The sequence below is a fragment of the Mytilus californianus genome, unplaced genomic scaffold (genome assembly GCF_021869535.1).
Source record: "Mytilus californianus isolate M0D057914Y unplaced genomic scaffold, xbMytCali1.0.p SCAF_11, whole genome shotgun sequence".
Lineage (NCBI taxonomy): Eukaryota > Metazoa > Mollusca > Bivalvia > Mytilida > Mytilidae > Mytilus > Mytilus californianus.
This window is the reverse complement of record NW_026262593.1, coordinates 57678652-57750740: the sequence shown is the minus strand read 5'-3', so window position 1 is coordinate 57750740 and position 72089 is coordinate 57678652. Positions and strand designations below refer to the sequence as shown.

Here is a 72089-nt window from a genome sequence, read left to right as displayed (position 1 = left end):
GATATTTATAATTTGATTTAAAAAATTAAAATATCAACTCACCTTCCATAGCGGGTGTCTTAGTATATAAAGTCATATGAAATTATATGAAAGAGCTATACTCATCGTTTAAGAAAAATCCAAATGTTCATCTTAAAAGCATGAAGATCTCAGTAAAATTAAAGTTCTATACTGACTTCTGAAGAGCAATTTTTTCTCCATGGACAACCATTGTCATGGTGTAATCAAAATGAAATCAGTATATATTATTGTTGTTTCTACTAATCAGTTTTTCTTGACATATTGTTTGTAGATGGAGACAAAATCAACAAGAAAGAGATTTGTGGAATTTATCGATTTTATTTACACTATACAGACAATATTTAAAGTATCAATTTTTCTATAAACATATGTTTGAGGTCCGTAGCAATAAAAATTATTGTCATGCAGCATTTAACTCAAAACATTTGAGTTCATGAGAAATTGGTGGTCGTGCTTTTTTATTTGAGATCAGTATGTTATTGGTTTGATCTCAAATAACATAACCTCAACTAATAAACGTTTGTGGCATGACACTGTGCTATTTTTACATTTTAAACCGATATGTTTAGCAAATCATATACAGTGATGAGATGAAAAAAAAAGTTTAATCACAAGAACATGAACAGGAAGTAAATCAATATTATAATTTATATATATATCTATATTGATGTAATCCGACATGGTATAAAGGTGCAAAAATAATTGATTTTCCCATTGCCGACAATAGTTATGTCTCTTGCTGTACTGATTTTATTTAGTAGATTTTTTATTAAAAAACCTTATTCAAAATGAAGAATATTAATAGTGTTAACATATTTCATTACAAAATATATATATGGTTCCGATGCTTTTTTATGTGTAATTTACCGTTGTTAAGGGTGACCGTCAATCGCGCAGAAAACATAACAGTTAAATCCATGCATTCAACAATAGGAAGAAAGAACATTCAACTACTTCAGAAGGAGGAGTCAAATCTTATTTTGTCATTGATTCAATCAAGAATCAATAAGGTTTCAGGAAAAACAAAATATTATTTGCGGCATACTCCACTCAAGGAGGATATGAGAGATTGTCACATACAAATTTAGATACCAACGTCCAGCTGGGGTATAATAATCTCCCCCATTCATATATTAATTTTTACCCAAACCCTTTCCCATACATATATTTCAAAGGAAAATAATACCCCATATTAGTATGAACATATGTAAATGTTAACCATATAATTATTAGATAAAAAGATCAGTATCTAGTTTTGATAGATATCTAAACAGTAGATGAACATTTATGACACATTGACATATAAATTTCCACCCTTTGTTATATCATCTCCATGAAATTACACCCTATATTGATGTAGTTTACATTTTAAAAAAAGGTGACAATACCCATTTACCGCCTCCATCCTGGCTGCTCTCACCTTTAAAGAACCTACAAATTGTACTAATTAGGTCTTTCCACTTTTCTGTGGAATGACCTATTGTATTTGTTCTGATTATTAGGTCTTTTCACTTTTCTGTGGAAAGACCTATTGTATTTGTTCTGATTATTAGGTCTTTCCACTTTTCTGTGGAAAGACCTATTGTATTTGTTCTGATTATTATTATTAGGTCTTTCCACTTTTCTGTGGAAAGACCTATTGCATTTGTTCTGATTATTAGGTCTTTCCACTTTTCTGTGGAAAGACCTATTGTATTTGTTCTGATTATTATTATTTTCTTCAGCCAAATTTTGTTCTCGCGTAAAATTTTTGTTTCGCAAGATGTCGCTTAGATATTTCTTATATAGTATCATACAGTTTATGCGCTTTTTATTTTCACCAATTCTAAGCCGAACAATTTTCTTTGTAGGAGTTATCTCCCCGAACACTGTTTTCCTTGTGACTGCATCTCCTCCGTAACCGCAAAAGAAAACGACAAATTTATTTTATAAAATTGCTCGTTATATCCTTTGCATGATTTGTCCTATTTTGACCGAAGCGATATGAATATTCCATATGAGAGTTATTTCCCCTTATGCATTTGATATAAGTGATAGCATTGTAAGTTGCGACATGTCGTAACACATAAATTTTGGTTAAAATGGTACGCTAACATTAAATTGGAGTTTTCTCCCCTCGTTTATTAAAAGTTAAGCATATAGTGATATAACTCATTAACCATATATAATTAAGACCTATAGTCTTTTGATTTGAAGCCCTTGGTTTATGACCTTGAAATTGAGCTCAAGGTCATTGGTAAATTTTACATTCTAGATATTGACCTTTGCTTTTATCTCATATGTATACATGATAAATCCATGGGACTTTTTGCATTACGTTGCAAGCCAACCGGAAATGACCATGTGTAAACCGGAAGTAGCTATTTTTTGTACATATTAAATGTAAAAGTATATTGAACCATATATTTTTGGAATCAGTATCAAGTTAACTATAAAAAAAACGGAAGTGTCATTTTTCAAACCGGAAGTAACAATGTATCTCCCTTATTTAGAAAAAAAATGTATAGAAACCATATATTTTTGGATTCAGTGTACAATAAGCTATCATTTGACGCTGGATATGATATTTTAATAGTTCTATATCAAAATTGATCTTTATGGGTGGAAAGACCTTCAATTGTTCTCTGAACGATTGGTTTCTAATTATTATTATTTTCTTCCGCCAAATTTTGTTCTCGCGTAAAATTTTTGTTTCGCAAGATGTCGCTTAGATATTTCTTATATAGTATCATACAGTTTATGCGCTTTTTATTTTCACCCATTCTAAACAAAACAATTTTCTTTGTAGGAGTTATCTCCCCAAACACTGTTTTCCTTGTGACTGCATCTCCTCCGTAACCATAAAAGAAAGCGACAAATTTATTTTATAAAATTGCTCGTTATATCCTTTGCATGATTTGTCCTATTTTGACCGAAGCGATATGAACATCCATATGAGAGTTATTTCCCGTTATGCATTTGATATAAGTGATATGCATTTCTATCTTGTAAACCATAAGTGATAGAGACCTAGGATCTTTTGATTTGAGGTCCTTGATCCAAAAATAAGAAAATTAGGTCAAGGTCATATTTTAAATTTTGATTTTGGCTTATTTTCAATTGTTTCCAAAAACCGTATAAGATATCGACAACATATTTTTACTAAATTGTAAGTTGAGACATGTCGTAACACATAAACATTGGTTGAAAGGGTATGCTAACATTAAATTGGAGTTTTCTCCCCTCTTATATTAAAAATTAGACATATTGTGATATAACTCATTAACCATATATAATTAAGACCTATAGTCTTTTGATTTGAAGCCCTTGGTTTATGACCTTGAAATTGAGCTCAAGGTCATAGGTAAAATTGACGTTCTGGATTTTGACCTTTGCTTTTACCTCATATGTATACATGATAAAGCCATGGGACATTTTGCATTACGTTGCAAGCCATTTCACCATGGAAAAGCCAACCGGAAGTGACCTGGTGTAAACCGGAAGTAGCTTTTTTTGTACTTATTTAATATCAAAGTATATTTAACCATATATTTTTGGAATCAGTATCAAGTAAACTTCCAAATACAACCGGAAGTGACAATTATATTTCAAACCGGAAGTAACCATTTTTCTCCCTTAATAAAAAAAAAATGTATAGAACCATATATTTTTGGAATCAGTGTACAATGAGCTATCATTTGACGCTGGATATGATATATCAAACTGAATTTTAATAGAAGTTTTATATCAAAATTGATCTTTACGGGTGGAAAGACCTTCAATTGTTCTTTGAACAATTGGTTTTTAATTATTATTTTTTTTCTTTCGCAAAATTTTGTTCTCGCGCAACATTTTTTTTTCGTAATATGTCGCTAAGATATTTCTTATATAGTATCATACAGTTTATGCGCTTTTTATTTTCACCCATTCTAAGCCGAACAATTTTCTTTGTAAGAGTTATCTCCCAGAACACTGTTTTCCTTGTGACTACATGTACTCCGTAACCGCAAAAAAAAGCGACAAATTAATTTTATAAAATTGCTCGTTATATCCTTTGCTTGATTTGTCCTATTTTGACCGAAGCGATATGAACACTTCATATGAGAGTTATTTCCCCTGATGCATGTGATATAAGTGATATGCATTTCTATCTTGTAAACCATAAGTGATAGAGACCTAGGATCTTTAGATTTGAGGTTCTTGATCCAAAAATAAGAAAACTAGGTCAAGGTCAGAGGTCAAGGTCATATTTTAAATTTTGATTTTGGCTTATTTTCAATTCTTTTCAAAAACCATATAAGATATCGACAATATATTTTTACTTAATTGTAAGTTGCAACATGTCGTAACACATTAATTTTGGTTGAAAGGGTACTCTAACATTAAATTGGAGTTTTCTCCCCTCTTATATTAAAAATTAGGAATATAGTGATATAACTCATTAACCATATATAATAAAGACCTATGGTCTTTTGATTTGAAGTCCTTGGTTTATGACCTTGAAATTGAACTCAAGGTCATAGGTAAAATTGACATTCTATATTTTGACCTTTGCTTTTACCTCATATGTATACATGATAAAGCCATGGGACTTTTTTCATTACGATGCAAGACACTTGACCATGGAAAAGCCAACCGGAAGTGACCGTGGGTAAACCGGAAGTAGCTATTTTTTGTACTTATTGAATGTAAAAGTATATTGAACAATATATTTTTGGAATCAGTATCAAGTAAACTATCAAATAAAACTGGAAGTGACATATTTCTAACCGTAAGTAACAATTTATCTCCCTTATGTAGAAAAAAATGTAAAGAAACCATATATTTTTTGAATCAGTGTACAATAAGCTATCATTTGACGCTGGATTTGATATTTCAAACTGAATTTTCATAGTTCTATATCAAAATTGATCTTTATGGGTGGAAAGACCGGTTTTTAATTATTTTTTTTTTTTCTTCCGCCAAATTTCGTTCTTGCGATAAATTTTTGTTTGGCAATATGTCGTTTAGATATTTCTCATATTGTATCGTAAAGTTTATGCGCTCAAAATATCACCATGCTAAGCCAAACAAATTTCTTTGTAAGAGTTATCTCCCTATTCACTGTTTATCATGTGATTCAATCTCCTTCGTAACAAATAAAGATGTAGACAAAATTCTTTTTCTAAATTGTTCGTTACATCCTCAGGAATTTTTGCCTAATTTGGATCAAAGCGATTCGACGAAATTTTTTAGGAGTTATCCACCTTTATGAAATAAATTTGTCGTTATGTCTTTGTAACTCATAAACCGTAGGCTATTTAAACCTATAGTCTTCTTATTTGAGGTCCTTGGGGCCTTACTTAGAAAATGAGGTCAAGGTCATGTTCTGAATTTTGTCTTTTGTTTGTTTTTGCATTTTCTCTGATATTTTTAACGTTATATATAAAAGAACTACTGCAAAATGTTTGTTATATTGTGATGAAGATATGATACAATTGGTCTGAATCAATCCAGTGACATCTTGTAGGAGTTATTGCCCCTGAAATGTTTTTATGTTAAGGTAGATTGATTATTTCTTCAGATTGGTACATGATAAAGCCATGAGATCTTTTGCAAATGTTGGCTGACATATGACCTTGAGAAATATCAACCGGAAATGACCTTGAGTGAACCGGAAGTAGTTATTTTTGCACTTATTTCATGTAAAAGTAAATAGAAACCATATATTTTTTGAATGGTCATACTTTAAACTATCATTTGAGACCGGAAATGACATTTAATAAACCGGAAGTAGCATATTATCTCCCTTTTTACAGGCAAAAGTATATATAAACCATATCTTTTTGGAATCAGTGTGGATAAAGCTGTCATATGAGACCGGAAGTGACATTTTCTAAACCGGAAGTAGCCATTTATCTTTATACAGGCAAAATTATATATAAACCATATATTTTTAGAATCAGTGTTAATAAAGCTATCATATGAGACCGGAAGTGACATTTTCTAAAACGGAAGTTGTCAATTATCCCCCTTATTTCATTTCAGGCAAAACTCTATAGAAACCATATGTTTATTGAATCAGTATGAAGAAACCTATGATTAGACGCCACTAGTAACTTTGAGTAAACAAGTAGTAGCTTCTTATCAATTATTTAGAAAATTGATGTAGAAAGACCTTCAATTGTTCTTTGTTCTGAATATGCATGAAATAATTGCCACTTGACGTAAAACAAACAAAATCAATCAATCAATGACATGGTTAATAATAGGACAATGTAATGTGTTTTATTTAATTTTGACAGTACAATGAAATGGTTTTTGAAAATAAATTACAGTACAGAAATCAACAACACAAATGACTCAATTGCAGCAGACATCAAAACATTTGATGACTAGTTGGATGGGAAACATTGGTGAGTACTGCTATATAAAAAAACACAAATGAAACAAATGTTCCTCTTGTACATCCGTTTCCCAAACAAAGTGAACTTACAAAGTAATGAGATGCTTTAATTAGTTTGTAAGTCTCACAACAAAATAAACTATCCACAGTCTTAAATCTGCTCCGAGTACACTAAAGAAAATCATTGCAACATAGACAAACTTTTTTTCTCTCTATCAAATGTAACTAACACTTTTCACATTGTATACATATATTTGAAAGGTTAGGTCATGGTGCTGTTTTCACAGGTTGTTCGACCTTTTGTTATTTCGGTTTTTGTGTTGCTGAACATGTGATATTGACGTGTGCTCATCTCTTTTTATGTGGATTCACTAAGTTTTTTTTTTATCTCAAATCTAGAGGGTGGGAGGGTGAGGGGGTATTTCCTATAAAATGAATGGTAGGGATGAGCCTCTTGAATAGGTTAGTTTTTTTAAACAATTTAACTTGATTTTTGTTGATTATATATGGTAAGATCGAAATATTAAAAGGATTGCTGATTAAATCAATAAGTATCTGAAGACAATCTCGAATAGCGGTATACTCGTTGCCTTTATTTATTAGGTATTTTTCACTGATGCAATTTAAACAACAGTCGTAAATGCATTAGATATTTGTCAAATATATTAATCTCTCCATGAAATAGCGCAATCATAATAGCTTGAGGTGTAATTTTTTGTCATAAAATATATAATATACGGGATATGTGATTTTATATAAAAAAGGTGAGGTATGGAAGTGACAGCAGCCTATCCATACTAAGAAAGGATCGAAGTGCTCCTTCCTCTGCAGAGGGTTATACACGGTTGTTGTCTTAAAAAGATATTAAGGGGTCTTGGTCGTTCTTCTACAAGAATCATCAGCTTGTCAATGCTGAGGTTTTAGGCTCGAACCCCACTCATAGGTGTGTTAAACTCTGATCTTAATTGACTGGGATTGCCAATTTTCTTGCAGAAGGTGATTAAGCGTTCTCTCCGGGTCCCCACACCAATAAAAACGAACCCAACAATGAACCAACCTATCACTCAAGTTATATTGTGTTTCCCATTTTTAAATTGATCTCAATAACACTATCTTTCTAATCATTTAACTGAGAGCCGCCTCCCGTTTATAGGCTTGATATGCTGTTTTCTTGACTCTCAATTTTTAAAGATTGTGTCACAGGCGGTCTTGGCATGCTGTTTATGTGGATACAAAATTGGCATTTGAACTGAACAAAACTTATAGACATGCTTCCATTGACTGTTTGTACTCTAGAATTGTTATTTGTTTTTGTATTCTTGTTATTTATTAACAAGCTCAGTACCGATCCGATGAGTCAAGTCCTTTCCAACTGTTTTGTTTACATTTTGTTATATATTGTGGTGTCATACCACTTTCCCTGGTTCTTGGGAGGATTGAACGATAACAAACTTGCTTGTGGTGTATGCCCTTATATTTTACATTCAAAATATTCAATTACACTGGAAATTGAAAGATAGTGGATTTTTATCCCTGCCACATTTGTAATGTGGCTGTCCCAAATCAGGAGCCTGTAATTTAGTCGTATTGTTGGTGACCTCTATTTACTTACATATAGTTGCTTACATTCTTTGATTATTAGTTGTCTCATTATCAGTCATACCGCATCTCCTTATTTATATATTATAAACATACAATAAGCCTGATGATGATCTGAAAAATCAAGTCATTTCCTGCTGATATTAATATTTTGTTCTTTTGTTGTTATGTTATACCGCTGTCCTATGTTAGGAGAGGGTTGAGCGCTCACAAAGATGTTTAACCCCGTTACATTCTATTCGTACTGATCCGAAGTCAGGAGCCGGTAATTAAGTGTTGGTATTGGATGCTGTTTGCCATTATTGTTTTTCGTTTATAAATATCATTAATCCGGCCGTTACAATTACATTTATCTTTTTTATTCTTTCGCATTTTATCATGTCGGGACCTTTTGTATAGTTTTTAATTTACGGTATGTGCTGTGCTCATTGTTGAAAGCCGTCGGAGAATTATAACTACTTACCTGCCCGGTTTAATAAATTTTAAACAAATGTTGAATTAAAAATTCTTACATAATTTCTTCCAGGATGCCAGCTCATCATTTTTTTGATATTTGGTAAATGATAGAGAACAATGTATAAGGTAGCTTTTGAAACTGGTACCATTTAACCGATAACTTTTTTGTAATAGTTATCTCACCGAAGACCGTTTTTCTTGCAATATGTTTTGCAACATTAAAAGATATTAAAATCTAGATTATTTTGACCGAAGCAATCCAGAGATTCCTCAAGAGAGGTATGTTGTAAGTGATGTGTAATTGTGACTAATAAACCGTAAGTGAATGAGACCTAGGTTCTTATGGATCCTCCAAAATGAAATGAGGTTAATGTCATGTTCAATTTTCTTTTTACTTTTTCTTGTTATTGCTATGCTTCAATAACCTTACAAATGATGGACAAACTTTGTACTTATTTTAAGTTGCGACATGTCGTAACTAAAAAAAATTGACAGAAGGGGTACGGTGACATTGACTAGGAGTTTTCTGCCGTTGAATGTTTAAAATTAGCTTTGATATTACTCATTAAGCATACATAGATGAGACCTAGTCTATAAAACGTTACTAAGAAAACTAGACTGGGCAACACTTATCGCAGAAAAACTAAAAAATCTAATCTGAGGTGCCCAAGAAGGGTCAGCAGATCCTGCTCCACATGTGACGTCTGTTGTGTTGCCCAGGATAAGAACAAATTCGGGGATAAGGTGGTGTTAAATCCCGGAGTACGTTATACATAATGTGTCAGAACATATTGCAATCAACTTTGGTAAGAAAAAGGAGAAACAGCGTGCAATAAATACACATGAGGTTAGAATACAATAATTATAATATGTTGTGTATGAAATCCAATTTCTCTGGTCGATGTTATGGCAACCTAACTGTTTGTACGTGTATAACCCATTTCATAATGTCACGAGTTTGAATGGCATAACAGGTAAAATAGTTCTATAAGTTTTGCGAAGATATTTGACATGAACATAATTTTCAAATCGTTTTTTTTGGAATAATAAGTATATATTTAACGGAGTTTATTAATGTGTTTTCTCGGCCAAGCCCTCCAAATAGCCTTTTATACTATTATCTTAAGAAAAAAAAAAAAAAGAAAAAAGAAGAAAACCAACCAATCGAGAGTCACATCTTTTAATATAACTGTTCTATCGTTTGAAATATTGGTATTTCCTGCACTGATATTTGAACCAAAACTTAAATAATGTTTTAATATTTAATTGTAACTTTATTTTTATTCCAGCAAACTTCAATATACCCTGTCTGGTCCACCTGTTTATGCAACTACTGTTAAAGAGATTTTGAAATTGGTATTTTCATCTTCCATGCTTCACACTAAATAAATTTACACGTTTTTGAATCAGTACTTAATTTTGCATGTCAGTCTAAAATGGACGAAATAACCTCGGGCAAAAAATAAAGAAAAGTGAATTATGGGCCAATAATAAAGAGAAAAGAGTAATTCGTTGGGTGTTTTGTTTTGTGGCTATGCGCCATTTTGATGAGCCAAGCCTTTCTAACAAAAAAGGATGAAAACAACAGTTTCTAAATTTTATGCGTCTAAAGCGCTTCAACTGATTATAATAGTTTTTCCTATGTTGCGTTGTTATACAACTGTCCCTGGTTAGTGGATTATTGGGCGCCCGAAGACATGTTTTACCCTTCCATATTCTGTGAGTGCCAGTCCTAGGTAAGAAGCCTTTAATTCAGTTGTTGTCATGTGTTGCTGTCTATCACATTTGATTTTAGTTTTTGGTTTAGTACATAAATCAAGCCATTAGTTTTGTAGATTGAATTGGTTTACATTTGTCCTGTCTTTGCAATTTAAAGTATACTATACGGTATGTTTGTTGCTCATTTTTGAAGGCAGTACAATGACCTATAGTTGTTAACACTTACTTCGCGTGGTGTCTGTTGTAAAGATGTCTCATTGGCAATCATGGCCCATTTTTTATTCTTATATATTACAGTTTTAATTAATTTGTGGTAACGAAATCTCTGACATTAATTTACTAACTATACACAGATTACGTTCATTGAAATCTAAAACAGCACTACAGACAGCCATAGCTTACGAGTTAGGAAACATACACATCGTCAGACAAAATTAAAGGTACATCATCGTCTCAAAATAAAATCAAAAACATGGAACAACAAATTGTTAAATAATCACATCCCGTATGGCATTATTTTAATGCTATGAATCTTACAAAAACAAAATAGGTGTACATGTATAGGAACCTGTCGAAGGGACTAGGCTGAAAATTATAATAGGATGTTTCCAAATTCTTTACACCAGTAATAATGTATTTATTTTGTTAAGTCTTATTGAGAAATAAAAGCAAGCATTAAAAAAGATTAACCAATGAAAAGTCCTTAGCTTCTTTCTAAAATAATTTTTTTTTTTTAGTCTTCTAATGGTACTCTTCTACATAGTCCGGCAGATCGGTGAAAAAATTGTGGATTTGATGATAAAAGCATCAAATTTGGCATGGTAGTAGTTCTTGGTGTTTCAAATAATATTAGCTATGAGCCCATCTTGAAATTTGAAAATGGCGGCCTTTAATAAGATTGCCGCCATAAAATATCAAAATCAAGATATCTTACTATGAAAATTCAATATGGCAACTTTTTCCAAGATGGCCGCCACAAAATATCAAAAACAACAAATATCCCTTATATTAGTTCAAATTTGTCATGCTAGTAGTTACTGGGTGGTTCCAACAATATAAGCTATGGACCCAACTTGAAATTTCAATATGGCGACTTTTCGAAGATGGCCGCCATAAGATATCTAAATCGACTAATTATAATTCCCTTATACAAGCTTAAGGTTACTTATTTATTTACTAAAGCCAAACGTTAAGAGATTTGTGAGGAAAGTAAAGAAAATCGTAACTACGGTACCGTTATTTCAGAAGAGTAGGCTACAAAGAGTGATCACGTATAGACACTGGCGTTATTCCAATTTTTAAGATAAACTTAACTAGAATGTATACTTCTCGAATCGAACAGTTTTCTCTGTTATCAACTGGTAGAGGACATAGTAATTAGTTACTGATCTAAAATACCCAGTAATACCAAGCTTGAAAGGCCATTAACAAGGCAAGTGCTTGCTTCTTCTATGTAGTGATTATTTGGGTTTTGCAATTGAACAAGCAACTACAACAATCTGTTTGTATGACAACAATACTTGAAAACGCTGCACATGCAGGTAGTTCAAGATGACGTAATGTAGGCAAAAGTCTGTTCAACAGTCACTAAAAACATTAGTTGATAATCGTTTGGCCAAATATTCAGATGCAGTCGAATTATTCCATTGAGGCAAATATGACATTTTCAATTTCACAGTTACTTCTGTTTTATTTCTGTATTATTCTTTAACATTACATTCAACTGAATTAAAACCATCCCATTATGTATATGAGCCTTCTACTGAATGCCAGGACCAGGAAAGGAGGAGATAATAATGACAAAATGTACAGTTTACGTTTGGCGTTTATGAATGATCTAATTATCCATTTATCTACAGTACGAGAAGATTCCATTTATGAAAAATTCAACTTTGAATATGTGGTTCCTCCCGCGAAATCTCTCTGGTGGTTTTACAACATCAGCCGTGGACAATTATTGACAACAACAAGAGTTCAACTACGGCTAATGTATCGTTCCATAGTACGACAATTTCAACATTTCAGCTTCTTGTTAGTCTAACTTGGCAAATTCGTCATAACCTTTTGCTTTGAAATATATGCATGCGTTTCATATGAACATCTAATAACAACCGTTTTATGGACATGCACACTGTCAATTGTCTTACCAGAAATATATGTATGCCAACCTGGTATGATTACTCAATTGTGCAACACTACCCTTGCATGGTATAGATAAGTTAACAAAATGATAACACAGACGATAATGAAAACATTATATGTGTCTGGACAGCGTTCCACGCATGTAGAACCAAGACCAATGATCATCCACCTTTATATATCAGTCCGCATTGACAAATGTTACAGGAAGAGATCAAACCTGTTACAACGATTCGACATTCCAAGAATATAAATCCAGCAATGTGTTAATGTTTTCCGAGATATGTATCAATTGTCACTTGTAAACTATTGTTTTTTGCTTTTGCAAAATCGGAACAGTGGAACTGGCCATACATATTTCGAACAGAATAAAGAATAGTTTTGTTTAAGGTCTTTATATAGAAATGGCATCGTTTCGAACCTTATGTGATTAGTTAGAAAACAGTGGTTGAACAAGTGTTCGATCACGAAAACATAGTACTTAATGAATAGCAGTCTTTTTAGAGGCTCTCATGCACCATGAACAAGAGATTTTCTTGAGGTTACAGTAGGTGTATTTTTCATTATTATGCAAAGATCCTGCATTTTTACTGAGGAACGAGACCCTGGTGAAAACTATGTAACATTCAAAGAATAAAGTAATGAGAGGGAGATTTAAAGCCCTCTTAACCACAAATGGTCTGCAACATTAAAGATTGAACTGGACATTTTGATGTGAGATCATTAAGAGAATGTTCCTTCCAAGGGTACAAACATTTCATTATACTGCTTACATTTATTCATTACTTCTTTGCATTTTTCCATCAAACTTATGGGTTCCAGTACCCCTGCGCGATATTATGCCATTTAACTATACAGTTTAAGTATTGCAACCGTAATTTGAAAATGGTAAATGTAGATCAAACCCAAGAGTAAAATTACACACTTGTAAAAGGTGAGGCAATCAGATTAGCCAGCAATACCGCACAACTACATGTACAGCATTAAATAGTGTTTGTCTAGAAACGGCCTTAGTAATTAACAAGATTACCCCAACTTTGAAATAATATAACGTGATCAGGTAATGCACATGGTGTTCTACACCAGGAACGTTTTTAAAAAAGCAAAAACAAAACATTCTCAAAGCATGTGAAAGCTTAGGCGGGAAAATGTTTCGTCCTTTTACCCAGAGAGCTACTTCGTGTGAATGCGGATGGCATATGCCCTATTGAAATTTAGCACAGAGGTATCAGCATTTTGAAATGAGGCAATAAAATGTGGATGACAGATATAAAACAGATATCACGTTAGATGAAAATGCCGAGGACAATGATGGTATGTACGGTCCTGCTTAAAATATGGCGGAGAGTGAGGCAAACACTTATTGGTCTGTCCTTAAGAAACATTTGAAAACTGTTGTGAAAATATGAAGATACTTAAAAATCATTAGTAAAACAAAACCAGATAAGAATATGAATGAAAACGCAAAAAAAAAAAATGCTAACACTAATCACTCCAAAAAATTCAAAACCAACCTCACTGAAAACCGGGGATGATCGCAGGTGCTTAAGAAGGGTACGCAGTTCTTGTTAAACAAGGGACACCTACCTACATGAAGGTATACTTGTTTAAATAGATTGATGAGTCATATCCAGTAATTAGGTATATATCATATAAACGTCTCTTTTTAACCATTAGAATCCCAAAAATGTAAAACATGTAAAAATCATTGGTCTATGTAACTTATATTAAGCTTGACAAAATGTGAATGTTTGAAATGAATTGATATTTTCCATGCCTAAACGATGAATAAACAAAAATTTCACAAGTTGACAACACAGACATTGCAAAAGTAGCAAATAACTCAACATTGTAAGCATAAACAACACTAATCATTTTCATCAAAACTAGGGGTCAATGCAAGGTGTGTAGTTTCTGGCCAACTGGTAGCATTCGGGATGTTACTCATTTCAAGTAAAAATTCGGTGATTAGAAGTATTTATTTATCATCCTGATATTACCACAATCGATGATATAGAAAGGATCGTGGCAAGAAGAAGTGAAACATATCCATTATCATTTGTGACTCAGATGGTACTTAACGGTCAAACATATTCTAATGGCGTCTTGAAAACGTTCGAATGTTTCCATTTATGGTATCTTTGATTAAATTGTCATGCAAGCAGCATCAATGTATCATGGAAACGTAATCCCTAGAATACTGTATTAACTACAATGTGCAATTCGATAGAAGAAATAAATATCATCAAAGCCTTGTCTCATTCTTGTTCATTTTCAGTTTTGTGGTGGCCATTTTGAAATTTTACGCCATTTTGAATAAAAAAAAATGAAAAGTTAAATATAACTTCATGACTAACTAGAACGTTGGATTACATTTTATTATTCTAAAAAATTTGTTTGAATATTATTTGCTTTCATTTATACATGGTTGTAAAATTTGGACTGATTGGCAGACATCTTCAAAATGGCCGCCATATTGTATTTTTCAGAGTGGGTCCATAGCTTAAATTGACTACCAAATATGTATTTACAATGGTGGAAAGTTTCATGCTTTTATCATCAAACCCAAAATTCTTCCAAAAATATGCACGAATCAGCTGAACTAACACTCTCTTTCTCTCATAAGATAAGAGTAATAACTGACAACAATCATTTAAGCATATGTTCAAAATTACACCATCCATTTTCGTTTTAACATTAAGCAGTTTTCGTAAAATATCAAAACCCGACAAAGACACGCGTCCTGTTAACCGATCCTGACTTTGCAACACGTATACACCATCTGGAAGTAACAGTTTAAACACTAGTTTTGGCTCTCTAAGAATGAAGGGTTTTCTTTCTAAACAACATATCGGAATTAAAGTCCCCACCCGGTTCGACAGTACTGTAAATCCAGAAATTATTGCGTGCGTTTATTATTGCAATTTTGGAAGAATGGACAAAAAGACGAGATAATTTATTGTTTTTTTACGGAAAATCTGCATAAAGATAAATGTATTGAATTAAGCCATTTCAATTGATATTTTATAGTGTGTCTTTCTATGTTGTAATGTTACACTACAATTTCCGGTTAGGGTGAAGGTTGGCGCCTGTTAAAACGTTTAAACCCGCTGCATTTGTGTGCACCTGTCCTAAGTCAGGAACCTGTCTCAGGGGTTGTCGTTTGTTGATGTGGTTCTTAAGTGTTTCTCGTTTCTCATTTTTTATATAGATTAGACCGGTGGTTTTTCTGTTTGAATTGTTTTCCACAGTCATTTTGGGGCCCTTTAACTTGGTGTTCGGTGTGTCTCATTGGCACTCATACCACATCTTCTTATTTCTATGAGATATCTGAATGCTAGATCGTATTATTGTGATAACAGGTCAGTCGCATTATTCGCATTAATAAAAACCTCGCAATAATTTCTGAATTTACAGTTATAAATGGGTATGTATACATCCCGCATAGCCCTACGGATTTTTATTGGACCTTATTTCTATACCCCATTCGATCCTTGTGGTGTACAATTTTGAAACATCACATTAGAGTGTTTATGTTTAAAGAAAAAATGCTACCAGATATATCTGATTTTTTGTACTTCTGGTAACCACTTCTCCTTCATATGTCATTTAATGTATGAGTTTTGAATTCTAGTCCTTGAGCCGAATTGTCTATTATCATGATTAACCCTCTTAATTCAGATTGATTTTTCTCAACGGGACTGAAACTTACCAATTACAAATGACCTTCCTATGATGTTAATAACGATTCGAATCTATGATGATCGATTTTTATTTGGTCATTATCATTTAAACGGTCTAACAAAGGATGTCAGTGCCAAAGCACATACTTTTGTACGTTTGATACCATAGGTGACTGTTTCACAGAAAACCACCAGTGCATATCAGTCATAGCATCAATGAAAACATATAGTAGGATTTAGACGGTATTTATGATTTTCCTGCACTTGCTAGTATTAAACTGTGTGCACGCTATGACACTCTAATGAATATCAATAACTATTAAAGGACTAAAAAATTTCTCTTTTCTCATTGACTAAAATCATACGGAGTCCTCTTTGATAAAATAGTATATTCTCTGCTGAAAAAATCACGAGAGGTTAATATAAGATTTGGAACAGCTAACGTGTACCTTAATATAGATATTCTAAGTCAACATGGTCAACGTCAATGACGTAGATTTATGACGTCATGCAAATTCTCATTTTTTCTTTTCTTCTTGTGTTCTCGTGTAATTTTTTTCTTTTCTTTTTGTTTTCGATGTAATTTCTTTTTAGTAATCTTTATTGAATATTTCAACTTATAATTTAGCAACTGCAATGTATAGTTTAAAAACAAGGAACAATTTTAAATGTATCTTGAGCAAATAATAGAAAATTGGAGAAGGATAAAAAGACATATAACAAATTAATTATTGATTTCTGATATCAGTTGATACACTGATTTACCAACCCCGAAAATATGACATTCACCCTTGGCCGTTGGACTCGGTGAATATCATATCTCTGGGGTTGATAGATCAATGTATCAACTTCATCAAAAGTCAATAATTGAATAATATTAATATAAAATAATAAAAAAAAACCACTAGAATATTCAAATAGACGTATTTGGCTGAGTCGCTATTTGATAAGTCAATTTGGCAATCGTAATTATCTATGCGTGTTAGATAAAATACATTTTAACGGAGATTTGTTCCATCCATATCAATGGTTCGCTTTCTCAACATAGACAGGTTATAAAGAAATCATAGATAATAGTTCTCCTACTTGCTCATTTACTTTAAAACGTACAGGCCACGATTACTTTTATGGATACATGCAATTGGACATAGTAGTTTGCTTTTCATGGTGATTCAGCTAGGTAATGGCGAAAACTAAAAATTTTAGATTAACTGTGAATTTATTATTATTCATTGGATAATAATATCGTGGATTTCGTTGGTCAACCACGCATTTTAATGTTAAATGAAGTAAACATTTTCGACAGGCTTATCTGCAAACTTTGGCAAAACCACGAAATCTCATATCCTCAAACCATGATAATTGGTACCCATGAAAATAAATGAATGTACAGTATACAAAATTCCAGTAAACTTTTATGCAAAAACCCAGTATTTTGTGAATATAATTGTGTATAATGATCGTGTACATTGCAATTGATAAACTGTAATTACATAACATAATCGGTATCGATATTCATTGGTCACAAACACAACAAAGGAGTAAGTTCGGTAACTGCCATATTTAGCCCCGGCAAACCTCAGCAGATTCCACTACCCTACTTATTTTAGATTGATAGGTCTGCCGAAGTGTTCCGAATGCTTAAATATTAATTCTATTATTTTCAAATAAAAAAAACTTGAAGTTGATGAAAAGACATGTACGAGAGTGAAATAAAACTATTTTTGTCAAACTTTTCAAATTAAGCGTTGACATCCATACCTCAAATAGACCAAATGTAAATATTTGGTGATAATTGACAAAAACGTATGGATTTCTACTACATTTAGACCTAGGAAACATACAGTGCAGTCTTCGACAAAATAAAACTCGTTAGATATGTCAGTTTTTAACAAACATTATGTCAAATGATCTTTTTGTCGACGCAAGCGCTCTACGTTTTCAGTCCAAAAAATTAACGAAAAAAAGCTTGCTATTTTGCAATAGATTTAGAACCTTGTTTATTGCTTGTTTATGTACAGTGCTGTTTCTAATGACTCAATGTATATGCTATGCTTTCAATTTTGGTTTTTGTATATGATATAATTCGTGCTCTTTTGTCATTTTTTTATAATGCTGCTTGCTTTTACGGTTTTGTTATTTATTTCCTTGTGTGCATGTATATAGATGTTTTTATGGTCGGTTGTAGGAGATCCTTAGAGTTCATATTACTTTTAGTTTTGAATATATGTGCAACACACAAAATAATTATTTTTTTTATTTACTTAACTTATTTGTAATCAATGTTAAAATATTCAAAAGGCAAACAATTCCCGGAAATGAGCCTCTCTATATAACTATAACGCGAACAGTATTTTTTTGGAAAGGTTTTTTTAAGATATCCCAGAGGCATAATTATGATGAAGTATGCAAAAGCTGCATATAGGTATCCCGACTAGAAAATAATTTGTACTATAGACAATCTTTTAAGTTTAAAGCAGCACGAGTGTTGAACTCTTTTTCAAATGAAGCGTTGAGTCATGATTTCATTTGACCAGTTTAAAAATTTCAATAAAATGTAATTGCAATGCACGCACATTTGAACATGTCTGCCTCACATCTGGTATCGTTCTTGCTTCCTGCTAATTTAAAAGTGTTTGGTTTGTAAATGTTTTTTTCTTTCTTTTTTGCTGGATGTTAGATTTTGCTGCTATTACTGACAGTTTGGTGATCTTTTGTCTTTTCATTTAGTGCCTACTATTTTTTTCTTTTAAAATCATGTTTCAGATTGCTGAGTTCATTTGCTCTGCTTTTTAGTCTTTTTATGGGACGACTATAATAAAAACCTACGTACTTATTTATATGGTTACCTACTTATTTGTTATAAATCTTAAAATATTCAAATGACAAGCAATTCTTGGAAATATTCCTTGACCCCATAGTTATACCAAGAAAAGTATTTTCGTGGTAATGTTTTGTTAAGATAGCCTAGAGGAATTTTTCTTTTAAAATAATTCCGTAAACATTTATGTGATACATTTTTTTAAATAGACCAACAGGGAAAACGTTACATCAAAATAAGGAAGATATCTAAACTATTTCACTTCTCGAGCTGTTGCATGCAGGTAAGTTTATTATTACATTGCACATGCTCTTTGCATATGGTCAAAGATGAAATTGAAAATACTAAGGATGTTCTACCCAAGGAATATATTACATTAGCTGTATTTGGCAAAACCTGTCGGAATTTTCGGTCCTCGATGCTTTTCAACTTCGTACTTTATTTGGCTTATTTAACCTTTTTGATATTAGGGACACGTATGAGTCTATTGTTGACGAAAAGCGCGTCTGGCGTACAAATGTTTAAGCCTGGTATCTATGATGAGTTTATTTAAAACAATGGGTTCATGCCACTGCAGGACGAGGTTTTCTCTAAAGGGTATCACCAGCCCAGTAGTCAACACTTTAAATTATCATTGATACGGTCATAATTGTAAAAAAAACTGTTGGCAAGACTTAAAAATGATTACAAATAGTTAAAATGTTGTATCACGAAATAAATGACCTTAGCTGTAGTTGGCAACATCTTTCGGAATTGTCGGTCCTCAATGTTCTCCAACTTCGATTTTGTTTTTTGCCTTTTAACCTTTGTTTTATTCGAGCGTCACTGATGAGTATTTTGTAGACGACACATTTATTTCTAATTACACGGATTATATGTTTTTGAACTATTTTTTACATTTGATTAAATCATATGTTTTATTCCGCGTCAGCGAAACATTTGTATGAGCTGATTATAATTTGCCGTAGGCTCTAATTTGGCAGGAGAACTTTAAGTTTGCAGGACTTAAGTCCAGCACAATCAATATAGGTCACTATCGATGAACATATAAATAGGGACACTTAATGCGTTACAAGGGCACCATGTGTTACTCATTTCGTTTGGGCATGTAATAATGGATTTCATCCATTTTGTACTTGTCAGAAAATTGTTACCTGATTTCTCATGCAGCTCTGAATAAAACGGGTGAATTGACAGCGCTCTAGTCGGGTGAACGATTCGTTTGTTTATCCGGGTGAAAATTCTTTTTGGATACACGTTTAGTGTGAAAATGTTTTGTTTTTGTCGCTCGACGTTAGTCGTCTCAGGTACAAAGTGAGCACAATGTAACCATGGACTGGGCCTGCGCTGAATATGCCGATACGTAGATAAATTGAGGAGCAGGTATACTTCAATTAATTATTGTTTGACATGGGATGGGCCAGCGCTCAAAATGTCGCGCATTTAGAGTAATTTCGAAGTAACACATTAATTCCTCTTCGAGTTTTGTTTCGAACTCTTGTCAATGCTATCTTTCAAATGGTTCACTTTGTAATTAAATTTACATTTTTTAGGTTTCATTCTATACTCTACAAAGTATGTTTCTGTTTGATATATTCTGAGGTGGCTCGTAACTTTCTCCTCAACTGTTATACAAAGAACAGGGTAAAGTTCTTTATTGTCAGAGTACTATATCTACACTCCGTTATCAGCGCTAGACCCACGAATTTAATATCCTATTTTTGAGATATGTGTTTTGATAATTAATAAAAAAATGTAATCATTTAAAAACACACAAGCTATTAGCATGTTGCCCATGACAGCAATGTTTATTCATTTTGTATTGTGTTTTATTTTATTTGTTGGATGTAACTCTTTGATAACATATTTTTACGTTTAGAGGACGTGTTTTTCAACAAACAACAGCATTCCCACGTGAACCAACTGTGATTCTCTTCCTGTGGATTGTTCCTTTATCGATATGAGGCTGACTTCATACAGGAACCATTAAGGAAGAAATAAAAGAATTTAGCAGTATCCTTTAACTTCCCTTTCCTCTGTAGAGATGATGCGCTCCTACTAAATATATCAAAATTTGTTGACTATGTTGAACGCATTTATCCCATCGAACTTGTGATAAAGGATACAACATATACGTCTGCATCATATCTTGACTTACATCTAGAAATTGACAATGATGGTCGGTTGAAAACAAAACTTTACGACAAAAGAGATGTTTTCAGCTTCCCAATTGTGAACCTTCCATTTTCTTAGTCTTTAGATTTCTATGTTATGTTTTGTGTACTATTGTTTATATATTGGTCAATTTTTTATTTTAATCATGCCGTTGTGATTTTGTTTTCGGCTAATGAGTTTTATGTCCCTTTGGTATCTTTTGCCTCTCTTTTGAAAGAAGTCTTGATATTTGCACATACCGAATTTGATTGCTTTTATTGAGACGTCAAGTAGTTGATCTTAATTGAAATAACTTCATTGCTCGTTCTGTATTAACTACGGCTGTTTTATTTTGCAGCAAGAAAAACACCCAATTCATTATCAGATAGAGGGGCCTAGATGTCCAAAAGGTCTAAACACCAACAATAAATCAATCAATCATCTTATCTGATAGACAAGTTATCACTCTTTGAACTCTTTATTTATATAAACACGACACATTAATAACCATATGAACAGACCCTTAATTGAATCTCAAGAACGGAAAAGAGATGAAATGACAAGAGCTATTTTTTTTACCACTAAAACTGCACATTATTTTAAAATCCTTCAATCTCTTCGAAGTTATGATGAATAGATTCATTGACGGATTAAAAGGACATTAGCTAGGATTAAGACTAAAAAATAGATTTTTTTTTTATTTAAACATGTATAAAAGCGGAATACTGAAATAAGATTTTGCTATTAGCTGTCAATTTGGTTCCATTTTGTCAAAATAAGCTCAAAGACATCGCAAATGTGTTTTTGGCTTGCAAGTTAATAATACAAACTCATTTGAATCCATTTTCATTCAACCTTCAATATGAACAAAGGTTTCGCATATGCTACCATGTTCAATTATAAAAAAGAAAAGAATGTCAAAGAGAGGCGAAAGATGCCAAAGGGACATACAAACTTATAAGTCGAAAATAAACTGACAACGCCATGGCTAAAAATAAAAGGGACCAACAGACAAACAACAGTACACAAAACACAACATAGAAAACTAAAGACTGAGCAACACGAACCATACCAAAACCTAACGGTGATCTCAAGTAATCAACCTAGAAAATTAAAACAAGAGAGCCACTAAGAAAAAGCATATTGCTGACTGATTTGTCCCTTAAATAAAACATTCAAATAATCGATGGTTAACATTTGTTTAATATTGAATGAAATCGTAAAGACCTGGACAAATCGTCATCACACATTGCAAATGCTTATATGTGTATTTGAATTATGTTTATCTTTATACCAGGTCGTAAGACCATCAGCTGTTTTCCGAGGTCATATCTATTGTTAATTATATGACATCTTGTCTAAAATAAGCACAAATTATGATACATTATAACCAGTTAATGCATTGATTATTGTTTTGTTTGGAATTTCAGTAATTTCGATATACGTTTTAGAATGTTATTAATCAGTTATTAGAATTATGTCAAATCGGTGATAATTAATCGGAAAAGCTAATGCCCCTTTAATAGAAAATATCGTCTAACTATTACAATGCAGAAATGTCCTTTAACATGATTATAAGTCTTATGTTACTTCTTTGATATATATCAATTATCTTTTTAATGTTTCTTTACTGAAATATACATCCGTGCGCTCCACAGACAGTCGTAAAGTAAACAATCATATCATAACCACATCACAGCTTAAGGCCTCTTCTGAACATTTAAAGGTACCTGGTATGTATTGGTTACCTAAACTACACACAAAACTAGTAAAATGACGTTTCATCTCGGCCTCTAGTTAGTGTTCTACAACTAATCTTTCAGTGCTTTTAACTAGTACCTTAACTACTATCAAAGAACTTATCATTAAATTTTATAATAAAACATATGAGAATAGTGGAATTAACTACTTTTGGAGTGTAAAAAAAAATTCTTTGGATGCTTTAGATAAATTATGTGTGATGGTCCTTCTGATTCTGTTGACAGTTTTGACTTTTAAACTCTTTAAACTACACTGCCACACAATTTTATCAAACAAAAGTTTTCCTATTTAAATAAATTTACTTGTACTGTTATGAATCACAGTTTATGACCAAACTCGGTAAAGACCCGTCTAAATTGCATTTAATTGATAAATTCAACAACACTTACCGTTATCGTGATTTTTCGTTAAATAATCAAGAATATTTAAGTATACTGCCGATATTTACCCTAAGGAACTTACTTTAAATACATCAAATATAAACGTTAATAACTGTCCTTTACTAGATTTAGATATATTTCAGTTTTACACGGGAAACTCGACACTAAAATTTACGACAAAAGGGACGATTTTTCGTTCCCTATTTTTAATTTTGCTTTTATGGACGGTGATGTTCCTTTGTCACCATCTTACAATATTTATATATTACAACTCGTTCTCCATGCCCTTATCTGTTGTGACGTTTTGGATTTCAATGAACGTAATCTTTGTATTACTGGTAAATTATTAAGTCAGGGATTTCGTTTCCACAAATTACTTCAAACCTTTACTAAATTCTACCATAGATATAAATATTTGGTTTGGAAGTTTTGTTGTACCTATAAAAAACTTATTTCAAACGGGATAGCACATCCTAATTTTTACGGAGATGTTATTTATTGAGCCCGGAAATTTATATACGATCCGGGTAAACTTATCGATCCTTTTAAAAGTTTAACATTTCAACACTGTAATTAGATCCTTGAATATTGTTTTTGTTGGTATTGATATTGATTTTGTTATCAGCAAATTAAAATAAAATTAAATATTATTTTTGAATACATATGCACATTCATGGCTCTACAATCTGTTGATACCTGTATCTTGGCATTGCACAAGGTCATGTTTTTCTCTGACTGTTAATGACGTCTTTACACTAAATCCATTGGATGATGAATGTGTACTGATTGATATTTTAGTCTTAGATGCATGATTTTTTTTATAAGCTGTTATTGGCTTTGAACTAGCTGTCAGTAACTGCGAGTACTCTCAGATCTGTACTTAGTGTTTTTTGTTGTGAGGGTGTATAAGTACCCTGCCACTTCCACTCTGTGTTTTTCTTAGATGTATTTCTATATGTATCCATCTGATGAGTTAAGCCTTTTTCAACTGATTTTTATAGTTTGTTCTTATGTTGTATTGTTACATCACTGTCCAAGGTTAGGGGAGGGTTGGCGCCATCAAACTAGTATGTGCCTGTCCCAAGTCAGGAGCCTGTCATTCAGTGGTTGTCGTTTGATTGCTGTGTATCATATTTGTTTTTCGTTCATTATTTTGTACATAAATTAGGCCGTTAGTTTTCTCGTTTGAATTGTTTTACATTTGTCATTTCGGGGCACTTAATAACTGACTATGCGGTATGGGTTCAAACCAGGTTCGACCCACCTTTTTTTCTTAAAATGTCCTGAACCAAGTCAGGAATATGGCAGTTGTTATCAAATAGTCCGTTTCTAAGTATGTTGGAGTTTGTTTGTTTTGCAGTTCAATTTTTATCTGTTGTTTCGTTGTTTTCCTCTTATAGTTGATGTGTTTCCCTCGGTTTTAGTTTGTAACCCGGATTCGTTTTCGCTTAATCGATTTATGATATGACTATTGAACAGCGGTATACTACTGTTGCCTTTTTTTTCTCATTGTTGAAGGCCGTACGGTGACCTATAGTTGTTAATTTCTGTGTCATATGGTTTCATTTGGAGAGGTGTCTCATTGGCTATCATACCACATCTTCTTATTTTAATATAATTGTTGTTTGAGAGACTGCAGGCACATTTACAGCTGTTTGTATTGCATATATAACTATTAAAGATCTTTGGTGCAGATCACATCTATGAGGCACGTTTTGCCAACTATTATCTTCTCTGTAAATCCTAATCCAGACCCTAATGTACAGCTTGCGTGATTACAAGGCATGGCGTAGCTAGCAAATGATGAAGTGTACTAAAACATTTGAAACAAGCCGGACGAGGTCGCCATAATTAATTGGCGATTCCGTTTATCTTAGAGTGATGATTTTATACGGCAGGAGATTTGGGGGCTACAGAAGCTCAGATCGGTTAATATGCACCACTGTCCCGTGTTAGGGAAAGAGTTGGCGCCTTGAAATACATTTAACGCCGCCACATTATTTATGTGCCTGTCCCAAGTCTGGAGCCTGTAGTTCAGTGGTTGTCGCTGGTTCATGTCTGTCATATTTGTTTTTCGTAAATTGTTTTGTTATAAATTAGGACGTTAGTTTTCTCAATTGAATAGTTTCATATTTTTCATTTAGGGTCCTTTTATAGACAACTATACGATACGTTGAATACGAAGGCTGTACGGTTGCAAATAATAGCTTACATCCACTTCATTTGAACTTTGGTGGATAGTTGTCTCATTGGCAATCATACCACATCTCCATATTTTTATAGTTCTTACTTAAAGCCAATTCCGATTGCTTTTGAATATTTTTTTTTATCTCAAACTGATGAAAGGTCTGCTTATTTGTTCATATACAAATAGATAAAACGTAAAATTTCAAAAAATTGACTGGCACTGCAGAATGAGGGTATGTAAGGTAGGAAAAGTTTGCCTTGCAACAGGCCAAATAGGAACCACTTACACTTTTAATGTTCCCATTTCGATCTGACGTTCTATGTTTATTAAACCACATGAAATATTATCTTCAGCAGAAAACATTTCTTTGTCAGACAGTAGTGGTTAAGTAACAAATACAGACTAGAATGATAATAGAGAGTAAGTGGCGGAAATATGAGGTTCCCATTAAAATCAATCTGAATAATAGTAAGTTAAAAAGTAAGAGGATACAAACATTGAACAAAAACATCTATATGCATAATAATCCAATAAAAAATACTGATTAATTACACCCAATATCACTAGAGTTAGTTAGTTAAACATTCGAAATTTAATTCTATTAATCTTAAAATTGCTAACAAGACGTCAGAGGAAAGCTCGCGTCTTATAAAAAATGCCCAAAATTTAAAAGTCAATGATTACTGGCAATCATACCACTTCTCATATCTATATTAATCCAGATCCGTTTAGATAAAGATATTATTATTATTATTATTATCACTATTATGACTGTTGCTCTCTCGCTCTGATTCGCAACCACTCTCCCTCTATTATGTCATTCGTAGTGTGTCACACCCACACTCGCTCTTTCTTCTCTCGCTCGCACTCTCCCGCTCTCCTCCCTCGCTCACATTCTCTTCTCTCGCTCGCTCGCTCGCACTCTCCTCTCTCGCGCACATCCCCCGCTCACCCTTTTCTATCTTGCTCAGTCACATTCTCAACTTCTCTCTTGCTCACTCGCTCCTCTCTTGCCCACACTTGAAGAGTGAAGAGAAGAGAAGAAAAGTGAGAAGAGAAGAGAGAGAGAGCGAGTGAGACAGAGTGAGCGAGATAGAGGTCTTTCCAAATAAATTCTTATTGGCTATGTGAAACCAATAAAGAATATACACTAGTGTTTTCGTGCATGGCTGTGGCAATAGGTTGTACTCCGTCAGGTCTATGAATAAAGCCCATGGGGGGGGGGGGGGGGGGGGGGGGTAATCACGCCTACCAGTACATGGAAAGGGCGGCTCTCAAACTTTCAGTTAACTTTATTAGGTATGATCACAATACAAAATGTCGAAGTGGAACTTTTTATTTCAATAGAAATAATGTACGATTTGGTATTTAAAATTTTTATTTCTTGCATTTAAAGTTTTACAAAGGAGTCATATTTATTTTGCTTTCATTTGATTTTGGTAGTTGATCCTTCTATTGATTTTTTCTGTTTAATTAAATATAAAATATTTTAATTTTTGAGCATTTCTAAATTTTAGGAATGAGCATATTCAAGGGTAGTAACTTCAATGGTTTTATATTTGTAACTCAAATGAACAAAACACGTGTTTACCAATCTGTTCACGTGAAGTCCGCGAAGTAAAAAAAAAAAAAAAAACCCATGCAGACACGCTTATATCTTTTCTCTTACTGTATCTGAGGAGCAATTTAATTCTTTTACATAGAAAGCAAGAAATTATTAGAAAAAAATACATGAAAAATTTTCCTAACAGTACTTGGAGAAGTAATTTAAATTTACATTCATTTTGTAGCTGTGAATTTTCCTTTATTTTGACGGGTAGGGGAGGGTGAGATTTATTTATGTTTATGTGCGGTTCTAAATTTTTAGAATGCAATTTTTCTGTCGAAAAGGGGGTAGGGTCGAATTATCCGTTCTCTGAAAATCTTGGTATCAAATTGAGCTTTAAAATTATACTTCGTCTTGTATAATCTTGAAAAAAAGTTTTTGTTAAAGTCGAAGCAAATTGTTTGTCTAAAGAAAGAGCCCCCCCTTCTTAAAAAGGATGAATGGTCTGCACGATTACGTAATCACAGACAAATGCTATAGGCGGGTTTGAATGGGTGGAGGGAATGGGTTTTCTTTTCTAAATTATTTTATATTTTATGTCATTTTTTCTTTATTCATTTAAAAAATATGTCTAATCTATACAATTTTCACATTAGTGTCTTTATATGTTATGTATGAATTTTGCATATTTATTATTGAACAGTGATGGAATACTGTGCATAGTCGTAGATGCATGATTTTTTTTATTCGTTGTTATTGGCTTTGAACTAGCTGTCAGTAACTGCGAGTACTCTCAGATCTGTACTTCGTGTCTTTTTGTTGTGTATAAGTATCCTGCCACGTCCACTGTTTTTCTTTGAAGTATTTCTATTTGTATCTATCTGATGAGTTAAGCCTTTTTCAACTGATTTGTATAGTTTGATATTATGTTGTACACCACTGTCACAGTTTAGGGGAGGGTTGGTGCCTTCAAACTAGTTTTACCCCGTCATGTTCTGTATGTGCCTATCCCAAGTCAGGAGATTGTAATTCAGTGGTTGTCGATTGTTGCTGTGTTTCATATTTGTTTTTCGTTCATTATTTTGTACATAAATTAGGCCGTTAGTTTTCTCGTTTGAATTGTTTTACATTTGTCATTTCGGGGCCTTTTATAGCTGACTATGCGGTATGGGTTTTGGTCATTGTTGAAGGCCGTTATTCACCCATAGTTGTTAGTTTCTGTGTCATATGGTCTCTTGTGGAGGGTTTTCTCATTGGGAATCATATCACATCTTCTTATTTTTATATGTAAGGTTCACCATTTCTACTGCTTTTTATTATGTAAAATATTAAACATCTACTAGTCTTCGAGAATACGGTTGGCCTACAGTTTTGATTTTGCCTGTCCGTCTGTCTGTCACATTTGTTTTTGTATACGCAAAAATGCCGAAAATATTGGAAGGATACCAACACAACTGTTCACAGTATACGTAGTTGTATATCATGCAGATGTAAATATTTTGTTTGTACAAATAGGCAATTTGTTTTGGAAAGACAATTAGTTGTTACAAAATCACTTATTTTGAGAAATTGCCTCTTTAAAAGTATTTGTAAGACACCTATGAAATATTGCACCTTTGCATATTTGCATATTTGTAGATGTGAAATCCTTTCCATTTTTTAGAAAATTGTATAATTCATTGTGGTGAAAAAAATAGGTTTTTTTTGTAAAAACATCACAAATTTTGAGAAGCAACTTGATACATTTATTTCTAGATAAGGGGAGATTGGGAGAGGAGCATTTAAACAAAGCTTTAGTGGAACATAACAAAATTGAAAATTGAGAAACATTGTTGTATGCTAGGATTTCAATAAAATTGAAATATGGGTATAATTTGAATTCAAAATTGATTCCCAGTAATAAAAATTTAGTAAACGTTAAGTTTTTGGTTGAACAATTGCAATTATTATTGCTATACACCTGTAAATACATATATTTTGGCTTTGCATTAGATCATGTTATTTTCTTTGACCCTGTACACTAAATGTATTGGATGTAAGATGTGTACAATTTATGTCAAAGTTACTTAAATTAGACAGAAAATTGAGTAGAAAAATGGTTTTCGGTTGCTAAACAACATTTTTCATATGAGATTGAAACCAAAATTGGAAATATGGTTACATTTAATGAGATGAAGATCTCATTTTATTATGACATCCAAGATCAGGATAAAACTACGCCGTCAGGTCGTTATAAGCTTTTGTTCTTTATATTGGGGCTCACTCACTAAAGGTAAAGTAATATTTAGAAAGAAAAAAAAAATTTTGTTGCAATATGTCGGATATATTTCCTTCTTATAGGTTGCACATCTGTAAATATAGACAATGCAATTTCCCATAAGAACTCCCTTTACGACTAAAACTGTGCCACTTTTACTATGAAGTTTCGTAAAAAATTATATCCTAGAATGGAAAGTAGATATGCACAACTATTTTATTCAAAGGTCAAAACATAGGACTGTGCGGCATATTTTCAACATTTATATGCCCCGAACTTCTAAGACTTTAAACTTATACTAAAATTCTGTACTACCCATCCCTTCATTTTGGGTCTTCCTTAGAATTCAATATCGCCGCTATCCATGTATAATTATACTGGTAACATTCCCAAATTATGTCTCTATGAGATGAAACATAGAGATCATACCTGGGAACAAGTACGTAAACAAAACAAAATATCTATGAATATTATATATCTCCCCAAAAGAGGCGTGGTTTGTCAAACAGCTGTATTTACGATGTGCAACCTATAGAAGGGTTAAGCAGTATTATTTGCTAGTTTTACGCTTTATTAATTTCTATATAACAATATTGAGCTGACTTTACATTAGTTAGAGGTAACAAATTTAAAAGAAGCAAACAGGATTGGCTTTAGGCTAGACTTTTTTCAAAGATAATAAATAAATAACGAAATGTTTTTTTTTCAGGATGCTGGCTCTTCAATGTTCGTTAAAAGTTTTGGTCATCATTTTGACCATCCATATGCATGCTGGGATATTATTACCGAGTAGGTAGCATAACTTTTTTATCAGTTATATGGAATGTATTTTGTTTAAGGTAAATATAGCAAATTTAATGAGAAAAATTTGACTGGGTGAGTATCGCATTTATAAGAACTCGCAAATGATATCTGAAACATTTATCTGTATGCAGTTTTTCCAGAAATAGCAATAATTCTTCTCAAATTTTGGCTGTTCATGTCAAAATCGCAATACAAAATGCTCGCAATAATTTCTAAATTCACTGTTTACGGTAGATTTCTCTGATATATTCCTGATAAAAGTTTATAGTTTTATAGATGAAACGATGCAGGATTGTCTTGCATATGTTTTTTGTTAGAAATATGGAGCTAACTATCAATCATGTGTATAAAAATTACACTTCGTAAAGAAAATTAATAGACAAAAAAAGATGTATTTTTCTTGCAAAAAACTATCAAGATCGATCATTTTTAGACTTTGGACTACTCAATCTTATTTTCTAGATATTTGACAAATGATATTAAAAACTCGTAGATTTGTGGTAACATTCTACTAAATCAAACCTCAAATTGAACGTTAATGTGGAAACGTAACCAAACTTTCCAAAATCACAGTTTTTTTGGTTGGTGTTTGATTTATTTCTGTAGCATGTTTGTTTAGGATAAGATAAAATGTTTTGAGCTGGGAAATACGCACCCCAACAAAAAAAACCTGGGTAATCTCGGGTGCTTTACGAGGGTAAGTAGATTCTGCTCAAAAGTTGGCACTCGTACATAATAGTGTCAGAACATATTGTAATTAACTTTGGTAGGAAAAGGGGGAACAGCGTTGACTGTATATAATATATTCGGTTTTTAATCTATGATGTTTTATTAAGAATATCTCACGTGTAAAAAATTTTGGAACACACATTATTTACTTTTTCATCTATTCACTTTTAACAGATAGCTAATTAAACTTTCAGCAATTTCTGACAAGTGCCTGGCCTGTATTTGTCACGTAAGTATAAACATTATACCAGGTGAACTTCGACAGATTAATATTTATATTAAACCTTATTTGTCGACTGACATGCTGCCAAAAAATGACTTGACATTGAATCAATGATAATGATATTAGATCACAATAATAATGATGTCCTGTATGTTAAATCTATTTTCATTGGTCGATGGCATGGCAACCAAACAGTTTGTACGTCTGAAACTCTGTCCACAATGCCACTAGTTTGAATTCCTGCACATGCGTGATAGTTATGGAAGCGTCAAGAAGATATCTTATCTGAACATAATATTGAAGGGATAAATTCAGTAAAAAATCTCCCATTGACTTCAATGCAAACCTATTACTGGATTTAAATTTATACCTGGCTTACCTTTAAAAGATCAGAAGCGTTCATATATTATCCATTAAAGTACAAAAATAGACCCATCTTTTGCAACAATCAAAACAAGGGTCATGTGGGATTTATGGGCCATTTACATGGCCTTTTTTCCAAACATTGTAAATTCGCACTAAATTCCTACACTGACCCCCGTTAATTTTCAACCCTGTAGTAAAATAAATAAGTGTATTCAGCATTGATTTTTTTAACCATAGTTTTGATCGATCTTGCAAACATTATCTACCAATTAGTGGAGCACAGGACTTATGTGTTATCCAGAAAGCTCTCCTCCTAAATTAGAGTCCTCAATGATGTTTATCTATTCATTGATTTAACCCCGAATGCGTTTTATCAGAATGATAAGTAATATTTTAGTTATTTTTTCGGAGGTAATTTATGTATTATTTCAACCTTTCATTCAAACTTAGCATAAAGTCATTTGGTCGCGAATTACTTTGTAAGTCAGCCGAGATCAAAATAACTTTCATAACAATAAATGATAAAAAGGGAAGAAACAACACAAGAGTAATATAACTGGAATTGACGGTTCTTTCTCTTAAAATTCGTATTATCAGTTGAAATATAACTCTTAAAAAATTGATACAAGATTTAAATAAAATTTTAATATAAAAATGAGGAGATGTGGTACGATTGGCAATGAGACAACTATCAACCAGAGTTAAAATGAAGTGGTAGTAATCAATTACAGTCCACCGTACGGCTTTCAACAATGAGAAAAACCCTTACCGTACAGTCGGCTCATTCCAGCAGCCTTCATTATATCCAGTCTGGTTTCTTTTTTACTGTTGTTTAAAGTATAATGCCTTTTGCTATATTGCAACTACTGGTAAAGAGATTTTTAAATTGGTTTTACCTAAGCACACGACAGAACTACATTTCGCAGAACCAGTTTACTTCGCATGCCAATCGAAAACGGAAAAATCATCACTTATAGTTTATTATAACTAATAAATATTCGAATTACTTCTAGTATTTTTGAATATTACGCATTGTGTGTTCACAAACATCATTTGAATTTAAGGTAGAATCAAGATGTAATAGAAACATAGGATGCCGTTTGGATGTCGGCTCGGACTCCTGTGGACCACTTCAGATAAAAGAAACGTTCTGGATAGACTGTCATCGACCAGGCGGTGGTAAGTGTAGACATACGCTAAGGAAACCAGTTACCAGTTGGTTAGTGTACACACTTCTTTTTTATCACTTTTCATGAATTGATATATAGTTAATAACTTTGTTTAACACTAAAATGCAGAAAATATTTCTTATTGGTAATTGTTTTTTTTTATTATCATATAACAACTTAATCGGCGATTGAAATTTGAAAAAAAAATAATGAACATAGTATAAATTGACATTGGATTAGATCACAAAAATTCAATGGCATCTGTTTAATTATATTTCACTGGTCGACGTCAGGGCAACCATATAGTTAATACGTGCATTTATCCATTCTAATACGTTTGGAGTATGATTTTATCATGCACAGGCGTAATAATTTTGTATGTACAAGGAGATATATTATCAGTATATAAGTTTGGGTGCACTTCATTTGAATTATATGAAATAGTTATTGTTGCGAGTACAGCTGCCCTTGATTTTCAGTCTGCAGGTGCTACCTATTTCTTTTCAGTACTAAGGGTAACAACAGAAGAAAAAATATCGGTTAGTTCCGTACACGTAACTAATAGACTTAATATGTGTATACGTATACAATATTAGGTCAATGTCATTTGTATGAGTATTAGAAACTAGGGACGGGCGAGGTTTAACAAATCTTAAGGCACCCCAAGTTGTGAAGAAAATTGACGTGATATGAAATCGACATTGCAAGAAATTTCGCCTTTTAACTATATTTGGAACACAAAGATAACAGGAAGTGTTCTAACTGCACTATAAACTCGATTTAATGGACTTTACATAGGTCCTCGAGGGTATATATATATCATCTGCATATACGCGCCCGTTAGACAGTGCGTCGATACGGGTTATATATAAAGGATTCATTTTCATTCAACACTTTTAATAGGTTAACCAGTATGTAATTATAAATAAGGCTGCAACTGGATATTAGGCTATTCTGATTAATTCTTTGTACTTTTTGTGTTCCTAAAAGTTAAAAGCATTTCTGTATTCTTTAGTTTTTAGGTAATTTTTTTCTATTTTTTATAATTTTGCCCAGGAATTTCTTGACTTTATTTTTTAACCCATTATCTGAAGAATCAGCCTATTCTTATCTATATAGCTAGCCATAAAACCAAGTTAAACCAACCCTTTTCTTTGGAAAATGCCTGTACCAAGTTAAACCCACCATATTCTTTGGAAAATCCTGTACCAAGTCAGGAATATGGCAGTTGTTTTTCACTTTGATTGATAGCGTTTGATTTTTTTTAGTTTTTATGACTTCCCCTTTTTGAATTTGCCTTGGAGTTCGGTATTTCTGTTATACTTTTTCAGTATATCATATCTAGATTCTCATTGAGATTGCCATAGAAATACGTATCATGTGCGCTGAAATCCGAATCGTGCGGAAACATTATTATTTTAGAACTAAATAGATATTTAATTTTCTTATTTATAATAAACTAAATTTGCATCTAACTTTTACAGGTTATAGACAGTGTGCGAACGACTACAATTGTGCAAAGGGGTGTACACATGCTTTCATGAGACGCTACGGGGGCCAGACATGTGGCAAGACTTGTGAAGATTACGCACGCATGCACAATGGAGGTCCAACTGGCTGTAGGAAAAGTTCAACTAATTCGTACTGGAAAAAAATCAAAGCAGCAGGCTGCAACAGACATAGCTAAATTTAAAATCATACATAAACTCGCTTGCAATCTGTAAGTCTTTTTCGCATTTTTTATGATTGATTTAGTATACAGAAATGAAGCAAAATATGTATTTTTAAATAATTTTCCTCTTCTTTTATATTGTTTTCCTTTTCTCATTAAATATTATCTAACAATTTTTGTCTTAAGTTAATTTGATAGAGTTTGAAAACAAGACCCCTTTGCACACCAATTTCATTCCATTGTACATACAAGTAAGTAAATTGACAATGAGACAACCTTCCACCAGAAGCCAAATAACGTGGATGTCAGCAACTATTGGTCATCATACAACATTCAAGAATACAAACACCCAAACACATACCGTAGGCTATAAAAGTCCCCGTTACGACAAACTGTGACAACATCATCGGCGTAAAACATTAAACGAAAAACAAATATGACAGACAGCAACAAACAAAAAAATACATTTACCGAATAACAGGTTCCTTGCTAAGAACAGGCAAATGATGTAGTGAGTTTTAACGTTATTGTGTCTTATTGGCAATCATACCAAATCTTCTTATCTTATATTAAAATTCGTTGGATGCGTGTGCCTGTCCTGGGTCAGGAGCCTTTAAGTCAGTGGTTGTCATGTGTTCTGACTATCATATTTGTGTTACTTTTTTTTGTACATGATTCATGTCTTTGTCTTTTATAGCATGCTATATGGTATGTGTCTTGCTCATTGTTGAAGGCCATACGGTGACCAAGACTAATATATATGCTTACGTTTACATCATTTGGTGTCTGGGGAAAATTGTCTCGTTGTCGTTGGCAATCATATCACATCTTTTATTTTTATCTATTTCGGTTTTAATTCATTTGTCGTAACACAATTTCTGACAGTAATTTACTAGTTAAACACTTAGAACGTTCAGTTAAATCTGAAACGTAACTTCATACCTTCAGACATAGCCATAGCTAACGAGTTAGAAGATATACACATCGTACGAAGATGGAATCAAAGGTACATCACTGTCTTAAAATTAAAGTTAACAACATGGAACAAAAAATCGTCTCACTTGTTAAAAAATCACTAACCGTATGTCATTATTGTAATACTATGGGCCCAATGAAGACAATAAAGATGTACATTATAGGAACATATAGAAAGGGTGAACATATCAAAGTATGTTGTCAAATTCTTTCCACCAGTATGATGCATTTATTTTGCTTAGTCTTATTGAGAAAAAAAGCAAGCAATATATATTGACCGATAAGCAGTCCATTGCTTTTCTAAAACCAATATTCAAAACTCAACGCCATCATGAGTTGGTTGACCTCCATCCAATGTTGGTTGTTCATTATTACGAGTTGGTTGACAACCATCATAAGTTCGTTGAACGTTGGACGCCAGTGCGAGAAGGTTGATCGTTATGGAATATTGGTTTCACAGATTTTTTTTGGGTCATCATTACATAACCGAATTGCAATTTGATATGTCAATTTGGTAATAGTGGTTTGCTATGCTAGTGAAGTTAAATAGATTTTGCGGAGATTTGGTACGTACATACATAAGGACAAAGTTTGCTTTTCCAGATGGCAAAAGTTAAAATTGAAAAACAAGTTACAGTGAATTCATTTTAATTCGTGGGATACCAATTTAAATGGATTTCGTGGATCAACCACGCATTCAAATTTTCGATGAAGTAAACATTTTCGACAGGCATATATGTAAACTTTGGCAAAACCCCGAAATCTTATATCCTAAAACCACGAAAATTGTTACCAACGAAAATAAATGAATGTACAGTCTTAACAACGTCCTGTAATTCTTATGCAAACACCCCTTTATTTTATAAATGGAATCGTGTTGATAGTGATCGTGTACATCCCAACTAATAGACTTTTATTACATAACATAATTGGTATCGTTATCATTTGTAGCAAAGCCGATAAAGGAGTAAGTTTGGTAACTGCTATATCTAGCCCCGAATATTCAATCGGCAAAACTCGGCAAATTCCGCTACCCTACTGTTTTATATTGTTAGATCTGTCGATGTGTGCCGAATGTCCGAATATTTAGTCCATTGTAAAATATAATTGTATCCACTAAAAAAATTCTACAAGTTGATGAAAAACATGTAAGAAAGTGCATTAGAACTATTTTTTGTCAAACGGTACATATATTATTTGAAATACACTCCTCAAATACGCCAAATATAGAAAGTTTGGTGGAAATTGACAAAATCGTCTTGATTTCTACCATAAACTAGACATAGGAAGCATAGAGCGCAGGCTTAATACTTGAGTCAGATATGCAAGTTTTTTTTACAATCTTACATCGTCGCTAGCCAAGGTTTACGATCTAGTCCCCTTCTCTCCACTCTTGGTGGATTAAGATAAAATTTCGGATCCACGAGGTAATGATTTCCATTGGGCGCAGTTGTAACTGGCTGTATCCAATCAAAAGGCGTCTTTAAGAAGATAACGTGTAAATGTAGAAAATGTAAATAAACAATTGCCATGTGCTGATTGTGCAACAAGTCTTTACCCCCAGAAACATTGGACGATATTTAGTAACAATTTTAAAGTTTTTAATCAACTGATTGGAGACACTGTGTATGTTTCTCGCGCAAATGTTGGAATGTCAACGTATTTTTTTCGGTTTCTGCTTCACGAAATTTGTAAAAACTAGACACAACTATTTTCACGCCTCCGCACGGAAGAGAGTTGAAGTGCTGCCATTGGTCAAGAATGATGTAGTCAGAATGGGCGTGATTTTTATCTAGCCGGTAGATGGCACAGCAATGTAATTACAAATTTGGCTTAATCTGACAAGGGTGGAGAGGAAGGCACTAGATCGTAACTCTTGGCTAGCGAAAATGACAAACATAATGCCAAGGGAACTTTTTTGTCGACGCATGCGATCTATGTTTTCAGTCCTAAAAAAGGCGATTGACCTGTTATCATTGAATTTTCGCGGAAATTCGAACTTTGTGCTATTTCTGACGTCATGAAAAAAAAACCGTTTGTTCGTAAATTTTCAACAAAAAGACCAATGTTCTATCTTGTCAGCGTTATAGCATTGATATATTGTGATATTAATCAATAAATCTTATTTTTTTCGTGTGTGTGTGTGTAATATGCATATGTCTTTGTTTAAAATGTGAATTGTAAGAGATCCTTAGAGCTGGATCGTGATACTTTTAGTTTTTCATAAATTTGCAACTTTAAAGATAATACTAATTTACTTACTTATTTGTAATGATTCTTAAAGAAATTCAATCCGGAAATATGCCTTAAGTACATAATTGTACCGAGAAAAGTATGTTTTTGAAAATAATTTTGTTAAGATATCTTAGATGCATAATTATGACGAGATATGAAAAAACTGCAGAGGTAATCCGACTAAATATTTATTTGTATGATAGGAAGTCTTTCATGTTTAGAGCAGCATGAGTGTTGAAATCACTTTCAGACGGACTTGAGTCACGACTTCATTTGACCAGTTTATAATTATATAAAATACTATAGTAATGCTTTCAACCATTGCTGCCTTACAGCTGGTATCTTTCTTGCGTTGTAAGCTGGAGTTAAAAGTATTTGGTTTGTAAATTGTTTTTTTTTTCTTTCTGGCTGGATTTTGGGTTTTACTGCTATTACTGTCATTTTGATGATCTTTATTCTTTTCGTTTAGTGCCTACTATTTTGACTTTTAAAATCACGATTCTGATTGACGAATTCATATGCTCTGATTTTTATTTTGCTTTTTTGTCTTATGTGCCGACTATGATTAAAATATACATACTTATTTTCATGTTTACTTTTTACTTACCTTTTTGGTATGAATCTTAAAATATTCAAATGACAAGCAATTCCCGGAAATATGCCTTGACCACATTATTATACAGAGAAAAGTATTTTCGTGGTAATGTTTTGTTAAGATAGCCTAGAGGCATTTTTCTGTTTAAAATACATCCGTAAACACTGATGTAATACATTTTTAAAATAGACCAACAGGGAAAACGTTATATCGAAATAAGGAACATATTTAAACTATTTCACTACTCGAAGTGTTGCATGCAGGTAAGTTTATAATTACATCGCACATTCTTTTGCATACGGTCAAAGATGAAATTGAAAATGCTAAGGATGTTCTACCTCAGGAATATATTACCTTAGCTGTATTTGGCAAAACCTGACGGAATATTTGGTCCTCGATGCCTTTCAACTTCGTACTTTATTTGGTCTTTTTGATATGAGCGGAACTTATGAGTCTATTATAGACGAAACGCGCGTCTGGCGTATAAATGTTTAAGCATTGTATCTACATGTATTATGAGTTTTTCTACAAGCACTGGGTTCATGCCCCTGCACCTCCCGAGGATATCACCGGCCCAGTAGTCAGCACTTTTGTGTTGACAAAAATTATCATTGATACGGTCATAATTGAAACTAAATGTTCACAAAACTTTGAATTTTAGAAAAATAGTAAGAATGTTGTACCCAAGGAATAAATTACCATAGCTGTATTTGGTAAAATATTTCGTAAATTATTGGTCTTCAATGCTCTTCAACTTCGTACTTTACTTGGCCTTTTAAACGTTTTTGATTCGAGCGGTACAGATGAGTCTTTTGGTGACGGCACGTTCGTCTGACTTACAAAATTGTAAGCCTGGTATATATAATTGATTTATTTCCTTCTTACCGGATTCGTTCAGAAGAGGCAGTATAAAAATATATAACCAAAAGGACGTATGTCGTCCAGTATCCATTTGTTTTAAAACAATTGTAATCTCTTAATCTACAAGGCTAATCTAAACAATGAACGGAAGTTTTCGTATCATTCAAACCAGAAAACAGCTTTCTGAGGTAGTTCTTTTATATAAATTTTCAAAATTGAAATATCCAAAACTCCATGTCCAAATCTCTTCAAACTTAATAATAAGAAAGTTATGCGCGAGAATTCAACAAACGATCTTTGCATTTCATGATGATAGAGTAACTTGGTTCTAAAAAAATTTAAAACAAATTGAAATAATCTTTGAATTTAAATCTTATTATCCTCTGGAACTAAACAAGCAACATGACCAAGGTCTTCATAGACAGTGTAACGAAAGACAATTTTCATTTCTACTATGAATTTTTAATGGTCATTATTTTACTCTTAGTAACTACATGTAGCGCCTAGAGAACCTCTACAAGATTCATGAATTATCATGTGGTTATCATATGTCTTTACGTGACTAAAACGGCGGCATTTATGTTTTATAAAATACGTTTAAAGCTATCAAAACAATATGAGGTCCGCACAACAACAATCATTAGACAAATTGCTATCTATTATAAAGGTGTGTAAAACGTGAACGTGATAAGTTGTTAAATTTGAGGGTGCTTCCTGTCTTAAGACTAATTTGTTTCGAAAAATGAAAAATTTTTGAAATATGTTTTTCCTGAACGGCAGCTTGAAATTATTGTTCAAACCCTGTATTATTATTTTTTATCAATCAGACAAATAATAAAATTGAGAATGGAAATGAGGAATATAAAGCGATTTTAAGACCAATCGAACAATATCTTTTGGTTATTGACTCTCGTATTCAGTAAGCTTTTCATCTCAACGTCTCAATTACACAGGTAATTGCAATCTAGCTTTTTAAAGCTATAGAATCAATTCTTAACTTGAAGTTTTCACTTAACTTAAATTGTTTGTTCAAACAAAATCGCGTTAATATATCTAATCTATTCTTTTTGGGAAATTTCACCAAAAAACAATAAAGGGGTTATTGTTACATGATTTCCTGACAGACAAAAAGAAGCAGAAATTGAACAGATCCAGTGACTGAGAATTTGACAGAATGTTTTAGAAGAGATCGCCTGTATGATTACCGTTCTTATCATACATTACTTCAAAGGATTTTTACCACATTGACCAGAAGGTTTGAAATAGTAGAAATTTATCTCCTCAACTCTATAGAATACCAATCAGTCTCTGAGAATTGTATCATACATGTATCTTTGTCCATTTGTAAGAACTCTTATGGATATTCATTAATCATCGTTTTCCACGAAATCTAATTTTTTTATTTCATACTCCCAAATATGTCTTAAAAATTCGAGTTTCTAGAGGTAACTAAGAACGTTTATACAATTTATTGTATTCATTATAACTTTATTTTCTTATAAGTTGAGTAAAAACTAGATACAATAGACTTTTTCCAGGTAAAAAAAGACAGTGCAAATGCGAGATGTAGGAAGTCGTCAGCAAACACCGAAGCTTGCTGACAGATATTTAAATTATAAAGTTTTGTTGTTATATTGAAACTTGTTCTCTCTCTGTCGGTGTCGGTGACCGCTGATCAGTTTGTTGAGGGCGATCTTAATTAATAATTGTAAGGCGTCTGGGCTGACTTTGTTGGCTTACTGTATGCTTCATGTTTATAGGAATGACTTTAAAATTCAAAACGAAAATTGGTTATTTGAAATTTGATAGTTCTGTGCACCGTTGAAATTGGGAGGTTGTTGATGAAAAGATAATACATTTTCCTTCAGCTGGGGGCACATCCCTGATACCATTTTGCCTCACTTCCTCTAGAAGTGAACCACGGCCGTGGACCGTTTTTTATTCGGTGAATCCCATTTATTCCATTTTATTTGAAATAATTACATTGCATGTCTGTTTAAAAAGAATTCGTAATTTTGATTGGTAGACAAGGCTTACTACTGCTTATTGATAAATGATATATTTCAATTTTTAATTTTTTTTTAATAAAAATCAATTAATGCGGGGACATATATATAAAACTAAAAAACTTATTTTTCACACCTCTCAGTATATTAGCTAGGAAAAGTTTTTAAAGTCAACTTTTTATATAAATTTTTATACATTTACTTGCTCTACTTTATCCAATTACAAATGTATAAATAATGATACATATATTGCATGCAGACTTGGTTCTGCATATGAATACCTCTTTTATCTGTGCATTCCGTGCAATAATTTTATTTGCTGAAAAGTCCTAGACATTTAGCGATTTTTACTGACCTATCTTGTTCGAAGCGACAAAATTTGTTATCCCCGCTCCCGGGTCTCCATATGTGGCATAAGACATAAAGCACATGAAGCATTGCTTCTTGTGTATGTGGTCAAACATATTTTCCATTCTTTCAAGTTCCAATTGGATCCAATTAAGGATATACCAATTATTCTAATACATTTTTTCAATAGTTTCATGTCTTTATTTAAAAAAAAATCTTTTATATGGAAAAAACTAATGTGACATCTTGTGTGCTGAAAATTCTACGAGGAATTCGACGTAATTTCATTTTTATGCTATGTATCTATATATAAATACATCAACATAAATTAAAGTACTAATTTATGTATTTATTCTGTAATCACTACTGAACATATATATCATGTATATGTTACATAATAGTGAATTTAGTAAAGTTTGTTTCATAAGTAATTTCAATAAACTGATTATAATATTACGTAAAGGTATTTGTATAATAATATTGTAAGCCTTCTTTCTTATTTTTGCCTTAGTAACAGCTATAATAGATGGATCATCATACTTGCTCCTATCAACCTTATCTACTTTAAAAGAAACATGCAACTAGCAGTTAGTATTACAACCACATGTGATGTAAACCTGACGTTACGTAAATTAACATAAGAATATGGATTAAAAGTAATTTGTGTTACCTTAAAGTACATGTCAACATTAGTCTTTTGAACAATGATGTCTGCTTCAGGTAAAGGAACATTTACAGCGAATGGAGCATACGAAATGTTGATAAAGTTTTACTGTACATGCATGTTTGTTAGGTTACTTAAAATATATAATTGAACAGCAACACTGTATGGTACACGTGGTTATTAACCATTGATTCTGACTGTACTATAATCTATGAAGATAAAAATAAGTCAGCAGATAATTGCAGTGTGTCCCTATGCTTTTGTTTAAAATTGAATCGTTTTGTATTGTGCTTAGATAAGAAATTTGATAAGCACAAAAATCGACAGAAACAAAAGTCCTCCTATAAAAATGACACGAAATGCATAAATTGATCCCCGATCATCGCGGCGCGGGGGGCATAGAAATACTGTATGTCCGCGTCCATGCGTCCGTCAATATGTCCATTCATTCGTCCGGTCTTGTAAGCGATGTACAATTATTGTAACACTTTTAAGAAATTTATATAAAAAGATTTTCAGCAATATCTTTAGCTAGGACGAGTTTGAAAATCAGTGCCGAATTACTATTTTTAAATGCTTTAACCCTTTCGAAATATAAATGATAAGGACAATCGCATTCTAAAGCATACATTTCTTGTAGGATTGTTATGGAATATATATCAAGATTTATATTAAGTTAGTAATGTCTTTAACAAATTCGAAATTCAGCGCTGATCAATTGTTCTTACAGAAGTCAGTCCCTTCGAAAGTAAAGTGTATAAACAATTGCACTGTAAGTGCTTTTAAGCATATATTTCATTTTTGCCAGATTGTTATATAATTTATTTTAAAGGTTTATATCAATGCTGTATTAGACGAGTTTTAAAATAAGTGCTGATCAAGTATTTCTTCTGGAATATGTCCCTTTGAAATATAATTTATATTGAACATTGCATTGTAAGCACTACCACACCTACATTTCTTGTCGGATTTTTATAATTTTTTTATCAACGATTTATATAAGCAAGGTCTTGGAAGAGTTAGATAATCAGCGCCTTTTGTGTACTGTCCTAAATTATTTTAGTTATTCGTTGTTATTCTGTGGTTAACATGTCAAAATGTACTATTATATTATTTATTTATGTATTTCTCTGTCTTTGGTGTTTTTGCATTTATTTGTACTCTGTTCCCGTCATGTAATGTTGTCATTTTAGCGGTATATTTAACATTGCCATAAAGCGCGGAGGTTTGTCTAGACACAAAACCAGGTTCAACCCACCATTTTTTCTTAAAATGTCCTGTACCAAGTCGGAAATATGGCAGTTGTTATTTAATAGTTCATTTCTATGAATGTTGCATTGTTGTTTGTTTTTGTTGCCATTCTGCGTTCTGTTATTTTGTTGTTTTCCTCTTATAGTTGATGTGTTTCCCTCGGTTTTAGTTTGTAACCCGGATTTGTTCCCTCTCAATTGATGTATGACTTTTGAACAGCGGTATACTACTGTTGCCTTTATCAATCAATATTTTTTTACAGGAGTCATGCCCAACGGGAATAGAGATATATGAGAATTTACATTGTTAACGATCTTATGCCTTCATTTCTTGTAGGATATTTATGAAAATGTATAAAAGAACAAAGTAACACAGTTTGTATGGTTATTGCCACTGGACACTGAATGCATCGGCGGGGGGCATTGGAAGGCTGTTTTTTTACCTATGTATTCCAATGTCGTTGAATGAATATTTGTTGTTTATATGCATTAGATAAATTCACATTGCTTTTCAAATTTGGTCAAATATGACAAACAGACTTGAATAGACACATACATTAAATATCACTGTTTATCTAATTTCGATATAGCTATGATAGATGTAATCTTTTATCAATCTCCGGAGTGATTTTAAGTTTCTGGAAGGACAGGGTTTGATTCTTAAATCGTTTACAAAATGTTGAAATATTCAAAACGCTTAGGTTTTTCTATCACAAGGTAAAGATTGCCTAAGCCTTAGGTGGCACAATTCTTTTGGAAATTCGTCAAATAATTTTCTTCAACATCGTAATATTTGATTTGGCTTTGTTACTGTTTTGATACGAGCGCCACTGATGAATCTTATGTAGACGAAACACACGTCTGCATCTTTGAAGGGGGTGTTTTATTTTTACAGAAACAACAAATAAAAACAGATTTGTGCCATAAAAACCTCAAGATTCATGTTTTATGACTCAGAAAACATTTCTGTAAAGTTCTAGGCGATATATATTTTACATGAAATCGGATGCAACGTACTTGTTTTGGTGGTTATACACAAAGAAGACATTTAACGTTAGATAACATAAACGTGATATTTTCCCTTTGAAATATTGGTTATTTAATGAATAACTGTCAAGTTTTGTAATTATCAGTTTAAAAGTTTAAGAGAAAATTAGTGTAAAAGAGGGACGAAAGATGCCAGAGGGACAGTCAAACTCATAGATCGAAAACAAACTGACAACGCCATGGCCAAAATTAAAAAGACAAACAGACAAATAATAGTACAGATAACACAACATAGAAAACCAAAGACTAAGCAACACGAACCCCACAAAAAACTGGGGGTTATCTCAGGTGCTCCGGAAGGGTAAGCAGATCCTGCTCCACATGTGGCACCCGTCGTGTTGCTTATGTTATTACAAATTCGGTAAATAGTCTAATTCGGTAAGTCACATAGACGACATCATACAGCGTTTTGAGTAGTATTTCTGCGAAAAATCTTAATCACGCTGCATTATGATGCAATGCAAATTGACCAATAAATGATTAACTGTGCATCTCAATTGCATTAAAACAGTTGAAAAAGATACGAAGAAGACTCTATGAGGATACACATCTCTAATAAACCTATTTGTCTTCATTATAACAAGTATAATGTCCTATATAGTCATATTATACTTGGTTTTCCTCAAAATTTGAACATTAAGGCTAATCAATCAAAATCTTGGGGTAAATTTCACACGTTTATGAAACTGAAAGTGTAGTACTATATTTTGGTGGTATTTCCCCTACAATTCACAACATTGTGATTTATGCGTGCTATTTTAAAAGTTATAACAACAATATGATATGTTGCGCAATATCTAATTAATTAAAAGTTTAAAATGTCTAGCTTCCTGTTTAGCAATATTTGATACTATGATTAGTCTCAACATTTGTCCCGCGTCACTGATGAGTCGTTTTTAGAAAATTGTAATACTAGTATTTACGATGAGTTTATTTACAACCACTGGGTCGATGCCACTGGAAGTATTTCTGTACTGAAATATACATGTAAGGTTTACCATTTCTACTGCTTTTTAACAGCTACTAGTCTTCAAGAATACGGATGGCCTACAGTTTTGATTTTGTCTGTCCGTATGTCCGTCAACAGTTGTTTCTGTATACGCAAAAATTCTGAAAGTATGGAAAGAATAACAATGCAATTGTTCACAGTAACCGTAGTTGTACATCATGCAGATGTAAATATTTTGTTTGTAAAATTGGAAAAGAAAATTTGTTGTTACAAAATCACTGATCTTGAGAAATTGCCTTTCTATAAGTATTTGTAAGATACATATGAAAAATTGAACAGTTGTTAGTTGTTTTGCATTTTTGTAGATGTGCAGTTCATTTTTATTTAAGAAAATCGTACGATAAATTGCGGTGAAAAAATTTGAGAAACAGATTGCCGAACCCGGAACCTCTTGCACAACTTTTAATTAATTCATGGTGTCAATAGTGGATTTTTTTTCAAAATAAAAGGGGATTTTGGGAGAGGAACAGTTAAACAAAGCTTTAATGGAACAAAACAAAATTTGAAATTAGTAGATATATTGTTTATGCTAAGATTTCAACTAAAATTGGAATAAAGGTATGATATGAATTCAAAATGGATACCCAGTAACATAATTGTATTTTGTAAAATTGAAAAAAAACTGGTAAAAGTTATGTTTTTGGCTGAAAAAATAACAAATATTATTGCTATACACCTGTCTATACCTATATTTTGGCTTTGCAAAGATCATGTTATTTCTCTGATTGTTTATATTAAATGCATTGGATGTTAGAAGTGTACAATTAATGTCAAAGTTACTTTAACTAGACTGAAATGTGAGCAGAAAAATGGTTTTTGGTTTCTAGATTGAATTTTTCATATGAGATTGCAACCAAAATTGGAAATATGGTTACATATAACGGGAGGAAGATTTCGTTTTATCATGATATAAAGACATCCAAGATCAGGAAAAAAACTACGCTATCAGGTTATTATAAGCTTTTGTTCTTTATATTGGGGCCTACTCACTAAAGTAAAGTAATATTGGAAAAAAGTTTATTGTTCAATACCATATATTTCCCTTTAAGTTTATTTTGTTTGTTTGGTTGCTGTTCTATTGAGGTATAAACATATCCTCTTTTATTCATATTTATAGCATGCAAGAATTAAATATTATCTTTGGTTGGATATTTCAATAGCTTGAAAATTTGAAAATAAATGTAGATTCTAAACTTTACACTTATTTAAATGTATGAATGTTGTGGATATTCGAATATCACATTTTGAAAATAATTCAGAAATAAATAAAAAATGTACATACTACGCCTATTTCTAAAATAAGAAACAAACTTCAAGTACTTTCAAAGCGGTTTGTGTTTGTACCGGCCGACAAAGCAACCAACAATGTGGTGGTGGTATGCCGTAAATACTAGTACTACACGGACGTTTTTAAGAATGAAATTAAAAGATTTTCTACATTCAAGTATGTGCGCCCCACAAAGAGTCATATAGTAAACAAACATATCCTAACCTTATCACGGCTTAAGGCCTCTTCTGAACATTTGAAGGTCCCTACTATGTATTGGTTACCTAACTTACACAAAAAACCTGTAAAATATCGTTTCATCTCGGCCTCTAGTAAGTGTTCTACAACTAAACTTTCAGTGCTTTTAACTAGTTACTTAACTACTATAAAGAACGTATCATTAACTTTTGTAATAAAATATATGAAAATAGTGGAATTAACTATTTTGGAGTGTAAAACATTCTTTGGATGTTTTAGATAAATTAAGTGCTTTTGATGGTCCTTTTGATTCGGTTTTGACTTTTCAGCTCTTTACACTAAATTTCCACACAAACCTTATCAAACAAAAGTTTTCCTATTTAATTAAATGTTCTTTTGGTAAATCTGAATGCAAAATATATTTGCTGCAAATCATTTAAAGCCTTCTTCTCTAATGAGAAAGGTAAATATGCTAGTTATTAACATAACCATAAGTGTTTCTCGTTTTTTATATAGATTAGACCGTTGGTTTTCCCGTTTGAATGGTTTTACACTAGTAATTTTTGGGGCCCTTTATAGCTTACTGTTCGGTGTGAGCCAAGGCTCCGTGTTGAAGACCGTACTGTGACCTATAATGGTTTACTTTTATAAAGTTTTACTTGGATGGAGAGTTGTCTCATTGGCACTCATACCACATCTTCTTATATTTATATAGATACACATACTGGAGGTTTGATGAGATGATTAAAGCTGTTAATTTTCTCCTTGATAACATTTATGTACGTTTCGGCAATAAAGTTTATCGACAGGTTGTAGGTATTCCTATGGGCACCAATTGCGCCCTTTTAATAGCAGACTTGTTCTTGTACTGTTATGAATCACAGTGTATGACAAAACTCAGTAAAGACCCGTCTGAATTGCATTTAACTGATAAATTCTACAACACTTCACGTTATCTTGATGATATTTTTTCGTTAAATAATCAAAAATTTTCTAAATATACTGCCGCAATTTACCCAAAGGAACTTACTTCAAATAATTCAAATATAAACGTAAATAACTGTCCTTTCCTAGATTTCGATATTTCAGTTTTACACGGGAAACTCGACACTAAAATTTACGACAAAAGGAACGATTTTTTTGGACGTTGATAATCCTTTGGCATCATCTTACGGTGTTTGTATATCACACCTCGTTCGCTATGCCCGTGTCTGTTGTAACGTTTTGGATTTCAATGAACGTAATCTATGTATTACTGGTAAATTATTAAGTCAGAGATTTCGTTACCACAAATTACTTAAACCTTTACTAAATTCTTCCATAGATATAAAGATTTGGTTTTGAAGTTTGGTTGTACCTGTAGAAAAATTATTTTAAACGGGATAGCACATCCTTATTTCTACGGAGATGTTTTTTACCGAGCCCGGAAATTTTGAAACGATCCGGGAAAACTTATCGATCCTTTAAATAAACTTATTCTAAAAGGTGACCAATTCAACACTGTAATTAGATCTTTGAATACTGTTTTTATTGGTTTTGATTTTGATTTTGTTATCAGTAATTTAAAATTAAAGTAAAACTAAATATTACTTTTATATACATATCCACATTCATGGCTCGACAATCTTTCGATACCTGTATCTTGGCACTGCACAAGGCCATGCTTTTCTCTGACTGTTTATGACGTCTCTATACTAAATCCATTTGATGCTGGACGTGTACTGATTGATATTTTAGTCTTAGATTCATGATTTTTTCATAAGTTGTTATTGGCTTTGAACTAGCTGTTAGTTACTGCGAGTACTCTCAGATCTGTACTTAGTGTCTTTCTGTTGTGTGGATGTATGAGTAGCCGTCCACGTCCACTCTGTGTTTTTGTGAGATGTATTTCTATTTGTATCCATCTGATGAGTTAAGCCTTTTTCAACTGATTTTTATAGTTTGTTCTTATGTTGTACTGTTACACCACTATCCCAGATTAGGGAGAGGGTTGGCGCCTTCAAACGAGCTTAACCCGCCTCATTATGTATGTGCCTGTCCCAAGTCAGGAACCTGTAATTCAGTGGTTGTCGTTTGAATTGTTGCTGTGTAACATATCTGTTTTTCGTTCATTATGTTGTACATAAATTAGACCGTTAGTTTTTCTCGTTTGAATTGTTTTACATTTGTCAATTCAGGGCCTTTTATAGCTGACTATGCGGTATGGGCTTTGCTCATTGCTGAAGGCCGTACGGTGACCTATAGTTGTTAATTTCTGTGTCATTTGGTCTCTTGTGGAGAGTTGTCTCATTGGCAATCATACCACATCTTCTTATTTTTATATTTAGAAAATACATATTTCTTGTTACAATTTGTCGGATATATTTTCTACTAAATGAAGTGTTTGGCAGTATTATTTGCCATGTTAAAGTTTTTACGCTTGATCAATATGTCTTTAAAAATATTGAGCTGACTTTACATAAGTTGGAGGTAACAACTTTAAAAGAAGCAAAAAGGATTGGCTTTCAGACCAGAATTTAAAAAAAAAATACTAAACAGATATCAAAATGTTTTTTTTTCAGGATGCTATCTCTTCAATTTTCGTTAAAAGTTTTAGTCATCATTTTGGCCATCCATACTGAGTTGTTATTAGCAGGTAGGTAACAGAACTTTTATTCTCAGTTATTCGGAATGTATATCGTTTAAAGCAAATATGGTAAACTCAGAAATAATTGCAAGATATTTTAATGCGAAAAATTTGACTGGGTGATTATCGCATTAATAAGAACTAGCAAATGATATCTGAATTATTGATCTGTATGCAGATTTCCGGAAATTGCAATAATTATTCTCAAATTTTTGCTGTTCATGTCAAAATTATAATTTCTGAATTTACAGGATACGGTAGATTTTTCTTATATATATATTCCTTAAAGAAAGTTGATTGTTTTATACAGTAAACGATACAGGATTGTCTTGCATATTTGTTAGAAATATGGAGTTTACTCTCAATCATGTATTTAAATATTACACTATGTCAGGAAAATACATAGAAAAAATTGAAACTATCAAGATCAATCATTTTTAGGGAAAAAATTGGACCACTCAGTCTTATTTTCGAGATATTTTTGAAACTAATATTGAAAATTCGTAGATTTGTGGCAATATTCAGCTAAATCAAACCTTAAATTAAACGTGAATGTGGAAACGTTACCCAACTTGCGAAAATCACAGTTTTTGGGTGGTTTCTGGTATATTTCTGGAGCACGTTTTTTTGAATAAGATAACATATTTTGAGCTCTAATCGTCCCATGATATTAAAAGTGAATTGCTATATAAAAAGTAAGGAGATGTGATTAGATTGCCAAAGAGAAAACTATCCAGAAGAGTCCAATTGAAGTGGGAGTAAGCATTATAAGTCACTTTACAATTATTTTTGTTTTCAAGTTGGCAAATTTTAAGAAACTTTATTATGAGTTCAACAAATAAAATGTCATAATTAGGATACGAATCTCCTTAAAAAATTACTACTAAACCCGCCGAACCCAGAACCTCTTGCACAGCAAGCCACCATTCAGCCAACTGAGCTAAGGTTAAACAGCACTAGCAAAGCTAAAGGGCGGGTAAAAATCTGCAGGATCAAAGGAAATAACGCTACAAAACTAAGCAAAGTTCCTAAGATGGTTGTCTCCATTAAAGTTTAGTTTTATATAAAGGTTAACAATGTATATATCCGTTTAACTTTATTACTTTAGTCGAAAAACGTTCTGCAAGCTTAAATGTTATGTAAGAGAGAGCCCGAAGATACCAAAAGGACATTTAATGTCCGTTTTGTATCTTTCGCCTCTCTTTTTCATTGCAAATCAAAATTCAGACAAACAATAGTCAACAGTTAATTAAATAGAATACTAAGGGCTGGACAACCCGAACCCTAACAAGACCGGGGATAATTTCGGTTGCTGTATGAAGGTGAACAGATCCTGCTCCATATGTTGTAACCGTTGTGTTGTTCATGGTTAGTACCAATTGAATGTAAGAGTACGTAAAACATAATCGTCTCAGAACATATTGGAATTAACTATGGATGGAAAAAAGGGGGAACAGCGTTGACTGTATATAATATTTTAATTTTTTTTTATCAATTTTGATATAATTTTGTATATTTGACTTGTAAAAACTTTTGAAACACACATTGTTTACTTTTTCATCTATTCACCATAAACATATAGATAATTTAACTTTCAGCACTTTCTGACAAGTGCCTGGCCTGTATTTGTCATGTAAGTATATATATTATACCAGTGGAACTTTGACAGAATTAAATTTTATTTAAGAGCGTATTGGTGACTGACATTCCAAACAGATAATGGACATTGAATCAATAAACATGAGTTTGGATCTCAATAGTAATGATATTCTGTATGTTAAATCCCATTTCATTGATCGATGTCATGGCAACCAAACAGTTTGTACGTGTATAACCCAGTCAATGATGTCACTAGTGTGAATGCCTACACATGCGCAACAGTTATGCAAGCATCGATGATATAATTGATCTGACTGTTCAAGGGATATAGTCAGTTAAGAATATCCCATTGACTTCAATTCAAACCTATTACTGGAATTTAATTCATACCTGGGTTATCTTTAGAAATCAGAAGCTTTCATATACCATTCATTCAAATAGAAATATAGACCCTTCTTATACAACAATCAAAACATAGCGGCATGCGGCATTTTTGGGCCATACAAATGGCCTTGATTACAAACATTGTAGATTCGCTCTAAATGTCTTCACTGACCCCCATTACATTTCAACCCTGCAGTAAAGAACTTTAAGTGCATTCAGCATTTATTTATTTATTTTGTTAATCAGAGTTTTGATCAATCTTATCAAAAATATTTTTTGCAACATCATCTACCAATCAGTGCAGCACAGGACTTAAGAAAGTCTCTCCCAAAATACGCGGTCCTTAATGACGTATTTTTATTTACTTAATCTACCTCTGATAATGATAAGTAATATTTTAGTTATTTTTTCGAAATTAATTGATGTATTATCTTTCACACAACTTAACATAAAGTCCTTTGGTCGTTAATCACTTTGTTTGTGGGTCAGTCGAGTAACAACCAAAGAGTATTATAACTTAAAATAACTGGTATTTCCATTAAAATTCTCATTTCCGTTGTAAATATATCTCTTGAAAAAATTGAACCAAAACTTAAAGAAAGTATAATTCCAGCAGACTTCAATACATCCAGTCTGGTTTACTTTTTTATTGTTAATTACATTTAAATGCCTTTTGCTATATTTGCAACTACTGGTAAGAAATTTTGAAATTGTTCTTAGATTAACACACGACAGAACTATATGTCTCAGAATCACTATTTTAATACGCATGTCAGTCTGAAACGGAAGATTCATTTCATTGTTATAATGTTAAATGTTCGCAATAATTCTAGTATTTCTGAAAAATACATAGTTTTTGTTTCACATTTATCATTTGAATTTAAGGTAGAATCAAGATGTAATAGGAACATAGGTTGCCGTTGGGATGTCGGATCGGACTCCTGTGGACCACTTCAGATAAAAGAAGTGTTCTGGAAAGATTGTCATCGACCGGGAGGCGGTAAGTGTACAACAACGTTAAGGAAACCAGTAACAAGATACATTTAAGCTGTGACAGTTGGTTTTTGTTCCAACTTCAGCAAAACAATTCTAGCTGAGGATGAGAGCATTTTTGATCATTTCTCATGGATTGATATATAGTTAAAAACTTTGATTAACACTAAAATGAGGAAAATTTATATCTTATTGGTATTTGTTTGTTTTCTTTATTTCTGTTGATATAAGAACTTATTCGGCGATTGAAATTTAAAGAAAATTAATGGGACGTTTTACACTATATCCATCAGATGTTGGATGTGTACTGATTGATGTGTTAGTCTTATATACATGAGTTTTTGTATTTGTTGTTATTGGCTTTGAACTAGCCGCCAGTAACTGCGAGTACTCTCAGATCTTTTTTTTTTAGGGATGTATAAATATCCCGACAACTCCGGTCTGTGCTTTTGTTAGATGTTTTTCTGCTTTGTATCGATCTGACAAGTTCAGCCCTTTCAACTGACTTTTATAGTTTGTTCTTAAAGTATAATGTTACACAACTATCCTATGTTGGAAGGAGAGTTGGCGCCTTCAACATGTTTAACCCCGCAATATTCGATATGTATCTGTCCCAAACAGGAGCCTGTAGTTTAGTGATTGTCGTTAGTTCATGTCTGTCATATTTGTTTTTCGTAAATTGTTTTGTTATATAATAGGCCTTTAGTTTTCTCAATTGAATTGTTTCATAATTTTTCATGTCGGGGCCCTTTTTTAACCGACTATACGGTATGGGATTTTCTAATTGTTGAAGGCCGTCCAGTTGTCTATAATTGCTTATATCCACTTCATGTTAAATTGTGGTAGACAGCTGTCTCATTGACAATCATATTTTTATTTTTATATACTATATATTGACAAAGGATTAGATCACAAAAAATCCACTGCTGTATGTTAAATCTTATTCATTGGTCGACGCCATAGCAACCAAATTAATTATACGTGTATTAATCCATTTCATGACATTTCGAGTATGATTTCATGCACGGGCATAATAGGTTTGTATGTATGGAGGAGATGTTTTACATGCATATAACTTAGTGTGCACATTGGAATTACAAGAAATGGTTATTGCTATTAGAAGAGCTACCCTTGATTTGGTCGAATTTTGATAATGAAGCAGTCAGCTGATACCTATTTTCCTTTTCAGTGCTACAAATACCATTAGAAGAACAAATATCGTTTTTTTTCTCTATACACTTCACTTATGGACTTAATTTGTGTATACACTCATATATTGGGTGAAAAAAGAGAACACGTAGAATTTCAACAACTCTGGTTTATCTTCAGAGAATTTAACTCAAATATAAAGTTTGATTAATATTTCATGAAGATTGACAAAATCCTGGGCCTTAACTATGATGACTCAGCATATATTCACAGCTTACAGTATGCATAAAATTGAGAATGGAAATGGGGAATGTGGCAAAGAGACAACAACCCGACCTTAGTCTACTTTACTTAAAGCCCTGTTTGCAAAGTAGATTCATAATATATGCATAATTTGAAATTTAAATTGTTAAGAAGTGCTTATATTTACTCTTCACAATCATTGAAACTCATAGATCATTGAGTTATATTGTTGTTGGGGTGTTTTTGTCCTGTCTAAAACCCATAAGTAAGCCGTAACACCTGAATGTGCTCTCTTGTGACTGCGGCATACAAAATACAAGCTAGAGATACAAAAACACCTTAATAAAACTAACAATAGTGTGTTCTATTCTAAAAATGTACTAAATATACCATATTCACAGAGACAGCAGAATTATTTAGCAAATTTGAGGCCCCAGTGGCAAGAAAACAGAAAAAAGCCAACAGAAAAAAGCCTAACCTCTGGGTCATAAAACAGATAATTTAACCTGTAAAGATTATGATCTTATTATTATAAAGGTCTTTTGTATAAAAACAATAACTGTGCTTTGATGTTATGCAAAAAACAGATTTCAAAAGTCCGTTCTATAAAACTTTTATTGAATTTATACATCAGACTGGTAACTTCAAATATACAACTATTGCAAATATGGCTTTGTTTAAACACTTCTAGTTCATATATTAGTCAAATTATGTTAGATATATGGTTAGAGATGATATCATTGTGAAAAGATTTCTAAACTGACCATTAGAGGCAGAAATTGTGAACTTTAATAAATAAATAGGCATACAGTAAGATGTGGACTGGAGACAAATGCAGAATTGGATACTTTATATAATCTTGAATGTTGGAATGATTAAATACTAAACTTTACATTTATAGTATTCTGAAATGCTTTCAATGTGTTATCAGAATAGTTTCAAACAGGTTCTAGACATTTCATGTCAGAAAACATACACATAGGGTAAGCTGACAATAATTAAAGTCTTGTTTTCAAATTCTTTAAAAATTGAAACAGAGGTGGGGGTATCAAATGTACTATAAAAGAAAAGTTAGAGTATAAGCAGTGATTTCTTTTAAGCGATGATTCTGATCAACTGTTGTGAGAAAAAGTGTTTTTCAAGATTTTCTATTTGAATAAATATAAGTATAGGTTACACTTTGTGAATACAGCTATTTAAAATATAGCGGCCAAATTGAATTCTGAGGAAGACCCAAACAAAGAAGGGAGGGGAAGTACAGAATTTTAGAAAAAGTTTAAGCTCTTAGACGTTCGGGGCATATGAATGTTGAAAATATGCCGCACAGCTCTATGTTATGACCTTTGAAAAAAATAGTAGTGCATATACACTGTTTGCTCTAGGATATGAATTTTTACAAAACGTCATGGTAAAAGTGGCACGGTGTTAGCCGTAAAGGGATTTTCTATAGGAAATTGCATTGTCTATATTTACAGAAGTACAACCTATAACAATTAACTGCACATAAGTCCTCGAGGGTAACATCTGCATCTGCGCGCCCCTTATCAAGTGCTCCAATACTGGTTATATTCAAATGAAAAAAATTCATTCAAAACTTTCGATGTATTAACTAGTAAAGTATCGTTTTTAAACTAAGGCTGCAACTGGATAAACTGCAACTGCTTGTTTGGCTATTCTCGTGATGTCCTTGTACCTTTTGTTATCCTAAACGTTAAATGTATTTTGTTTTCTGAATTTTGGTTCGAACGTGCCTGATTAAGGACGGTATGTATAGGAGTTCTTCACTCCGATTGTATAGGTAGCTGAACCTCCCACTCGTATGACAAGTAGATAAGTATTACTGTAGAACTAATGCATATCAATTTTTCTTATTTATAATAGAACTAAATTTGAATCTAACTTTTACAGGTTATAAACAGTGTGCGAATGACTACAATTGTGCAAAGAGATGTACACAGGCTTTTATGAAACGTTATGGGGGCAAGACATGTGGAACGACCTGTGAAGATTACGCACGCATGCACAATGGAGGTCCATCTGGCTGTAAGAAAAGTTCCACTAACTGGTATTGGAACAAAATCAAGGAGGCAGGCTGCAACAGACATAGCTAAATTTACAATCATGTATCAACTCGCCGCCAAACATGATGCAATTTGTTAGTCTTTCTTAATTTTATGCTTGATCATATATTCCAGAAGTATAGCAAAATATGAATTTTTAAATAGTTTTCTGATGACTTCTATAATATTGTTTTCCTTTTCTTATTAAAAATTATCTAACAATGTTTGTCTTAAGTTAATTAATCAGACTGAGAATGATAACGTTTCTCATTTGTTTGAAAAAAGACCAATGTGTATACCATTTTAATTTTGGTATATATACAAGTACGGGTATGTGCTATACTTGACAATGATAAAAACACTCAACTAGAACCCAATGGACGTGGATGTAAGCATCTATTTGTCATCGTACGATATTCAACAATAGAAACACTCAAAAAATTGGCATAGGCTATACAAATCCTCGATATGACATGTACAAAATATGACAACATCAGCGGCGTGGTTTATGCCAAAACAATAAACGAAAATCAAAATTGGCAGACAGCAACAAACAACAAAATACATTTACCGAATAACTGGTCCCTTGCTTGGAACAGGCACATAATGTGGCGAGGTTTTACGTGTTTGGTCTCATTGGCAATCATAGCAAGTCTTCTTATTTTATATTAAAAAATAAATCATGTCTGTCAAGACTAAAATATCTATCAGTACACATTCAACGGATTTACTGTAAAGACGTCACTGACAGTATTTGAAAAGTTTTAAAAAAAATATCACCTTCAGCAATGACAAAACATAAGTATAGACAGGATATATAAACATTAGTGTTCAGTACTTTATAACAATATAAGAATAAGAAAATGTGGTATGATTGCCAATGAGACAACTGTCCACCAGAGACCAAACGACATAAAAGTGAACAACAATGGGTCACTGTACGGCCTTCAACAATGAGCGAAACACATACCTTATAGTCATCTATAAAAGTTGCCGAAATGACAAATGCACAACAATTCAAACGAAAAAACTAACGGCCTGATGTTTGTACAAAACAACGAAAGAAAAACAAATATGATATACAGCAGCAAACGTCAACCACTGAATTACAGGCTCCTGACTTGATACAGGCACATAAAGAATGTGGCGGGGTTCAATTAATTTGCTGGCGCCAAACCTTCCCCTTAACTGATACAGTGGTATTACAGTATAACATAAGAGAAAAAAAAAATGCTTAACTCATCAGATCGATACAAATCAGAAAAACATCTAACAAAAACAAAATATTTATGTATCCCAACAACAAACAAGGACACTAAGTATAGATTTGAGAGTACTCGCAGTTACTGACAGCTAGTTGAAAGCCAATAACAACTAGTAACAAAATCATGCATCTAAGACTAAAATAGCAATCAGTACACATCCAACATCCAATGGATTTAGTTTAAAGACGTCATTCACAGTCAGAGAAAAAACATGACCCTTTGCAATGCCTAGATACAGGTATCGACATATTGTAGAGCCATAAATGTGCATATGTATATATCTAGGCATGTGTTAAATTATCCAAAAAAAAATCAATGTGAGAACCAATAGATTGATTAATTGATGTTTAACGCCACTTTGAGCACTATTTGCTATTCATGGTGATCAGGTTTTATTGGTGGAGGAAGCCGGAGTTCCCGGAAAGAACCACCGACCTTTGGCAGGAAAACTGACAATCCTAGTTAATTAAAGTTTGAGTCGAACACACCTGTCACGTGAAGGATTCGAACTCACAACCTCAGTGTTGATAGGCTAGTGATACAGTAGTTCGACTACTTATACACACATTACCACCGTATGTATTGAATTATTAAAAACAAAATCAGTGTAAGAACCAATAAAGACAGTATTGAACTCATCGGTCAAGTAGTCAGTGGTTCTACATTGGCACATAGTAAACGTCGGTACTAAAGATTCATATCAAACCTTTCTAAAATTGTCCGCCAATAAATTTTGAAATTATACTTCTTCAGACAAAGTTGACCTTAGATGGATTTGGCTGTTTTTGGGTCCTTTTTATCATTTAGCTTTCCATATGTTTCGGTTCTTATACATACTTGGCTTTCAGATATTCGGCTTTGAGCGTTCCTGATGAAGGTAAATCCAGGGGGTCGAGGGGTGGTCACTGACTGAAAAAAATATAGAATTGCATATAATCGTCGAAATATTGTTTTCTATCTACCTTACGTGATATTTTAACCAGTGTGGACAATCACGCCTGCCTTTCCTCGAACAATGCCCTGCATTGTGCTTGTTTCTTTTTTTCACCAGAGTTTTATTAGAAGTTAAAAAAAACCGACACAACAGTAAAGGAAAAAGAGTTACGAAAATATTGAAGTTGAAAGGGGTTAAATAAACAATCAGAATTCTATTATAAAGACAAATAGCAACTGTCCTTTTCTCCAACACATCATAATATAGTAAAACCTAACAAGTGTTATTCAAACTTGCTACTTAGTATAATCTGTCTATTTATTTCACGCTCAATAAAGAAAAAATAAATGACGTTTTTTATTATCAATTTTTTTGACAGTGCCTTTTATTCGACAGGCAGTAGAGCGGTTTACACACGGTAGGGACGAAAAGATTGTCCATTGAATGGAACAGAACTACTTCACTCCGGTAATCATATTTGTATAATTATGTTTAATCCTAAAGTATATTGTTTGTACCGTCCTCATGTATCAGCTTGCTTCTAAATAATTCTAGCCAGAACACAGTTTAATAGTTAATGAGACCATCTGGTAAAATTCAGAGTTGAATAGTAAAAATCACTTGCAGTATTTTTAAAAATTCAAAGACTGGTTTGTTCTGACTGTTTCTCTTTTGTTGACGTGTTATTCTGTTTATCTACAAAACAACAGACAAAAAGAAGGCGAAGACTGAGATTTGATTGACACAAGGACAAGTATAGTTCAATATTTGGTTAGCCTGCAAAATTTAATGTTTTATCAATGCTCGTTTTTTATCTCCAAAATTATTTCCATACCGTGGATTAAACAGATAGAAAGCGGGGAATTCAGCATAGGAACCAAATTTTTACTGTCTAACACACTATTACAGACACATAATATCGACCACTCAAATATATTGACATATCAAAGATATAATTTCATAATAATATGTTTAATGTGACATTGTGTGACTATATTTGCTTAAAGACGTCCGCATACAAAAGGGCCTTTGTGCCCAAGTTGTCTAAGTAGTCCATTACAGTGATCAATATTGCTAGTTCAGTTCGAAACCCCGTGTATGGCAGTTGTGTTCGACTCCTGCTTTTCCCTACTAGGATTGCCATTTTCCAGCCTGGAGGTCAGTGGTTCTCTCTTGTGTCCTGCATCAGTTAAAACTGGCAAAGTTTGATATAGGCATGAGTACTGACAATAGTGTTAAACACCAACAATCAGTCAATCTATCAAAATCAACATATGATATAAAATGCCCTTAATTTTAAGAGCTTATAAAATAATTATACATCATTGTTCAATAAAAATTTTAATTTTCTGTGAATAAACAATGCAAGATCATGTCAGCGAAATGTCTACATTCCCCTTTGAAAATATCTTGCAGAAACTGTTGGTGGAGGATATTTTAGTGAAGCTGGAGCACCATCAGAATATGTCTGCCTTTCACATGACCCAGATTTCATTAAAAGAGATGGCCCAATAACGACCAATGACTACGTGTCATCGCTCTATGAGGCTGAATATGAAGAGGGTAATTATTTTGGAACAAACTTCCAGGATAACGACGTTCCCTGTGCTGTCTGTCGGGCGACGCAACAGTTATCTTTATTAATTATACCTGGCAAAACAACATGCTACGACAGCTGGAAAGTAGAGTACTATGGTAGACTTGCGGCAGTTGCAGACACCCATAGTGCAGCTTCGCAGTATATATGTATTGACATTACTGCTGACACGCTAGAAGCCGGAGCTAACAACCACAATGGTGAACTATTGTATGCTGTCAAAGCTGTTTGCGGGTCCTTAAGATGCCCACCGTTGTATAATAATGTACCTATATCATGTGTTGTGTTCAAATTAAATTGACGAAAGGAATAGAGTCACTGTTTGTTGTCAAGGAAACAGTGGAAATTGTTTCTCATCTGGGTTATCGTCCGTTTGCCACAAAAATACCAAATCCATATAATTTAGACATTCCTGTAAAGCCCGGAAGACTGATCATCACAAAACTCAACAAAAAACGGGGGTAATACCAGGTGCTCCAAAGGGTAAACATATTCTGTTCTACTATTTAAATTCGTTTTTAAAATATCGGACGTATTAGACAAATGAGTACTTATAACATGTATCAAGTAAACTTGGGTTATCTCTAGATGACAAGAAAAAAAAAAAAATGAGCAAGTGAGAGACCTGATCATCATCCTTTACAAATGCATTTAAGTGTCTATTAAATCATAATCATAAGTTAAGTATAAAATACACGTTCTTCGATTAACAGTGTGCCTCTGCATTTAAACATACATGCAATCTTGTGCTAATCCACCCTTCGGAAGGTGATGATGTTAAATGCATGAATTTGACAGATTAAAATAAATTTTATGCACACCACATACACTTTTTGGACTTTTAAAGTAAAATCTAGATATCTCGAATAAAAGCTTAGTTTCCTTCACTTAAAACAATTTGTTAATCACGAAATTGTAGGTCAAATCAAGTACTTCTAATGTAAGTTTTCCTCAATCAATTTTATGGTAAAAAATCGTTTCCGTGAAGTGATTCTACACGTGTAAAAATTCATCTCACTATATTCAATATCAATAGTCAGTAATTTTCTATAGACTACTTCATTATTGATTTTATATCTTTCTAAACTCTAGATGCTTGCACCTTTTTTAATCGTAACTATCAATTAAATGTTGAACTATTTTGTATGCATTTTCCGGTTCACCCAATTATGCAGGAATGTGATTGTCACTGGAAAATAGACATTATGAAATAAGGAGATGTGGTATGATTGCCTATGAGACAACTCTTAAGCTAACTTGTCCAGTACAGATTGCCAACGGGCCCGTCTGAAAAGTTGGTGGAAGGTTTCTTGGACGAATTTAAAGATTAGGACTCTCCAACAGCCGCAAGTGAATTCAGTGCCCCAACTCCGACCGTTGCCGAACTTGACTGTATACACTGCTATTTTTTCAGATGAGCCTTAGGTGTGTTTATTATCGGTTGGTCCCTGAAAAAAAAATGGTACAGACAAAAAGTCACTTTTCAATTTAAGAAACTTTTTCCTTTAACAATAAAAGACTTAAAGGTTAGTGTTCCATGGTTGCAAAAGAAGTTTTTAAAAGAAATTCTGTTTCTTCAAGCTGATGACTGTCAAAATCAACAGACAGCGTTATGATTTCATTCCTCTGATGTAGAGAACTTTCAGAGTTATGAGAATGCCACGAACACATACTAGTAATAAAACATGTATGATTCTGCAGAGAAAACGGGAGAGAAAATAAGGATTGAAATGTTCAGCGGTTTGTAGCATTTCAGTATTACTACATTCTGAATCTTTATGTTTCTTTTGCATTGCATTGCACCTAAAACAAGTAGTGACAGAGGGAAAAAAGGGAAACCCTGGGGGAAATCAAATCGTAGTCTACTCCGACTAGCAGTAAAACCCTACCAAACCGGGACGTTCGTGTGACTGAACGTGATGCATAAATTCGCAGCCACGTTCTGTCAGAATGGGGACGTTAATTTCAATGTCTGTTATAAAGCTATCTAAGTGTCTGTTGTTTTCATATATCGTTTATACCCTCATTTTTTGTGGCTGTCTGAAATTCCCGCTTTCATTCTCAACCGGCTTATCTTATGGGACGACGGTTTGATATATTGATAATTGTTTGTTTGTATAACGCCCAGTAGCAAATATTTCATGCATATTCAGGCCAAGAACAAACGAACAATTATTTATTATGAACATGCCACGTAAAACCTCTCAAAATTATGATGACTTGGTTTCTCTTTAGCCTTCACACAAAAGTTACAGCCATCAAACGATGCACCGAAACTTATTTTAAAATATATTCCAGCCTTTCCTGTGTATTTATACACCAAGAACTGCCAAGCGGGCGCCCCATTTTAGCATAGATTGAAAAAGATGGAAAAAGTCCAACAAAGTATTAAAAAATTATAACGAAACTGTCTCACTTCAGAATTACCTTCATGTTTTTCATTTGCAAAATACTAATTAAGTATATCAGGGTTTTCTTGAAAGAGATGCATTCTACAGATTTTTTGTTAAGAAATAGATGCATTCTACAGATTTTTTGAAAGAGATGCATTCTACAGATGTGTTTTGGAAAGAGATGCATTCTACAGTTTTTTTTCCAAAGAGCTTCATTATACAGATGTTGTTATGAAAGAGATTCATTTTACATATTGTTTTTTGATAGAGATGCAGTAATTTTTTTGGAAAGCGATGCATTCTACAGATGTTTTTTTTTGAAATAGATGCATTCTACAGATTGTTTTTTGAAAGAGCTGCATTCCCCAGAATATTTTTTTGAAAGAGATGCATTCTACAGATTTTGATTTCAAAGAGATGCATTATACAGACTTTTTTTTTTATAAAGAGATGCATTCTATAGATGTTTTTGGAAAGAAGCATTTTATAGATAGTTTTTTGAAAGACATGCATTCTACAGAATATTTTTTGAAAGAGATGCATTCTATAGATTTGTTTTGGAAAGAGATTCATTCTACAGATTTTTTTTAAAGAGCTGCATTATACTGAGTTTTTTTTTGAAAGAGATGCATTCTAAAAATTGTTTTTTGATAGAGATGCATTGATTTGTTTTGGAAGCGATGTATTCTACAGATGTTTTTTTGAAAGAGATGCATCCTACAGATAGTTTTTTGAAAGACATGCATTCTACAGAATATGTTTTGAAAGAGATGCATGCTACAAATTTTGTTTTTGAAAGAGATGCATTCAACAGATTTTTTTTGAAAGAGATGCATTCTATAGATGTTTTTAGAAAGAGATGCATTCTACAGATTGTTTTTTGAAAGACATGCATTCTACAAATTGTTTTTGAAAGAGGTGCATTCTACAAATTGTTTTTTGATAGAGATGCATTGATTTGTTTTGGAAGCGATGCATTCTACAGATGTTTTTTTGAAAGAGATGCATTCTACAGAAAGTTTTTTGAAAGACATGCATTCTACAGAATATGTTTTGAAAGAGATGCATGCTACAAATTTTGTTTTTGAAAGAGATGCATTCAACAGATTTTTTTTGAAAGAGATGCATTCTATAGATGTTTTTAGAAAGAGATGCATTCTACAGATTGTTTTTTGAAAGACATGCATTCTACAAATTGTTTTTGAAAGAGGTGCATTCTACAAATTGTTTTTTGATAGAGATGCATTGATTTGTTTTGGAAGCGATGCATTCTACAGATGTTTTTTTGAAAGAGATGCATTCTACAGAAAGTTTTTTGAAAGACATGCATTCTACAGAATATTTTTTGAAAGAGATGCATGCTACAAATTTTGATTTGAAAGAGATGCATTCTACAGATTGTTTTTTGAAAGAGATGCAGTAATTTTTTTGGAAAGCGATGCATTCTACAGATGTTTTTTTGAAATAGATGCATTCTACAGATTGTTTTTTGAAAGAGCTGCATTCCCCAGAATATTTTTTGAAAGAGATGCATTCTACAGATTTTGATTTAAAAGAGATGCATTATACAGACTTTTTTTTTTATAAAGAGATGCATTCTATAGATGTTTTTGGAAAGAAGCATTTTATAGATAGTTTTTTGAAAGACATGCATTCTACAGAATATTTTTTGAAAGAGATGCATTCTATAGATTTGTTTTGGAAAGAGATTCATTCTACAGATTTGTTTTAAAGAGCTGCATTATACTGAGTTTTTTTTTGAAAGAGATGCATTCTAAAAATTGTTTTTTGATAGAGATGCATTGATTTGTTTTGGAAGCGATGTATTCTACAGATGTTTTTTGAAAGAGATGCATCCTACAGATAGTTTTTTGAAAGACATGCATTCTACAGAATATGTTTTGAAAGAGATGCATGCTACAAATTTTGTTTTTGAAAGAGATGCATTCAACAGATTTTTTTTGAAAGAGATGCATTCTATAGATGTTTTTAGAAAGAGATGCATTCTACAGATTGTTTTTTGAAAGACATGCATTCTACAAATTGTTTTTGAAAGAGGTGCATTCTACAAATTGTTTTTTGATAGAGATGCATTGATTTGTTTTGGAAGCGATGCATTCTACAGATGTTTTTTTGAAAGAGATGCATTCTACAGAAAGTTTTTTGAAAGACATGCATTCTACAGAATATTTTTTGAAAGAGATGCATGCTACAAATTTTGATTTGAAAGAGATGCATTTTACAGAATATTTTTGAATGAGATGCATGCTACAGAATTTTTTTTTGAAAAAGATGCATGCTACAGATTTGGTTTTAAAAGAGATGCATTCTACAGATGTTTTTTGAAAGAGATGCATTCTACAGATTGTTTTTTCTTCAAAGAGCTGCATTATACATGTTTTTTTGTGTGAAAGAGATGCATTCTACAGATTGTTTTTTGAAAGAGATACATTCTACAGAATTTTTTTGGAAAGACATGCATTCTACAGATTTTGTTTTGAAAGAGATGCATTCTACAGATTTTTGTTGAAAGAGATGCATTCTACAGATTTGTTTTGGAAAGAGATGCATTCTACAGATTAAATTTTTTTTTTAAAGAGATGCATTATACAGAGTCTTTTTTTGAAAGAGCTGCATTATACAAATGTTTTTTTATAAAGAGATGTATTCTACAGATTGTTTTTGGAAAGAGATGCATTCTACAGATGTTTTTTTGAAAGAGATGCATTTTACAGATTTTTTTTTGAAAGAGATGCATTCTACAGAATGTTTTGGGAAAGAGATGCATTCTACAGATTTTGTTTTGAAAGAGATGCATTCTTTGATTGTATTTTTAAAGAGATGCATTCTACAGAATATTTTTTGAAAGAGATGCATTCTACAGATTTGTTTTGGAAAGAGATTCATTCTACAGATGTTTTTTAAAGAGCTGCATTATACAGAGTTTTTTTTGATAGAGATGCATTGATTTGTTTCTGAAGCGATGCATTCTACAGATGTTTTTTTGAAAGAGATGCATTCTACAGATAGTTTTTTGAAAGACATGCATTCTACAGAATATTTTATGAAAGAGATGCATGCTACAAATTTTGTTTTTGAAAGAGATGCATTCTACAGATTATTTTTGGAAAGAGATGCATTCTATAGATGTTTTTGGAAAGAGATGCATTCTACAGATGTTTTTTTTTGAAAGAGATGCATTCTACAGATTGTATTTTGAAAGACATGCATTCTACAGAATTTTTTTGAAAGAGATGTATTCTACAAATGTTGTTTTTTGATAGAGATGCATTGATTTGTTTTGGAAGCAATGCATTTTACAGATGTTTTTTTGAAAGAGATGCATTCTACAGATAGTTTTTTTGAAAGACATGCATTCTACAGAATATTTTTGAATGAGATGCATGCTACAGAATTTATTTTGAAAGAGATGCATGCTACAAATTTTGTTTTCGAAAGAGATGCATTCTACATTTTTTTTTTGAAAGAGATGCATTCTATAGATGTTTTTTGGAAAGAGATGCATTCTACAGATGTTTTTTGAAAGACATGCATTCTACAGAACATTTTTGAATGAGATGCATGCTACAGAATTTTTTTTGAAATAGATGCATGCTACAGATTTTTTTTGAAAGAGATGCATTCTACAGATTTTTTTTAAAAGAGATGCATTCTACAGATTGTTTTTTCTTCAAAGAGCTGCATTATACATGGTTTTTTTTGTGAAGGAGATGCATTCTACAGTTTGTTTTATGAAAGAGATGCATTCTACAGATTTGTTTTGGAAAGACACGCATTCTACAGATTTTGTTTTGAAAGAGATGCATTCTTCAGATATGTTTTGGAAAGAGATGCATTCTACAGATGTTTTTTGATAGAGATGCATTGATTTGTTTTGGAAGCGATGCATTCTACAGATGTTTTTTTGAAAGCGATGCATTCTACAGATAGTTTTTTGAAAGACATGCATTCTACAGAATATTTTTTGAAAGAGATGCTAAAAATTTTGTTTTTGAAAGAGATGCATTCTACAGATGTTTTTTTGAAAAGATGCATTCTACAGATGGTTTTTTGAAAGACATGCATTCTACAGAATTTTTTTGAAAGAGATGCGTTCTACAAATTGTTTTTTGATAGAGATGCATTGATTTGTTTTGGAAGCGATGCATTCTACAGATGTTTTTTGAAAGAGATGCATTTCTACAGATAGTTTTTTGAAAGACATGCATTGTACAGAATATTTTTGAATGAGATGCATGCTACAGAAATTTTTTTGAAAGAGATGCATGCTACATATTTTGTTTTCGAAAGAGATGCATTCTACAGATTTTTTTTGAAAGAGATGCATTCTACAGATTGTTTTTTGAAAGAGATGCATGCTACAGAATTTTTTTTTATAAAGATGCATGCTACAGATTTTTTTTTGAAAGAGATGCATTCTACAGATGTTTTTTGAAAGAGATGCATTCTACAGATTGTTTTTTGAAAGAGATGCATTCTACAGATTTTTTTTGGAAAGACATGCATTCTACAGATTTTGTTTTGAAAGAGATGCATTCTACAGATATTTGTTGAAAGAGATGCATACTACAGATTTGTTTTGGAAAAGGATGCATTCTACAGAAGTTTGTTTTAAAAAGATGCATTATACAGAGTTTTTTTTTTTTGAAGAAGCTGCATTATACAAATGTTTTTTTTGTTGAAAGAGATGTATTCTACAGATTGTTTTTTGATAGAGATGCATTCTACAGAATGTTTTGGACAGAGATGCCTTCTACAGGTGTGTTTTCAAAGAGATGCATTCTACAGATTTTTTTTAAAGAGATGCATTATACAGTCTTTTTTTGAAAGAGCTGCATTATACAATTTTTTTTTTTTATGAAAGAGATGTATTCTACAAATTGTTTTCTGATAGAGATGCATTCTATAGAATTTTTTTGGACAGAGATGCCTTCTACAGATGTGTTTTCAAAGAGATACATTCTACAGATTTTTTTTTAAAGAGATGCATTCTTCAGATACGTTTTTGAAAGAGATGCATTCTACATATGTTTTTTGATAGAGATGCATTGATTTGTTTTGGAAGAGATGCATTCTACAGATTTTTTTTTAAAGAGATGCATTATACAGTCTTTTTTTGAAAGAGCTGCATTATACAAATGTTTTTTTTTTGAAAGAGATGTATTCTACAGATTATTTTTTGATAGAGATGCATTCTACAGAATATTTTGGACAGAGATGCCTTCTACAGATAGTTTTAACAGAGATGCATTCTACAGATTTTTTTTAAAGAGATGCATTCTTCAGATATGTTTTGGAAAGAGATGCATTCTACAGATGTTTTTTGATAGAGATGCATTGATTTGTTTTGGAAGCGATGCATTCTACAGATGTTTTTTTGAAAGCGATGCATTCTACAGATAGTTTTTTGAAAGACATGCATTCTACAGAATATTTTTTGAAAGAGATGCATGCTAAAAATTTTGTTTTTGAAAGAGATGCATTCTACAGATGTTTTTTTGAAAAGATGCATTCTACAGATGGTTTTTTGAAAGACATGCATTCTACAGAATTTTTTTGAAAGAGATGCGTTCTACAAATTGTTTTTTGATAGAGATGCATTGATTTGTTTTGGAAGCGATGCATTCTACAGATGTTTTTTGAAAGAGATGCATTTCTACAGATAGTTTTTTGAAAGACATGCATTGTACAGAATATTTTTGAATGAGATGCATGCTACAGAAATTTTTTTGAAAGAGATGCATGCTGCATATTTTGTTTTCGAAAGAGATGCATTCTACAGATGTTTTTTTGAAAGAGATGCATTCTATAGATGTTTTTGGAAAGAGATGCATTCTACAGATGTTTTTTGAAAGACATGCATTCTACAGAATATTTTTGAATGAGATGCATGCTACAGAATTTTTTTTATAAAGATGCATGCTACAGATTTTTTTTTGAAAGAGATGCATTCTACAGATGTTTTTTGAAAGACATGCATTCTACAGAATTTTTTGAAAGAGATGCATTCTACAAATTGTTTTTTGATAGAGATGCATTGATTTGTTTTGGAAGCGATGCATTCTACAGATGTTTTTTTGAAAGACATGCATTCTACAGATAGTTTTTTGAAAGACATGCATTCTACAAAATATTTTTGAATGAGATGCATGCTACAGAATTTTTTTTTATAAAGATGCATGCTACAGATTTTTTTTGAAAGAGATGCATTCTATAGATTTTTTTGGAAAGAGATGCATTCTACAGATGTTTTTTGAAAGACATGCATTCTACAGAATATTTTTGAATGAGATGCATGCTACAGAATTTTTTTTTATAAAGATGCATGCTACAGATTTTTTTTTGAAAGAGATGCATTCTACAGATGTTTTTTGAAAGAGATGCATTCTACAGATTGTTTTTTGAAAGAGATGCATTCTACAGATTTTTTTTGGAAAGACATGCATTCTACAGATTTTGTTTTGAAAGAGATGCATTCTACAGATATTTGTTGAAAGAGATGCATACTACAGATTTGTTTTGGAAAAGGATGCATTCTACAGAAGTTTGTTTTAAAAAGATGCATTATACAGAGTTTTATTTTTTGAAGAAGCTGCATTATACAAATGTTTTTTTTGTTGAAAGAGATGTATTCTACAGATTGTTTTTTTGATAGAGATGCATTCTACAGAGTTTTTTGGACAGAGATGCCTTCTACAGATGTGTTTTCAAAGAGATGCATTCTACAGATTTTTTTTTGAAGAGATGCATTCTACAGATATGTTTTGATAGAGATGCATTGATTTGTTTTGGAAGCGATGCTTTCTACAGATGTTTTCTTGAAAGAGATGCATTCTACAGATAGTTTTTTGAAAGACAAGCATTCTACAGAATATTTTTTGAAAGAGATGCATGCTACAAATTTTATTTTTGAAAGAGATGCATTCTACAGATTTTTTTTGAAAGAGGTGCATTCTATAGATGTTTTTTGAAAGAGATGCATTATACAGATGTTTTCTTGAAAGAGATGCATTCTACAGATTGTTTTTTGAAAGACATGCATTCTACAGAATTTTTTGAAAGAGATGCATTCTACAAAGTGTATTTTGATAGAGATGCATTGATTTGTTTTGGAAGCGATGCATTCTACAGATGTTTTTTTGAAAGACATGCATTCTATAGATAGTTTTTTGAAAGACATGCATTCTACAAAATATTTTTGAATGAGATGCATGCTACAGAATTTTTTTGAAAGAGATGCATGCTACAAATTTTGTTTTCGAAAGAGATGCATTCTACAGATTGTTTTTTGAAAGAGATGCATTCTATAGATGTTTTTGGAAAGAGATGCATTCTACAGATGTTTTTTTATGAAAGACATGCATTCTACAGATGTTTTTTGAAAGACATGCATTCTACAGAATATTTTTGAATGAGATGCATGCTACAGAATTTTTTTTGAAATAGATGCATGCTACAGATTTTTTTTTTGAAAGAGATGCATTCTACAGATGTTTTTTGAAAGAGATGCATTCTACAGATTGTTTTTTCTTCAAAGAGCTGCATTATACATGTTTTTTTTGTGTGAAAGAGATGCATTCTACAGATTGTTTTTTTTGAAAGAGATGCATTCTACAGATTGTTTTTTGAAAGAGATGTATTCTACAGATTGTTTTTTGATAGAGATGCATTCTACAGAATTTTTTGGACAGAGATGCCTTCTACAGATGTGTTTTCAAAGAGATGCATTCTACAGATTTTTTTTAAAGAGATGCATTATACAGAGTCTTTTTTTGAAAGGGCTGCATTATACAAATGTTTTTTTTTTTTAAAGAGATGTATTCTACAGATTGTTTTTTGATAGAGATGCATTCTACAGAATTTTTTGGACAGAGATGCTTTCTACAGATGTGTTTTCAAAGAGATGCAATCTACAGATTTTTTTAAAGAGATGCATTCTACAGATATGTTTTGGAAAGAGATGCATTCTATAGATGTTTTTTTTTCAAAGAGCTGCATTTTACAGAGTTTTTTTTTTAAAGAGATGCTTTCTACAGATTATTATTTGATAGAGATGCATTAATTGTTTTTGGAAGCGATGCATTCTACAGATGTTTTTTGGAAAAAGATGCATTCTACAGAATGTTTTTGAAAGAGATGCATTTTACAGATGTTTTTTTTGAAAGATGCATTCTACAGATTGTTTTTGGAAAGAGATGCATTCTACAGATGTTTTTTGAAAGAGATGTATTCTCAAGAACGGTGAAAGCGACGTCACCCAAATTCAAATTTGATCTGTGTTTTGTGGTAATAAGCATTGTGTATAAGTTCCATAACATTTGGTTGAGGCAAACTAAAGTTAAAAAACAGAAACCAATTTTAGGACGTATAGACGGTCAAGAGTAGCACTTCATGCCCCGTCCGGTGTCGACGGGGGCATCATATATTTAATAGATTAAAAACAGATAACACAATGGCAAAAATGAGATAAACGACGAAAAGACAAAACAGCGATCCACACAACACTACACAAACAACTAAAGCTGGAGTAATCCAAATCAACCAAGAAATCAGACGCTCAGGATGGGGAAGCAATTCATGCTCCACTAGTGTTGCTAATGTCAAGTCATAACACTGAATTATTCTAAGTTTGGTGTCTTTCTGGGTTGCATATTTCATACTGAAATTGACATAACAGATGCTAAATGTTACAGTTAAGTTTGCTTCGGACCTGGATCTGGCCTTCAGAACTATAGTTTATGTCGGTTTAATAATATTCTTTACAATTTTAACTTCTCAATTGTTTACGTTCGTTATGATGTTGCAACCTTCCAGTGGCGTCTGCATTTGGGATATATGTCGGAGGGAGGTCTTTCTTTGGGCAATCCTGACACCACGAGGTGTGTTATACAACAAGAAACACATTAAAATATGCTTTATCTGACTAATTTACCGTAAAAAAATATTATTTTCTGCATAAATTTTCAGGAGTTGTATCCTATTTTACCGATCACATTGAAGTGGGATATTCTTTTCTTAAACGTTAAGGTATAACAACGCCCTATGGCTCATTTTTAATGTAAGATAAAACTCACTTATTAATCCAGATACATGACTTTTTGTATATACATCAGAAATCACTGTCCAGTTACAATATAAATGATATAGTAATTGCATGAAACTAGAAGCAAGTGAATTGTTAAGATGTACGAACAAGCAAGTCACTTTGTACGTAATTAATTAATAATCTATATACAAGGGGTGCTGTGTTATTTCTCTTGTTTCATGACATTTTTATCGCGGAAAAGCAGATGTTTTCTTCATCAATTTTTAACGAACTTTTCAGAATAATTGTTTTCTCTCTTTTTGTCTGGCAATACATTTTTTCTTGAAAAGTTTAGAATCAAGATGAAATAGTATAGCCCTCCCCCTTTTAAAGAACCTGGCTGTTCCCCTGTAGAAAATAGGAATATTTTGTCATTTAATAGAGTAAAGGGTATATGTTTCAGCCTAATACACGGATTAAAAAAATATTTCTGTCTAGAGGTTATCAAAAGTGTTAACGATAGAAAATCGTAAAATAAAACCAAATTGGCAACAACACACGGAGTACATGTTTTAGTAATCTGTAGTTTGCATTTTAATCAGGGAAAATAATGACTTGACGCAGGTCATTATGTTATGCCTTGAAGCACATTTCATTGAAACTTGGTATCGTCCAGGTTGTTTCTTCAAAAGAATGACCTGTTCTTCTGAAAGGAAATAACTTCGTATAGGTATATAATAAATTTTAAACTTGGTGAATGGCACTGCATCTTATCGTGGTATGTGTGTTAGGTCAAAAAGTTACTAATCAAATCCGTTTTGTGTCACAACAATGATACTGTTTTATAAGATAAAGGATAAAAATATGTCTTTTAAACTTTTTAATTTAAATAAGGCATACAAATGAATCAAAACAGATAAAGAGGGTATGGAAGACTTAAGGATGTTCGGTACTCTGTTTCAAAATAACAAGCTTTTTAAAAGACTATTATAAATTGATAGTATATAAATAAAGCAACTGAAAGAGCAGAAAAAAAATGTAGGGTCCGTGTGCATGTTTTAGAAATATAAGCCATTGAAAATATTGCGGGAAATAATTCTCTCTAGACTTTTCTTACGTTTAACATTGGCACCCTTTTTCTTTCAAAAATTATGAAAAAATAACAAGGATTTTATCAGATTTTCTAATATGGCTTTTTAAACTATTAGTTATAAAATTATAAAAAGAAAAAGTAAGGGTTAGCGGGGAAAATTTTTAATGACACTACATGGATAAAACCAGAGGATTCCGAATA

At 32.4% G+C, this 72089-nt stretch overlaps 1 protein-coding gene across 1 annotated transcript; it reads left to right on the top strand.

Moving 5' to 3' along the window:
- Positions 1 to 19008: 19008 nt before the first annotated feature.
- On the top strand, positions 19009 to 55728 carry LOC127720394 (lysozyme-like). The gene is made up of 5 exons (XM_052226980.1): positions 19009 to 19085; positions 29798 to 29877; positions 30816 to 30850; positions 52001 to 52115; positions 55409 to 55728. The coding sequence occupies exons 2-5, from the start codon at positions 29799 to 29801 to the stop codon at positions 55609 to 55611; spliced, it is 432 nt and encodes a 143-aa protein (XP_052082940.1). The 5' UTR covers positions 19009 to 19085; position 29798; the 3' UTR covers positions 55612 to 55728.
- The last annotated feature ends 16361 nt before the right edge of the window (positions 55729 to 72089 follow it).

What these genes read in the sequence shown, in the direction of transcription:
- LOC127720394 (XM_052226980.1), top strand. Translation starts at nt 29,799, where the DNA reads ATGCTGGCTCTTCAATGTTCGTTAAAAGTTTTGGTCATCATTTTGACC. An exon ending in GCCTGGCCTGTATTTGTCAC is followed by an intron (nt 30,851 to 52,000) that starts GTAAGTATAAAC and finishes TTTGAATTTAAG; the next exon opens with GTAGAATCAAGATGTAATAG. An exon ending in TTGTCATCGACCGGGAGGCG is followed by an intron (nt 52,116 to 55,408) that starts GTAAGTGTACAA and finishes TAACTTTTACAG; the next exon opens with GTTATAAACAGTGTGCGAAT.